We start from the raw sequence: 72089 nt of genomic DNA on the forward strand, positions 1-72089 counted from the left end.
ATTGGATTTCAAAGTCTGAGAGTTATTTATCATCAGGGCTTTAGAAAATGGCAGTCCTACCCTTTTCAAGGGTTCGTGCAGTGGCCCAGCTCTATGCAAATGCTGGAGTGAGAATTGCAACACTGAGGAATGCTTGGATGACCACCTTTTCCTTGGTTCCACCTCCTCCAATCATTGAGGCAATACTCTGGCTCTCTGCCATCCTCGAGTCACACCTGCCACCCCCTCAGAATAATTAGGTTATCACCAGGCTCCCCCCATCCCCAGTTTGTGTGTTGCATTCTCTGTGGGGTTGGGGCACATAAACTCTTTCTGACCAATGAATCAGAAGGCTTGCCCTCTACTTCTGGGGCTAACTCACCCTCTCCATGTGTATGAGTGGGTCTACTTTCCTAGGCCAAAGATTTTCTGGCTCTAGATCTCTGCTTCTGTGGTTCTCCCTCTGAAGTAATTTTCCTTCAATTTGTCCCTTTGCTGTCCCTTTTAGCCCAGACTCTCAGTGGTTCCATATATACAGATCCCACAACACTCTTGTTGGTTTTCTTTGAAGTATACAGGGGTCATAAACATCAGTCAATTGAACTTTCTACAAATCCTTTCTGGAAAACTCCACCTCCAATCCTCAATTGTCATGTAATGGCCGACTGCTTCCATGCTTGGTTAAATCCTCACGTGGGACATTATTTTCAGGTGTCTCCCCTTTTGAAGCCCAGAATTTTCCAAACCAGCAATTTCTGGCTTCTTTGTACCCAAGAGTTCAGTTCTCAACTTAACTCTTTCCTGTCACATTTTACAATGAGCTGCAAGGAGAAGTCTGGCCTCATTTTCCACATTTAATTTGGTAATCTCTTCAGCTAAGTATCCCAGCTTGTGGCTTTTAATTTCTACTTTTCATGCAAGGCCAGGAGACAATTTGGCTAAATTCTCTACCACCTTAAAGCAAGAGTAACTTTCTTCCATTTTGCAGTAACACATGCATCATTTTTATCTAAGGCCTTGTCAGAAGTATCTTTAAAATCCACATTTCTACCAACAGCCTCTTCAAAACATTGTAGGCCTTCTCTATCAAGCTCTTCACAACTCTTCCAGGATCTTCCTCTTTCCATTTAAAAAGCCATCTGAAAATGTTTGGTATTTGCAAACTGCAGCACCCCACATCTCTGGTGAGATATATATATATATATATATCTCACCATAGAGATAGATACCATGATCAATGGAACTGAACAGAGTGCAGAAATAGATTCATACACATATGGTGAAGATTAGTGTGACCAACAAGGACTCGAATGGTATAAGGATGGTGATTCCATCATATTCCTATTCAATTCTATTATATGGCCAGTGAAGAAAGCAAGAATATATCTGAATATACCTAATCCTAGATTCTTACTAATCAAGTTTTCAAATATCAAAACAGGGGGTGCAATGTTAGCCCAGTTGTAGAATCCTTACCTGTCATGTGGGAGACACGGGTTCAATTCCCAGCCCATGTACCTCCCCCTCCCAAAAAAGGCAGCTAACAAATGAAAAACAAACAAAAATTCAACAAAATAGTGCTGCAATAATGGGATGCATACATGGAAAAAGAGAAGAAAATGTGACCCCCACCATATAGCATACTAAAAAAAAGTCATAGACAAAGAGAGAATCTTGAAAGCAGCAAAAGTAAAACAATCTATCACATAAAAGGGAAGCTTGATCCCATTTGTGTGGATTTTTCAGCAGAAACTGTGGAGACAAGAACACAGGCAGTGGTATGATATACTTAAGATTCTGAAAGGGAAAAACTGCCAAGCAAGAAATTTATACCCAGCAAAACTATCCTTAAAAACTGATGGGAGAGGAGTTCCAGGATGATGATGGAATAAGATAGGTCAAAATCACCCTTACTCCAAGAAACAGCTACTTAATGGATAGGAAAGTGACCAAGATGGCTATTTCAGGGTGTATATGATGTAGGTGGGTCTTCTACACAGCATAGGGAGGTCCTGGTTGCAAAAGCTGAAGAAATGAGAAGCATAGACCAAAGAGCTTCTGGCTGGCCCAAACAGCCTAATGCATCCCTTTCCAGATGGAAGCCCACAGCCCTCAGGAATGCGCAGATGGTGAGACAGGACTAGAAGGCACCAGCATAGCATCCCTTACTTGTGCCTATACCTGTGCTACAATACATCACCACACTATTGTGTCCTGTCCCACGTCCTGCATCATGGTCCATATCCATCTTGCAAACACAAAACTTTAGACTACTGAAGGAAACCAATTTCCAAAGTAAACCTATCAAGTTATTACATGCTTAAAGACAACAGAAAATCATTAAGCATATCATGATGCAGATAGATATTCTCCAGACTAATGACCAAATTTAAACACCAGAGTAGACACAAACTTTGGAACAGATAAGCAAAAATGCTCATATAATACTACTAAAGAAAATAAATGGGATGGCTAACGACATAAAGGAGATCAAGAAGACAGTAGAAGAGCATAAGAAGGAATTTGAAGGAATAAATAGAAAAATAGTATATATGACAGAGATTAAATGTACTGTAGACCAAATAAAAAATATAAGGGACCCACAACAGCATATTTGAAAAAACAGAGGAAACAATAAGTGAACTAGAGGACAGGAAAACTGATTTTGAACACTCAAAACATCAAATGGTGAGAAAAAAAAAACATGGAAAAATTTGAATTTGATCTTTGGATCTCAGGGAACAGATGGACAAAACAAAGTACACAAATATAAGAATCATTGGTTTTCCAGAAGGAGAAGAGGAGAGTAGAAGGCTAGGAATATTAGTTGAGGATATAATGAGAGAAAACTTCCCAACCCTTACAAAGGAATAAATATGCAAATCAAAGAATCACAACAAGCCCCAAATAGAATAAATCCAAATAGGCCTTTCCCAAGACACATAGTAATCAATCTGACACATGTTGAAGAGAAGCAGAAAACCCTGAAAGTAGCAAGAGAAAAACAATCTACTACATACAAAGGTCACCACATAAGACTGAGTTCAGACTATTCAGCTGACACTGTGGAGGTGAGAAGTCAGTAGTGTGATATATTTTAAGATCCTGAAATAGAAAAACTTTTGGCCAAGAACTTTGTACTTAGCTAAATTGTCCTTCAAAACTGAGGGAGAGATTAAAATTTTCACAGGAAAACACATCCTGAAAGAATCTGTCAACAAGAGACCTGCCCTCCAAGAAATAACAAGAGGAGATCTCCCAGGTGATGAAAATAAGACTGGAAAGGGAGGTCTGGAGGAGGGCACAGAAGAGTACCAGTAAGGGCAACTTAAAGGATAAAAAGAGAAAGAGGGAAAAGAATATATAGATCTGACAAGTAAAATCTAAAAGATAAGGTGGCAGATTCAAGACATGCCTTTTCAGTAATAACTTTGAATGTTAATGGAAAAAAAAGTTACCAATTAAAAGATCCAGATTTTCAAATTGATTAAGAAATATAATCCAGTTATATGTTGCCTATAAGAGACTCATCTTAGACACAAGGATACAAATAGATTGAAAGTGAAAGGATGGAAAAAACAGTACCACACAAGTTGTAATCAAAGTAAAGCAGGAGTAGCTATACTAATATCAGAAAAAATAGACTTTAAATGTGAAGACACCATAAGGAACAAAGGAGAACAGTATATATTAGCAAAAGGGACAATTCACCAAGAAGAAATAACAATCATAAATGTTTATGCTCCCAATCAAAGAGCTTTAAAGTACATGAGACAGACTTTGGCCAAACTGAAGGGAGTGACTGATGATTAAAAAAGAATAGTAGGAAACTTCAATACACCACTGTCCTCTATATACAGAACAACCAGACAGAAGATCAACAAAGAAATAGAGAAGTTAATTTGATAAATGAATTAGACCTAACAGACATATATAGGTCATTACACCCCAAAACACCAAGATATACATTCTTCTCTAGTGCTCATGGAATATTCTCCAGGATAGATCATATACTGGGGTATAAAGCAGGTCTTTATAAATTTAAAAACATTGAAAATACTCAAAGTGCTTTCTTGACCACAATGGAATGATGCAGGTTTCAATAACCACCAAATAATGAGAACTTTCAAAGCATATGGAAATTAAATAATGTACTCTTAAACAAACAGTGGATAAAGAAGAAATTGCTAGAGAAATCAGCAACTATCTGGAGACAAGTTAAAATGAGAATACAATACACCAGAACTTATGGGATGAGGCAAAGGCTGTGCTGAGAGGAATATTTATTGTCATATGCCTATACCAAAAATGAAAAGAGCAGGAATCAAGGACCTTCTGCTCACCAGAAGGAACTTGAGAAAGAGCAGAAACTAACCCCAAAGCAAACAGAAGAGACAGAACAAAGGTTAAAGCAGAGTTAAATGAATGGGAGAACAAAAGAACAAAAAAGAAGACCAATAAAACCAAAAGTTGGTTCTTTGAAAATATCAATAAACTTTATGGGCCACCAGAAAGGCTGAAAAAAAAATAAAAAGAGAGAGGATAAAAATAAACAAAATCAGAAATGAGAAGGGGTGTGTTACCACAGACCATGAAGAAATAAAAGAAATCATAAGAGGATACTATGAGCAACTATATACAAACAAACTAGACAACTTAAATGAAATAAACAAATTGTTGGAAACATAAACAAACTACCCTGATTCAGGAAGAAAAAGAAGGTCTCAAAAAACAATCAAAACTAAAAAGAGATTCAATCAATTATCACAAATCTTCCTACAAAGGAAAGCCCACAGCCAGTGGTTTAACAGGAGTATTTTATCAAACATTCCAAAAAGAACTATCACCAACCCTGCTCAGACTTTCTCAGAAAGTTGAGGAAAAATGATCACTCCATAACTCATTTTATGAAGCTAATATTATTTTAATACTAAAACAGGGTAAAGATACAAGAAGAAAGGAAAAGTACAGGTCTCCTTAATTAGCATTGATGAAAAAATTCTCAACAAAAAACTAGCAAAATGAATCCAACAATACATTAAAAGTATAATACACCACAGCCAAGTGGGTTTATACTGGGAGTGTAAGGATGGGTCAACACAAGAAAATCAATTAATGTAATATATAATTTGCCAAACCCCAAACAAAACCATTCCAGCCAAACCTAAAGGATATCTAAGGCAATATGTAATATTCTACAAAAGTTCCATGAACTAGGGTAACTTTCTGGAAATCTACATTCTCCAGTTGAGCCCCTGGACTAGCTAAGACCTATATCTTAGTGGGCCCAGCCTCTCCAGAACATCACCTAGTTCCATCTTCCTATCCAATATTAGTGACAACCCCTTCTAACATGAAAAAGTTAGAATTTCCATAGCCTAAGTACCACTAAAGATTGGAATAGAAAGATCAAAGGTGATGGTGGAGTTATACAGAGAAGGTAGGGTTTAACAAATGAAGATGATTGCTGAATCATTCAATTGATATTTCTTTTGGTCTCCAGTATCTTAGCATAGCTAGAAGTAAAAACCTAAAATTCTGGAATTGTAACCCATACCAAAATCTGAAATCTCTTCTAACAAGAATTGTGGTGCTGTGCTTTGAAATTTTTGTTTCTTTGTATGTATGTTATTTTTCACACAAAAAATTTTAAAAATGCCAATTGTTATGATAAAAAAATATTTGTTCCTTCTAGCCTCATATATTCTGGAGCATCTTGAAGGAAAAATCTGAGAGGATGGTATGGATCCCATGACAAACTTTGGGTTCTGCCCTGTACTTATTGTTATAGAGTGCTTTGAAAACTATTGCTGTTTTCATTCTTCTGCTTTTTATGCATATTATATTATATGATAAGAAAAAATATTTAAATGAGAGGAAGAGTAATACATCCTTGGATAAAGTGATGCTCAGATTAGCTAAACTGTTCCTATTAGCAATGGTAAAGGGAATTCATGAGATTGATATGAAAGAACAGTAAACAGTGATTCAAAGTGGCATAAAGAAATAAGACCTGAGATAAAGGTAGTCATGTGGATAAATTCCAGTATTATTTACTGTATTGTTTAGTATGAGGTCACTTCTTGCTTCCTACAGGGGCATAAATGCAATTTGTAAAAAGCAGGTTTGGGGATATACCAAAAGCAAAGATGAACACATACACTTATACAATGATGCAGAAATGGTGGAGGCACAGAGGGGTAGAATAAAAGTTTATGTGCAAGCTGTTGAAGTTGACTTGGTATCAAATCAAAGATGATTATTAAATATTTACTATAGTAAATTTAACACTGTAATATATTGAAAATATATCCATATACAATTAAAATGGCACTCAATATCATACAACACAAAAACAATAAATACAAAGTAGGATTTACCAGAAGTGAGGAACAAAAATGGTATAAGTCTTACAAAAACTAAGTAGCAAAATAGCAGAAGAAAGTATTGAATTATCAGCAGTGACTTTAAATTTAAAAGGATTAAACTCTCAACTCATGTGAAAGGGATTGATTAAGTGGGTAAAAAAGCATGACTTAACTATATGCTGTCTGTAGCAGACTAACTTTGAAAATCAGAGATGACAGTAGGTTGATAATGAAAAGATGGAATAATTAGACCACACAGGTGATAATCAAAACAGAGCTGCAGTGGCTGTATATATAGACTAAGTGAAAAACTGTTACAAGAAACAAGGACGTAATTATACACCAATTCTAAAGGAAGATGTAAATTTACAAATATATATGCAATTAAGAGGAGAGCCACAAATTATATGAAGTAAATACTGACATATTTGAATGGAATAATTGATGGTTCTACATTTATGGTAGCATAATTTAACACACTGCAACTCAATAATGGATAGAACATGCAATCAGAAGGTTAGTAAAGAAATAGAGGACTTGAATGACATGCTAACCCAACTAGCAGACATATAGAATAATGTGCCAGACAAATATATAAGACACATTCTTTTTGACTGCACATGGATCATTTTCAGAATAGACAATATGTTGAGTGGCAAAACAACTCTCAATAAATTAAAGTAGTATGGAAACCATAAAATGTTTATTCTCTGAACATGACTGAATGAAGCCAGAAATCAATGAAGAATGGAATATTCACAAATATGTGGAAATTTTAAAAAGTGCTCTCAAATAGCCAATGTATTGGTTGTATTAAAAAAGAAATAAGCAGTGAAATTAAAAAACACATTGAGGTCAATGAAAATCAAAATACAACACACCGATATTTATGTGAAATAGTGAAAGCAGTGTTGACAGGAAATCTATAGCTTCAAATGTTTACATTTAAAAAGTGAAGGACTTGAAATCAGAGCGTTAACCTCAAAATTAGAAGAACAAGAAAAAGAAAGCAAACTAAACCAAAGGTTAGCAGAAGGAAAGAAATGATAAAGATTAGAGCAGTGATAAATAAAATAGGGGGCAAAAAGCAAAAAAATACAGTCGAGATAATTAAAAAACACAAAAGTTGGTTTTGTGAAAAGATCAAGAAAACTGACATACCTTTGACTAGACTGTTAGAGAGAGAGAGGACAAATAATGAAAATCAGAAATGAAAATGGGAGCATTAATACCAACCCCACTGAAAGAAAAGTACTGTGAAAGTGTAATATGAACAACTGAATGCCAATAAATTGGATTACTTGGATGAAATGGACACAGTCTTAGAAAGACCCAAACTACCTACATTGACTCAAGAGTAAATAGAAGATTACTGTTATTAGTAAAGCTATTATACTGATCAGTAATCAGAACCTGCCAACAAATAAAAGCCCAGGACCAGATAACACTACAGTAGAATTCTGCAAAACATTCCAGAAGACTTAACTCCAATTCTGCTGAAACTCTTCCACAATTTGAAGAGGAGGGAACACTTACTACCTCATTCTTTGAAGACAACATCATCTTCATCAAAGGCAGATAAACTGCAACAAAAAAAGGAAACTACAGAACAATATCTCTTATGAATATAGGTGACAAAGTTTTAGCAAAATTCTACCAAACCTAATCCAAAATACTAAGAAATGCAATCCAAAAGCATAAAAGAATAGAAGAAAACTTTGTTAATGTGAATATAAGCATATATAGAAACCCCACAGCTGACATCCTACTGAATTATGAAACACTAAAATCTTTCTGTTAGGTTGGGGGAATGGGGAAATGCACTGCAACTGGAGATGCGGAGGCTGTGTCGCCTCTCCCAACATGGCTTCTGGAACCATCCCTTCAGGACACCTGATTTCCGGAACTGAAGAACTGTCCCTTCTGGACACCTGACTTCTGGACAACCGCCCCTTCCAGATGTCACCTGACCCCTTGCTTAAAAACTGTTCATGCCAACACCTCCCTCCATCTTGGATTTGGTGAGCTCAGCCTGGGAGCACAGAAATAAACCCACCCACTTTAAATTTCCCAGTCTACCTTCCTTTTTTCTCACCCTTTCACCTCCTAAACCTTTCATCTTGGTGCCAAAACCCAGGAGAGGAGCGTAGGTGCTGCCTGCCTGGCCAGAGGTGCCCTGGCTTCCTCTCTCCTCCTTCTTCCACAAAGCCAGTGACAGGGGATCCTTCAGCCTGCCACTACATCCACCACAGATTGGGTAAGTCCCTTCACTCCTAGCCCTGCTGCTGGGTCTCACCATTCCAAGAGAGCCTGTCCATTAATTACTCTCCAAAAATTGTGAATTCACGTCAGGTCCTCTTCTGAGGGCTGAGTTGAATGGGGATGCCTGCAAGCTCACTCCCTTTCCTGGGACTTGAAAACTTGTGGGAATGCCCTGCTTTTCGTTTCTCTCCCAAATTCAGGTCCAGGACCTGAAAGGGCCTCAAACCAGGGTGAGACATCTCCTGGGGAGACAAGCCCCTGCTCGTAAGAGCTCCGAGGACTCTCTCAGGGTGTTGGGGCACCGACATCCCCTGGGCCACTCTTTTGTCCTTGGAGACCCATCAGTATGGGCAATAAATCCTCAAAAACCAAACCTTATACTCCTCTAGGTTGTCTTCTGACGAACCTATCCACACTGGATTTTATTCCAGACATCCAGCCAAAATGCCTCACTTACTTTTGCAAAAAGACTTGGCCCCAGTATCAATTGGACAGTGGTTATCACTGGCCTGGGGGGTGGGGAGAATTTCAATTTTAATATCCTTACAAGCCTCTGCAATATTTGCCAGAGGAATGACAAATGGGCCAAAATTCCTTATGTCCAGGCTTTCTTTCTTCTGCACTCCTGTCCTTCCCTTTGTACCTCCTGCTCCGTGCCCCAGGTTCTCCTAGCTGGAGAAACCCCCAAATCCCCACTTCTAAACAAACAGCCTGGTGAAACTTCCTCCTTTTCTGAACCCCTCAATTCATCACCCTTTAAATGACCAGGGTCTCCACCAGATTTAGGAAAACTAACCTCTCCTCCCCGGCTCTACCCTCCTCTCCCTCTGGCAGCACCTCAGCTGCCATCTTGTCCTTCCCATCCTCCTTCTGCTCTGGCAGCACCTCAGCTGCTATCTTGTCCCTCACTACCTCCTTCTGCTCCAGCAGCACCTCAGCTGCCATCTTGTCCTTCTCTCTCCCCCACCACTCCAGCAGCATTCCTGCTGCCATCTTATCCTTATCTTTCCCCTTCTGAACTAGCAGCTATCCAGCCACCATCTTCTCCTTCCCTTTCTCCTTCTACTCCAGCAGCTTTCCAACCACCACCATGCCCTCTTCTCTGACCTCTTCCCCCTTATTTGGCTCTTCCATCACCACCTAATTCTTCACAGTCCTCAACAACCTTGCCATCCTCACGTGTAAGCTCCCATACCCGCTCAAAAAGTACTTTTCTCTGTTCCCTCCAGGAAGTTGCAGGACATGAAGGGCTAATTTGAGTACATACTACCTTCACCCTGGCCAATCTCTCACATATTGAGAAGTGGTTGGACTCCTTCTCCAATGACCCAACTACCTATACTAAAGAATTCCAATATCTGGCCAACGCCTATGACCTTACCTGGCATGATATCCATGTAATCTGCTCTTCTTCCCTCACTACCAATGAGATGGACCACATTTTCATGCAGCCAGGGCTCATGCTAACCAGGTGCATATAGCCAACCACACCATGCCAGTGGGAGTTGAGGCAGTACCAGATCAAGAGCCAAGGTGGGACTATCAGATGGACACCCCAGTGAGGAGAAACAGATGAATTAGGTGAGACAAAATGCTTACATGCCTCATAGCCAGCATGCAGAGTCGTATAAAGTCGTAAACTTCCATAAGCTGAGGGAGATTACTCAAGGTCCTGAAGCAAATCCTGCTGCTTTTCTAAACCGGCTCACAGAAACCCTCTCCTAATATACCCGCCTAGACCCTGACTTGGAGGTTGGTAAAACTATTTCAGCCATACATTTTATATTCCAGTCAGCTCCAGACATTAGGCTCAAGCTTAGAAAAATCAAGGACGGTCCTCAGGCCCCTATTTGTGACCTGGTAAACATGGCCTTTAAAATTTTTAGTACTTGTGATGAGTTGGAGAGGGCAGAAAAGGAACCCTGGGACAGCCAAAGGGCAAATTTACAAACCCAATCCCTGATTGCGGCCCTGTGGTCCACTTCAACTGACAAGATGCCGGCTATGACTAATACATCACCAGGAAAGTGCTTCAAATGTGGCCTCGACAGACACTGGTCCTGCCAGTGCCCTATTCCTTTATCACCCAAAGGACCATGCCCTCTCTGTGGGAAAAAGCGACATTGGAAAAGTGACGGCTTCTCAGTGCCTGGCCGTGGAGGGGCCATCCCTCCAACCCCTGACCCACCACTGGCGGTCCTGGGCCTGGCCACTGATGACTGATGACACCCGGCCTCAATGACCCTGATCACCCTTGTCAAGCCCAGGGTAACAATCAGGGTAGTGGGTAAGTCCACCTCCTTTTTAGTGGGCACAGGAGCTACCTTCACCATCCTCCCCTCCTACTCAGGTCGACTCCTTCCTTCCCAGGTCACAGTTATGGGCATAGATGGCCATCCTTCATGTCCCTTAACTACTAGACCACTTACATGTTTATTAGAAGGGTACCCAATTACACACTCTTTCTTGGTGATGCTTTCTTGCCCCAGCCCACTAATGGAGCAGGATCTTCTCACCAAGTTAGGGGTTCTCAGTTTATTGGATACAAAAACCCCAAACAATTTTACTATTACCCTTATGTGTGGTCTCCACCTCCACTCAGGGTTCCACCCTTCCCTCACCTCCTCTCCCACCTCACCTAGTAAACCTCAAAGTATGGAATACCTCAACTCCACTAACAGCTTCCCATCATAAACCAGTTCTTATCTGACTAAAAGCTCCGTCCTCATTCCTGTCTAGGCTGCAAATTCTTATCTCCATAACCCATTGGAAAGGACTCTAACCCATCACTAACTGGTTCAAGGGAAAGGGACTCCTCATACCCACTAACTTGCCTTATAACACCCCCATCTTGCCTGTCAAGAAACCTAATGGTTCTTACCATTTAGTCTAAGCCCTCCAACTGATCAATGAGGCTATCATCCCCATCCACCCAGTAGTTCCCAATCCATATACTCTTCTCTTAGACGTACCTCCTCACACTACTCACACTATTGTTCTGTCCTGGACCATAAAGAAGCCTTCTTCACAATCCTTCTAGACCCTGCCTGTTACAATTTATTTGCCTTTACCTGGGAAGATCCAGACTCTTCAGTGGTCCAACAACTTACATGGATGGTATTACCTCAGGGGTTTTGTGATAGCCCCCATATCTTTGGCCAAGCTCTGGCCAGGGACCTGATAGAGTGTAATCTAACTCCCAGTGTCATTCTCCAATATGTAGATGACCTGTTAACTTGTAGCCCTTCTGAAAAAACTTCCACAAGGACTACAGCCACCCTGTTAATTTTTTTAGCTGACAAAGGATATCGAGTCTCCCCCACCAAAGCTCAACTTTCCTCCTCCACTGTTACCTACCTGGGGCTCCACCTCACTCCTACATCCTGACATCTAACAGTAGACAGACATCAAGCCCTCTGAGAGCTCCAACCTCCAGAAAATGCTGAACAAATTTTATCCTTCCTAGGTTTTGTGGGGTTCTTACAACATTGGGTCTCCAGCTTTTTCCTCTTGGCAAAGCCTCTTTATGAGGCAGCCAAAGCAGCACCTGTGCGACTCCTAGACAACCCCTCTACTGTAGCCAAAACTTTCTCTGTTCTCTATGATGCTTTACTTCAATCACTTCCACTTGCTCTTCCAAATCCTAACAAACCCTTCTTCCTTTTCACCAATGAAAAGCAAGGAATAGCGTTGGGAGTCTTAACCCAACCTCTGGGACCAACCTAAAATCCAGTAGCCTATCTCTCTAAACAGATGGACCCCACCACCCATGGATGGCTTCCCTGCCTCTGAGCACTGACTGTGGCTGCTACCCTAATGTGTGAATCTCTTAAACTTACTCTGGGTAGACATCTCCAAGTCCTGTCACCCCACCATCTATGAGACCTCTTATCCCATAAATCTCTCTCTCTGCTCATTCCTTCCCATCTCCAGGAATTTCATTTTCTCTTCCTAAAAAACTCGGATGTCACTCTCTCTGCCTCACCAGCCTCTCTTACATGGCTCCAAATCCTCCAACAAACCTTACTTTTCCTCAACCAAACACAAATACTCCCTAAAGTAACCCACTGTTTCTTCTGTGCATCATTAAATAGGCCACTATTAGCAGCTGTCCCTATAAATCTAACCAAAATACACAACCATAGCCCTGATTCCTGCTATATCACTCTAAAGAACATCCCCCTATGGGAACCAGAGCCTGAAAACCTTCCCTACCCCCTTAAAACCTGCTACCTCACACACATAACTGCAAATCAGACACAACTTCATACTAGATTCTAAACTAATGTCACTATCCATAACACCACCCATGCCCCCAAAGGACAATATTTCTGGTGTAGTGAAACCCTTACCAAGTGCCTTAATTCCACTGCCCTGGGACCATGCTTCCTGGTAACTATTGTTCCTCAATTAACCCTCTATGGGGAGTCTGAACTAACTTGGCTACTGCCCTCTCCTCACTCCAAAAGGGCTGCCTTTCTTCCCATCCTGGTAGGCATCAGCCTAACTGCCTCAGTCGCAGTCTTACCTGCAGCAGGAGGGGCACTGGGATATGGTATTGTAACCTCTCAAAACTTTGATACTCGACTACAGGTAGCCCTGGAATTGACATCAGAATCCCTTTCCTCTCTACAATGTCAACTTACCTCACTAGCCCAGGTAACTGCTGCTATTATGTCAATGAATCAGGTCTGGTGGAACAAAATATTCAAACCTTGAACACACTAAAAGAGGATCTCTACCACAGAAAACAAGGAACGAACTCTGCCTTAGACTGGTTTTCTTCCCCCCTGGCAACAGGGCTCCTCCCACTACTAGGACCAGTTATCCTAATCTGTCTCTTTTTTCTCCTAGCTCCCTGTCTCCTCAACGTCCTTCAGGGATGCATAAAGGAACTGTCACGGGTAGCAGCCAACCAAATGCTCCTGCTTCATTAGCACCACCTACCCTCCTCACCAGATTCCTATAGCTAACCTCCTCCATCCTCTGACCATGACAACCCCAGCCTATCACCCCATGTCACCCTAGTACAGCAGGAAGTAGCCAGAAAAACCTTGATGCCCTATTATCACAAAAAGGCTGGAATGTTAGGTGGGGGGAATGGGGAAGGTCACTGCAACTGGAGCTGCAGAGGCTGTGTCACCGCTCCCAACATGGCTTCTGGAACTGCCCCTTCTTGACACCTGACTTCCGGACAACTGCCCCTTCCAGACATCATCTGACCCCCTTGCTTAAAAACTGCCCACACCGTCACCCAGACGCTGACTCACCTCCCTTCATCTTGGATTTGGTGAACTCAGCCCGGGAGCACAGAAATAAACTCACCCACTTTAAATTTCCCAGTCTATCTTCCTTCTTTCTCACCCTTTCACCTCCTAAACCTTTCACTTTCCATCTGAGATCTGGAACTATGCAAAGATCCCACTGTATCCATCCTTCCTCAACATTGCACTGTATCTCTAGCCAGAACAGTTAGGCAAGAAAAAGGAAAATAAAAGCATCCAAATTGGAAAAGAAGTACAACTTTCACAATTTGCAAAAATGATCCTATCTATATACAAAAAATGCTGGAAAAAATAGCACAACAAATCTGGATTTAATAAATGATTCAGTAAAGTGGTGAAGTATAACATAAACATGCAAAAATCAGGAGGGTTTCTATTCAGTAGCAAAGAGAAATCTGGGGTGAAAATCAAGGAAATAAATACATTTACTTTAGAGGTTAAATAATCATCTATTTAGGATTAAAATTAGTCAATGAAATAAAGGACTTGGACATAGAAAACTTCAGAAAATTTTCAGAAGAAAAATAATTGAAAGAACATTCCATGTTCATTGATTTGAAAGCAAAATATTCTTCATTTTAAAATTCTACCCAGTGATTTAGAGATTCAATGCAATCCCCAATCAAAGTCCCACAATGTGCTTTGCAGAAATGGAAAAGCCATTTATGAAATTTGTTTGGGTTGGCAAGAGGCCCCAAATAGCCAAAAGCTGTTTTAAAAGAAGAATGAAGTTGGAAAACTCACATTTCCCAATCTTAAAATTTATTACAAAGCCACAGTAATTAAAACAGCATGGTACTGGCACCAGGACCAGGAGAATTCAATGGAGAGCTCACAAATCAACCCTCACATTTATGGCAAAATGATTTTAGTCACGGTGGCAAGACCACTCAATTAAGAGCAAAATAACACTCACTAATGTTGCTAAGAAAACTGTATCTCCATCTGCACACACACAAAAAAAGAAAGATGCCTACAACACACCATATATGAAAAATCAACTCAAAATGGATTGATTACATTAATATAAGAGCTAAAACCACAAAATTCCTAGAAAAACCATAGGCAAAATTCTTTGGGACTTTGTATTCAGCAATTGTTTCTTAGACTTCACACTCTAAGCACAAGTAACAAAATAAAAAAAACAGATTAATGAGATATCAACAAAATTAAAAAAAAACTATTGTTTCTCAAAGGGTTGTATCATGCAAATAAAATAACAACCTATACAAGGGGAGAAAATATTTGTAAACCACATATCCAATGAACACCTAATATCCAGAATATGTAAAGATACAATTCAACTTAAAAAGTAAAAGACAAACAGCCAAATTTTAAAATTGGACAAAAGTCCTGAAAAGCCATCTCTCCAAAGAAGAGATACAATGGCCTAAAAGCACATGAAAAAATGAATAAAAACTGGGGGATATCATTCGCAACCACTAGAATGTCTACTATTAAATAAGCAGAAAGCTGAAAATGTTGGCAAGTACATCAAGAAATAGGAGCATTCACTCCTTGCTGGTGAGAATGTTAAATGGTATAAATTCTGTGGAAGACAATTTCTTAGATCCTCAAAAGATAAAAGAGAATAACCATATTATCCACCAATCCCACTACTAGTTTTATACTTACACTAATTGAGAGCAGGGACTGAAGCAGATATTTACACATTGATGTTCATATGGCATTATTGACAATTGTCAAATGACAGAAGTAACCCAAGTGTCCATCAAGTGATGAATGGATAAACAAAATACAGTAGATACATGCCATGGCATATTATTTGGTTGTAAAGAAAAGAAATGAAGTCCTGATTCATGCACAACATGATGAACTTTGAGGACATTATACTGGGTTAAATAAGCCAAACACAAAAGGACAAATATTCTATGATCTCACTGATATGAACTAGTATAATAAGGAAACTCAGTGTTGAATTTTAGAATATAGGTTACTAGGGATGGTGTGGGGCTAGGAAATGGAAAGGTAAGTTTAAAATATACAGAATTATATTAGGAATGATTGAAAGGTTTTGGTAATGTATGGTGGTGATGGTAGCACAACATTGGGAACACCAATAACAGCTCTGAATATACATCTGAATATGATTAAAAAGGGAAATAAATTGAAAATATGGCAACAGGATAATTATTTTAAATCCATGGAACTACACAAATATTGAAACATAAGTGAAAACATACTACAATCATAAAACTGTGCTATCATCAATTGTAACCAAATTTCCACATCTCTGCAAGTTGTTGTTTTTGGTTGCACACTGAAATTCTGCATTTTATATTTTATACTTGATTGTTCTGTAAAGCCAGAACTTATCTTATTACTTCTCTGTAGTAGTTAGTTTCAGGTGTCAACTTGGTCAAGTGATGGTACCCAGTTGTGTGTGTGTGTGTGTGTGTATATATATATATATATATATATATACCCAGATAGATTAGTTGGAACAACTAATGAAAGTTCAAACAAATCTCCTAAATCAATTCAAGGGAAGGAAGGAAAACACACATAAAGAAATAAAGGATATTAGGAAGAAAATGTGAAAACAAAATGAAAAATTTGAAAGCATAAAAAAAGAAACATAACAGATATTATAGGGATGAAAGGAAGAATTGTAGAGATTAAAAGTACAGTAGAAGAGAGAGGAGGTGGGGAAAGATGGCAGTGTAGGTAGGTGTTAAATTTGGTTAGTCCTGTAAGGAAGCTAGTAAATAGTCAGGAAATGTCTGAAACAATTGTCTGGGGGACTTACCTGATTGGACACACATCGTACAACAGTCTGAAAAGGGTGGAAGGGCCAAAAGCACAGCACTGAACTGTAAATAATGTCTCCAAAGCCATGGAGACTGATGCCCTGCCCCCATTGTCAGGGCAGGCTGCTTTGGAGACACTTCCCCATGGGCAAAAGAAGCAGTCTCTACTAGGAGCAAGGCAAAGAGAGTTAAAGCAAGTTCTAATTGCTTTAATTAACATTTAATTAACAAATTCAGACTGCTGAATACAAGTTCCAAGAGCAGATAAACCCAGAGCAAGCATGAAAGGAGTCCTGAGGGCTGTCCTAGCAGAGAGAAGGGGAGGTTGATGGAAAAAAAAGAAAGGCTTCTGAAATGTGTTGAGCTCAGAATACTGGAAAAGGGCTGTTAACCAGTATAAAGGGCACATAGAACTTGATACCAACTCCAAATCTTGATAGGCAAACCCAGCAGGGGTGGTAGTGGTGGTGGTGGTGGCAATAGAATGGGGACTGGCTCTGAAAATGATTTTTTTAAGTTTTTTTCATGGCCTTTTTAGTTTGCAAGCAGCTAGAATGTGATATACCAGAGATGGAATGGCTTTCGAAAACAGGGATTTATTAACTTGTTAGTTTACAGTTCTAAGGCTGTGAAAATATCCAAATTAAAACAAGGCTATAAAAATATCCAATCTAAGGCATCCAGGGAAATATGCTTTGGCTCAAGAAGTTGGATGGCATTCACGGTTTCTCTCTCACCTGGAAAGCACATGGCAAGATCTGCTAGCTATCTCTTCAATATATTACCTGGGGCTCTGCCTGTTCTGTCAGTTCTTCTGGCTCTAAAGATTTTTCCAAAATGGTTCCCTCTTAAAGGGCTCCAAAAAGCAACCCCAATTTGAATGGATAGAGACACATCTCCATGGAATCCATCTAATGTAAAGTTACCACCCGCAGGTGAGTAGGTCACATCTCCTTAGAAACCATCAAAAACTCCCACCCAACAATATTAAATAGGGATTGAAGAACTTGGCTTTTCTGGGGTACACAACAGATTAAAAAAGACACATTCCACCCTTTGGACACATCCTTTCCATATGCAAAATCAATTAATTCCATAACAATATCAGAAATCTTTAAACCATTTCCATAACAATACAAATAGAATACAAAGTCAGAAACAGAGCAAAATCTCATCAAAGTCAGCTACAGCCATGGTCTGTCCTAAGGTAAAATTCTCATCTTGCTCTGGACCTGTAAAATTCAAACAAATTATTTTCTACCAGCATACAAAAGACAGCCAGTCATAGGATACATATTCCCATTTCCATTGGGAAGAATGCGAAGGAACACAGGGATAATTGTACCCAAACAGTTTCAAAAACCTGCAGGACAAATTCCATTAAATTTCTAAGTCTGAGAGTCATTTATCCTTGGGGCTTTAGAAAGTAGCAGTCCCACCCTTTCCAAGGGCCTCCACCTCTCCTAGCTTCAGGGCAATGCCCAGAATCTCTGCCGACTCCGGGGAACACACTGAACCCCTCCAGAAAAATGGGGTGGAAGGTAGGAAATCCACAGTACCCAAGGTATATGCTCCACTCTCTCCAAGGCCTGAAGCGGCACAATTCTTTCTGAGAAATGAGGTGGAAGGCCAACTCTCTGCTTCTGGTGCAAGTTCACCCTCACCATATGTATAGGTCAGTCAGCTCTCCTGGCCTGAAGCTCCCCAGCTCTAAGCCTTAGCTTCCATGGGTCTGCCTCTGAAGACATTTTTCCATTACTTTGTTCTCTTCCTGTTCCTTTTAGCCCAGAATGACAGTGGTTCTGCTTATATAGATCCCACAACATTCTTGTTGGTTTTCTATGCAGCTATTGCACTCATCAGACAAAAGAACTATCCACAAATTCTCCCTGGATTAGAGCACTTCCAATGCTTACTTGTCCTGTAATTGCTAAGTACTTCCATGTTTGGTTTAATCCTCACACCATCCACTATAATCTGGGGTCTCCCTTTCTGGAAGTCCAGAATTTTTCAGACCATCGATTTCTGGTTTCTTTGTAGTTGGGAATTCATTTCTCAACTTACTGCTTTCCCCTCATATTTTACCACAAACTGCAAGGAGAAGCCAGACTGTATTTTCTACATTTAGTTTGGAAATTTCTTCTGCTAAATATCCAACTACATTGCTCTCAAATTCCCCCTTCCATCTATGAAGTATGCCTTCCTTCCAGTTTTCAATGACACATTCATCATTTCTGTCTAAAGAACTTTCAGATGTATACTTAGAGTCTACATTTCTACCAACAGTCTCTTCAAAGCAACTCAGACCTTCTCTATCAGGATCCTCAAACCTCTTTGAAAATCTTCCCCCTACCCATTTAAAAAATTATTCCAATATGTTTAGTATTTGCAAACTGCAGCAGCACCCCACTCTCGGTAGCAAAAATCCATTAGTTTGCCATTTGCCAGAGTGCTATATCCCAGGACTAGAACAACTTTTAAAAAGGGGAATTTAATAGTTTAATGTCCTTAAGTTATTGTCCTTAATAAATATTGTTCTTACTTTGAATGTGCAGCATTGCTGTACTTATTTTTTTTCTTAACTTTATACCCAAGTTAATCAAAGATATTCGTCATACTGGATAAGCCATAAATTCAGTTCCTCCCATCTCCTCATTATCTCTGGTATGAATGCGCAGGTCTCAGTTGTGTAGTAGCCCTCTTGGCCTGTTGATTCTTCATCTGCACATATGATTCTCAGTCTTCAGCTAAGGACCTACAGGGAATTTTAATATTGATATTTAGACATTTACTTTTTATACATATGTGCTCTGTTCCAACCTCTTCAATGGTGAAAACTCCAGTCTCTGCCCCTTTAGCTATGCAAGGCATTTGTACTGTTCATGTATTCTATAAATCCCAAGTCTTCAAGCAGTACAAAAGGGCAGGGTAAAGCTTGAGGCTTCTATTTTTATGGGCTATGTGCCAGTTTGAATCTGTTGTGTACCCCAGAAAACCAAGTTCTTTAGTCCCCATTTAATAGTGTTGAGTGTGAGTTTTTTTATTGTTTCTATGGAGACATGACCCACCCACTTATGGATGGCAACTTTTGATTAGATGGTTTCCATGGAGATGTGTTTCCACCCATTCAAGTTGGAGTTGCTTATTGGAGCCCTTTAAGAGGGAACCATTTTGGAAAAAAAAAAGCTTTAGAGCCACCAGAACCAACAGAGCCAACAGAACACACAAAGCCCTGGGGAAGCCATTGAAGAGACAGCCAGCAGATCTTACTCTGTGCCTTTCCAGAGGAGAGGGAAACTCTGAATGTAATCAGCCTTTTTAAACCAAGGTATCTTTCCCTGGATGCCTTAGATTGGATATTTTTATAGCCTTGCTTTAATTTCATATCTTCATGTCCTTAGAACTATAAACTAGCAACCTGATAATTTCCCCTTTAAAAAGCCATTCCATTCCTGGTATATCACATTCTGGCAGCTTGCAAACTAAAACAGATTTTGGTACCCGAGAAGTGGGTGCTGTCTCTATTTGCAAATCCCAAACAAGTTGGAATGGCTTTTTAAATGGATAGGGGAAGATTTTGGAAGAGTTGTGAGTAACTTGATAAAGAATGCCTAAATGCTTTGGAGAGATTGTTGGTAGAAATGTGGACTCGAAGGATATCTCTCATGAGGCCTTAGAAATGAAGCATGTGTTATTGCAAACTGGAAGGAAGGTAATCCATGATTTAAAGTGGCACAGAATCATTCAAAATCTTGTACTGCTGTTGGATTGAAGTTAGAATTTAAAGGCAACAACCCAAGATACTTAGCTGAGGGGATTTCCAAATTCAGTGTGAAAAGTGCAGCCTGGTTTCTCCTTGCAGCTCATACTGAAGTGGTACAGGAAAGAGATAAGCTGAAAACTGAACTCCTGAGTATAAAAAAACCAGAACTTGATGGCTTCTGGGCTTCCAGAAGGAAGACCCAGAAAATAGTGCCTCATTAGTGAGAATTTAACCAAACATGGAACCAGTCAACCATATCAGAAAAAGCCAATATTGGAGTTGGGGTTATTCAGGAAGGATTTGTGGAAACTCCTTTTGTGTGACGTGCATGATCATTGTTTACTACAGAGAAAGCCAACAAGAGTTCTGTGGGATCTGCATAAATGGAACCATTGCCAGTATGGGCTAACAGAGGAAGGAAAGGGACACATTGGAGGAAAAATAACTTCAAGGGCAGAATCATGGAAGCTAAAGTCTGACCCACCCAAATAATTGGAGAGGGTGAGTTTTCCCCAAAAGCAGAGGGTAGGCCTTCCTCTTTCCTATCCCAAAAGAGTTGTGTCCCATGCCTTGGAGAGGGCAGAACATATTCCTTGGGAGCTGGAGAGAGCCTGGCTGCCACCACATTGCTCTGGGGAGGGTGAACTTGGGCCCTGGAGATGGAAGAGAGCCTGGATGTGGCTATGGTGCTTGGAGAGGGTGGTGCTGAGAAAAAGGTGGTCTCCCCAATGTCCCCCGAGATTGCAATCACTACAGTGTTTGGAGAGCACAAAACCACTGCATGGAACTTTGGAAAGAGTGGGATTGCTAGAGTCCCCAAAAAGCAAAGTGAGGAATCCCTCAGTAAGTCATTTAAAGTTTAAATTGAGTTTCCTCAACTGTCCAGGATAAAAAGTTTTAAATTCAGAGTTATTTTACAAATTATATCAGATGATAACTGGAAAGAATTTAATGCAGGATTAACAAATTTTCAACACAATCCTCAGAATGTTTACGTTCTTGCAATATTTTGAATGCACAAGAGCTTTTGCAATGAAAATATTCACTGGTATTTTATAAATTTTTTTAGCTAACCTTATTCATAAACAGCTAGAAGGAAAAATGAGCACTTCAATATTTGGTCTTAGAGAAAGGTAAAATATTGTGACAGAATTAAGTTATAGAAAAATGTGCATGTGAACATTGAAGAAAATTTAGGAAATGTTATAAATCATTAAAGAAAATAGAAATATCCTAACCATTTTTGTGCTTTGCTCATAATCTTCTAAACTAATATTATACATATACATACATAAATTTTTTGTCAGTTTCTATTTTCATTTTGATACTTTTGTTTTCTGCTCATCACTATAAACTTTGATAATTTCTTTGACATTTGTACTTGGGAGATGAATGTTTTATTTCTATGTGATATGAATCAAGAATAGGAACCTTGTTTGGCTTCAAAGCTGTCCTCCTGAAGAGATTTTTCTTGGGGCTTTTATACAAATTAGAGACAAAAGAATTCATCCTCTTGGGTAGCATGTAACATTTAGCACTTGTCTGGAGAACTTAATTAGTTTCTATATGTGACTGGGTGCATATACTGCATTCTGCATCTCGATGAGCCTAACATTTTGCTTACAGTTTCAGAGTTATATTTAAAATTCTAATGCTATAGTATGACAAAATTCTATATATTCAAAGTGCACTTAAAGGTAAAAGAAAAAGACTGGAATACAGCATGACAAAATGTGAATGATAGTTTTTGTTTGCAAGTAATTGGTGCTATATAATAATGATAAAAAACAGATTATATGTCTTGAGCACCTATTGAGGCCAGACTATAATCAAAGCATTTAAGTATACAATTAACATTGTTTGCCTTCACAAGATAATTCTTAATTGCATACATAAAATGTTTAAAATTCAATCTCAGATAATGAAAAACTATCCTCCTACTGGTTCAGGTGAAGACTTAAGATTCCTTCTCGCATTTTTTTTTCAATTCACACACCTCGCATCTAGTCCATTAGCTAATCATATTGATTCTCTGTGCAGAATATGTTTGGAATGTGGCTATTTGTCAATACCTCCTCTACTACCACCCCAGTCCAAAGAACTGTCATCTTAGTCTTTAAAGGATTGCCACAGCCATCTCGATTATCTCTTTGCTCTGCCTCATTCCTTTGTGTCTAATATCAAGGTAGGGTCCAGTGAAGTTGTTAAAACATAAGTTGTGTCATGTCATTTTCCTTAACAAAACCTCTAAGAGTTCCCATCAAAATAAGAGTAAACATCAAAATTTTACAAGGACCTTCAGGTCCAACATGATCTTGCTCCTATGTCTTCCTTCCATGAAATCATCCTTTCAGATAGAAAGGATATTTTTAGATAGAAATAATGAGTCTATAGCATTTATTTTGGAGCAGCCACAGAGACATTGATACCCTTCACTGAATACATTAGTTCTAATGTTTTCTGAAATAATCAATTTTTTTCTTCTTCGTGAAATTCCCTTTCCCCAGTTGACTGCATTAATCTTTTAACATTATCTTCTTCATAAGACTATTTTCTACCACCTTTTAAAATATTGCTTCTGGCCCACTCCTCATCAATGCTGCATTTGTTTTCCATAGTAATTATTCCCATCTAATATCATACATATTGGGCTTAAACCTTTTTGTTTCTCTCTTTTTCCCTCCTTTATCAAAGCTCTATAATTACAAGATTTATGACAATGATCTTCTACGTTGTATCTTCACAACTCATGCTAGGAGAGTGCCTCAATACATATATTTGCATGCCTGAATTTTACAAATAATGAAAGTAGGAAACAGTGAGGTTTCATAGTTTTTTTCAAGAGCAGGCAACAGGTTAAAGGACAAGCTCAAATGTGAACACAGACGATCTGACTTTAGAGCTCAATCCTTCATCGCCAGTTTATCCTATGACCTTTGGTTCTTAAAAAAAGGATACTTATCAAAGTTGCAAACATACAAAACATTATTATATTAAAAAACATTAACAAATACAAGGATAACGGGGTATGTTGCTCCCAGACTTCACTTAACCTGCTAATAAACTGTGTTATTCTATTGGAGATACCTGCAAAATGTTCTCAAACACACATGCATAGTCCTATTTTCAGAAAGAAATAACTCCTAATTTTAAGGAAAGAGTTATTTATCAGATGATTTTATTGTCTTTGGGAGAGAACCTGTATTAGTCAGGGTATGACTAATAGGCAGGTTGGTGTAAGAAAAGGCTTCAGGAACAGAGAGGCTCAACAAAAGAAGTGTTGTTCTTGGGTGTAACTGTGCAGACTTAAGCTGACTAAGCTCTGTGGGTGGCTCATCCTGGCATCCAGGTTTTTGTCACTCTGCTCTCTCCCAAGATGTCCTCTCACACAGGGCTGAATAAGTTCCACAACACTCTATCCACATTCCAGTCTGAGGGAAATGTGTCATTTTTACTTTTGGAAAACAATTTTAGATTTTTTTGTCATTTGGAAGGTCTTTAAGGAAAAAAGTCAATTTCTTTAGAAGACATAGGACTAAAGAAATCACCCATTTATTCTGATGTGAGTATATAATGAATTGTATATTTCCTCCACATTATCACCTTTAACAACTTAAAGTTGTTCATAATATTTTCTTAGTATACTTTTACTGTTTGTGGGTGACTAGAGTGACATCCTCACTTTAATCTTTGATGTTTGCAGTTTTCCTCTTTCTAGTGGTTGCCCTAGGTGTTATCACATATATATTTAATTTATCATTGTCTATTTACTATGATATATCACATAACTCATAACATTAGAAATGTAAAGTAGTACAGATTCAATTCCTCTCTTGGATGTTGTGTTTTTTGTAATAAAGAGGAATTTTCAGTGTGGTTTAAGCTCAACAGTTAATCAATCTAATTTTGCTTTATGCAATCATTTTTAAAACAATTAAAAGACTAAAAAATAAAATAGGTGATAAATCTAAATTATTTTACATTTCAGAATCATTTATATCTATGTTTAGACCCAATCATTCCTCTGTTACCGTTCTCCTACTGGGTAACTTTTAAAGCATAAAACTTGCCAAAAATTATTTCTGTGTTCATGTGCACCTATCTATGTATTTGTTTATTAATCTTCCTGACAAAGGTTTTGTTTTATCCTTTTTTGGAAATTTGCTTTCAGTGGTTATTGAATCCTGGAATGATTTTTTTAAATCTTTCATTACATTAAATATGGCTTTCCTTTTCTTCTAGTTTGTATCCTGATGTCAAGTTTCTTGAAAAATTATGTTTATTCCCTTAGCATGTGATATTTATTTTCCTTTGACTACCTTTGAATTGAGACTATATCTTTTGTTTTCAACAGTGATTCTGATGAATCTAGATGTGTTTTCTGACTTGATTATTTGACTTTTGGAAATATCCTTCCTGTGGATTCATTGACATTTGGAGCCTTAAGATTTGATGTCTTTCCTTATTTTTGTAAAAGTCTTGGCTGTTAGCTCCTTAAATATTTCTTCTGCTCTATCCCCTCTCATTATTTTTAGAACTCTAAATACATGTGTAGTGACTTGTTTGAATTTGTCTTACGGCTTTTCAGTATTTTTCCTGATCTTTGATTTTGCTTTAACCCTCTTTCTGTTTGGTTAATTGCTACTGGTTTATCTTCACATTCTCTGTTTCTTCAGCTATCCTGACTGTACTGATGTTAAGTGAAATATTGGTTTCTGATATGGTGCTTCATAACATTTTATTTCTAGCTGTTCATTGGTCAGTACTTTGGCATATCCATCTCGCTGATGAGGTTTTTCATGTGTCTGTGCCTGCTGTTTATAGATTTCACTAGGTCTTCTTTTTCCCACTAGATCTTTTAAGCAAGTAAATGTTTCTCTTTAACCTAAGTCCACTAGGAACAACTGTGGTTCAATAGCTTGGATTTAGAATTATTTTGTACAATTAAAGGGAATTTATAAGGGGCCAAATTCTGTTATAGATTTGATGTTCTCAGAAATTAGAAGCAATTCTATGATTACATCTCTCAACAGATCTTATCTATCATTAGGGCAGTCTAAGTCAAAATAGAGGTGTAGTTGGCAAAGTAATAGAAGTCCCTCAATTGTTAAGATGGAAGGTTATTTGGTATTTAAAGTTTGTATGTTGATCTTGTCTGATGAACTTCCAGCTTTATCTCAGTCTTTCACATGAACAGTTGGTAAAGACCTTCAGAGAAGATATTTAATGTGAGGCAAATGCCTGGAATCCATGCTTTTCTTCTTCAATGACACCCTAGCTTTCATTTGACTTTAACAATTCTGTATAATTTAGCTGATTTCTTCATAGCTGCTTGTACCATGTCCACATTTCTTCCACCCTCTGACAGTATTGAAATAGTTAATTTATTGCATCCTCTCTTTTTTGTCAGTCTAGGTAAGTGTCCATTGATTTTCTTGATTTTCTCAAAGAACCAACTTCTGGTTTTGTTGATTTTCTCAATTATTTTCATATTCTCAATTTCATTTATTTCTGCTCTGATCTTCATAATTTCTTTCCTTTTGTTTGCTTTGGGGTTTTAGCTTGCCATTTTTCTGTAGTTCTTCCAAGTGATTAGTTAGTTCCTTGATTTTTACTCTTTTTTTCCTAATATAGGCAAGTAAGGCAATAAATTACCCTCTTAGCACTGCCTTTGCTGCATCTCCTAAATTTTCATATTTTGTGTTTTCATTTTCATTTGTCTGGATAATTTCTCTTATAATTTCCTCCTAGACACACTGGTTGCTTAAGAGTGTTTTGTTTAGGCTTCATATATTTGTGAATTTTCTAACCCTCTGGCTGTTATTGATTTACAACTTCATTCCATTATGAGCTGAGAAAGTGTTTTGTATAAATTCAAACTTTTTAAATTTATTGAGACTTGCTTTGTGACCCAGCATGTGGTCTGTCCTTGAGATTGATCCATGAGCACTTGGGAAAAATGTGTATCCTGCTGTTGTGATGTGTAGTATTCTGTAAATGTATGTTAACTCTAGGTCATTTATCATATTATTCAAATTCTCTGTTTCTTTATTCATTGTCTGTTTAGATGTTCTATTCCCTAGTGGGGAATTGAAGTCTCCAACTAGTATGGTAGAGGTGTCTATTTCTCCCTTCAGTGTTGTCAGTGTTTGCCTCATGTATTTTTGAGCACTCTGGCTCAGTGCATAAATATTTGTGATTGGTATGTCTTCTTGTTGAATAACCCATGGTGTCTTTTTTCTCTTTTAATTATTTTACATATGAAGTATAATTTTTTGGATATTAGCATAGCAACCGCTATGCTGCTCTTTTATAATTTTTGTGTGTGTGGGTGCATGGTCTGGGAATTGAACCTGGGTCTCCTGCATGAAAGGTGGGCATTTTAACCACTAAACTCCCCATGCACCCCACCCCCTACTGTTTATTGGTTGCTGTTTGCATGAAATATCTTTTTCAAACCTTTCACTTTCAACCTATTTTGTCCTTGGGTTTAAAATGAGTCTCCTGTAGCCAGCATATAGATGTATCTTTTTTTTTTTTTAATCCATTCTGCCAGTCTGGTACTTGGTTGGGGAGTCTGATCCATTAGCATTTAATATAACTGTAAAGGCAGTATTTCTTGTACAATTTTTTTCTCTTGGATTTTATATGTCTTATCTAATTTGTTTCTCTTTTTACCTTTATTGATAGCCTTCATTTCTACACTTCCTTGGACTTCTCTCTCCTGCCTTTTCAAATCTGTGTGTAGCACTCGCTTTATTATATCCTGTAGAGCCTGTGTCTTAGTCAGAAATTCTCTCAGTAACTGTCTGAAAATATTTTAATCTCCCCATCATTTTTGAAGGACAGTTTGCTGGGTATAGAATTCTTATTTGGCAGTTTTTCTCTTTCATAATCTTAAATATATCATACCAGTGCCTTCTCAAATCCATGGTTTCTGCTGAGAAATCCACATATAGTCTTTTGAGCTTCCCTTGTATGTGATGGATTAACTTTCTCTTGCTGCTTTCAAAATTCTCTCTTTGTCTTTGTCTTTGACATTTGACAATCTGATTAGCAAGAGTCTTGGAGTATGCCAATTTGGATCTATTCTGTTTGGGTATGCTGTACTTATTGGATCTGCAATTTTATGTCTTTCATAAGAGATGGGAAACTTTCAGTGACTATTTCCTCCCTCAGTCTTTCTCCTCCTTTTCCCTATTCTTCTCCTTCTGGGACACCCACAAGACAAATATTCATTCATTTCATGTTGTCTTTCAATTCCCTGAAACCCTGCTCATATTTTCCCATTCTTTTTTTTTTTTTTTTTAACTTTTTTTCCTACATAACACGCCACATATAAAACAGTGGCAGGAAAGAAAGGAAACTGCTGAAATGGGGAACAGAACAGATCTGTCTTTGAGAACAGCACACACCGGGGGAGAGCGTGCATGCGGTCCCTACCACCACAAATTATGCAGTCGAGTTTCCCGCATGTGGGGAAATCGCAGGGGTCAGTACGCCCGCAGTATAATGGACAAGCCTCGCCCTGGGAAAACCACCTTCGTGATCATGGTGTCTCCCTGCCAGGTAAGTATTTTCCCATTCTTTTCCCTATATTTTCTTTACTGTGTCAGATTTCAGATGTCCAGTCCTCTAGTTCACTAATACTCTCTTCTTTCTGTTCAAATCTATTGTTATCAGTTTCCAGTGCTTTTTCTCATATAAGCTATTGTGCTTTTCTTTCTTATTAGTTCTGCTCTTTGCTTCTTCAAATTCCTTTTGTTCATTCAATCTCTTCTTTATATTTCTTACACACTAATTCATTGATTTGAATTTTTATGAGGCTTTCCATGTCTGTTCAAACACTCTGAACTATTTGTTTCAATTCTTGTATCTCATTTGAAGTCTTGGTTTGTTCCTTTGACTGGGCCAAATCTTTTGCTTTCTTAGTATGGTTCATTATTTTTTCCTGGCCTCTAGGCATTTGATTTCCTTAGTTTATTCTGGAAGTTATTTTCACTCTTTTACATAGGGTTTTCTTGCTGGATGGTTTTCTTCTTTATCTGTTCTTTGTCATTCAGTTCAACTTATTCTAGACCTCTAGAATAAGTTCAGTTTAACTGATCAGAAGTTTTCAGTTCTTGTTTTTCTCTTTCTTGCTCTGCGTATACAGAACTTTTTTTTTGAGGAGTGTTTCCTCAAATATTATAGACTCAGTCAAATTTTCCCAGACCATACAAGCTTGCATCTAAGGAGGAAAGAGGAGGTAACATCAATTTTCCCTAAGGGAGAGACCCAAATTGTCGTCAAACATTCCTATGGAGCCTCTAGACTCTGTGTTTCTCCTCAAGCCTATGGCACGTGTCTGCCCATGGGTTACTACCAGCTTAAAGTGATGGAGTGCCCTTAATTTCAGCAGACTCTTCCTACCAGGGGCATGGTTGAGACAAAGGTGAGGTAGTAGGATGACTTTAATTGCTTCTGTTTTCCATTCTCTTGGACCTGATTTCCTTGAAGGAGGGATTCCTCTTGAGCTGGGTTCTGGCACTGTTCTCCTGGGCAAGGTATGCCCTTTAGGTAATTAACCCCTTTCACCTGACTAGTTACTTTGTCTTTCTGACAAGGCTTAGTACTGCCCTTGCCTGGGGTAGTGCTGGAGACTGAGAGTGCTCACAGTTCTATCTAATGAGCTCTTAATAAGTAAAAGGTAAAAAACAAAAAAAGCCTTTTCAGGGCTGGATCCCCAGAATCTCAGGTTTACCAATCAGGAACTTGAGTTGGTATGTGGCTCTATGTATCTCCAGGCTCTATGATTCCCCTTTTCTTGGGGGTGATTTCTTTCTGCATCTTCAAAGGCCTTGGCTCAGCTGTGAGTGCTGAGCTGCTTGGGTTGTGCTATGGTGAGTGCTCTAATTTAAGCACCAGCCAATTAAATCAAATATCATTTCTTGGAGCAGGCACGCCTCCTAGCCAACTGCAGATGTAATCAGCAACAGATGAGATGCACATGCCATTGGCTTATGTCCGAATAGGCATTGTCACCTGGCCAAGTTGACACTTGAACCTAACTACCACACCAGGTATATATATCTGTGCTAATGTCTGTTTCCAGTAGTCAGAATTTGTTAATTAATTCAGCAATTGGAGTTTGCTTGAGATAAGGCTTTGCTATGAATAAAGTCTGTTTCCTTTCCCTTAGAGGAATCAACCTGCCATACCTGTGGGGGATGGATGCCAGCCTCTGAGTTTTTGTTTTGGGTTGACTTAGCAATTATTTGAACATTCAAACCAGTTCTTACATTTGAAAAAAAATACAGAATTAAATATCTACTTTACAGAGTTCTGAAAGTTACTGAGAAAGTATAAAGAGCTTGCTTACAATTTATTTATTTTATCATTTGGCATTTTTATTTTCTGTAATTATGATCCCATTTGTGATCAAGGAATCTCCAGAACATAACAGCATAAGGCAGCACTCAATAAATTGCTGTTGAGCAGGTTTGGTTAATATTCTAAAAAAACAAAACAAAACACTGCTTCCTTACTTGCAATATTATCTCCATCCTTATTGACATCGACACTTCGGCATACTTCTTTATTTTTTAATTTTTTTTTTTATAATATAGAATTAACTTTCCTAGGACTTTTTCCAGTTTACATCATCAGGGGGATTGATTTCAAATTTCCTTTCACCTTTATCAGACCACTTGGTGTTCAAAACTGAGCCACTAGACTCTATAGCAATTTATTCATGGCATGCTTTACTTCATCAGAACCATATGAATAGATCAGCTGAAACAATTTGTTTAAATCAGCATGTCCACCTTCTCATCCTCTTCTTCTTTAAGAATGCCAGATAACTTGTTGCAATTTCTTGTATAATAAGATGATGATGGATATAGGTTCTTTGCTCAGAACTCTTTTGACTTACACCTCTTTCCTCCTCCAGCTTTGCCAATCACACAACTTCTGGATCTTTCATTTTAATTTTCATATGGACTAAAAGTAATTTAAATATGTTCTGATCTATTATTATAGGATGACGAATTCAATAAATAAAGCCAGACTTTATTATGAAAGTATCATGTTTATGTCATTCTTCTGAACATTTTTGATCATAGGCATGAGGATTAGTTGTGATTTTACTGATACCAGCCATAATAAACTTTTGTCTGATGTGTCTGCTGGGATGTGGAGAACTCAGACTCTAATCCATTCTGATCTGAGCATTATCTGATATATAAAAGAAATTCTGGTTTGCTTATATGGTTGTCAGTCATCTATCTAACTCAATTAGAAGTTCTTTTATGTATTACATGGTAGTTACATTTGTCATCAAATGTGTTTCATGAATATAAATATTTTAACCATCACTTTCATGAATCCCTTAGAGAGTATCAGTATGAACTTAAACTTTATCCTTTAATGCCTAAATTATGTGTCACTTAATACTGTTTTAAGAGCACTTTTGTGCCTATGTCATATCTGCCCCACATTCAATTATATCACATGAGGTGGGGCTGTGTTTTATAATTCTTTTTGTTTCCCAATAGAAACGAAGAGGCTTTTGGACACATAATATTTCTCTGAATATGTATTCTATATTTAATTTAAGGTAACCATACTATAAGAATCCATTATCTCTGCTTAAAAAGAGAAAGGAAACTAAGTTCCTGACATAACTCATAATGCCATAAAACCCAAGTAAATACCGATTCAGATATGAAGAAAACAAATGGTTTCACATGCTAATAATTACAAAGAAAGGAAAAAAGGCAAAATATTTATCTCATTATCACATTTCATTATGATGACAATTAGCTATTATTTTATCCTATCCAATGAGAGCTATAGTAGATACATTGCTGAATAGGAATACTATTCCTGAAACCTTCAACACTGGCTTTCTCTCTCAAATTTAGACTTCTCAAGAAAGGTGTGATATTGATTTAAAGCCTCTAGCGGTTCTTTTATGGCATCAAGAATCATTCTATCAGGGGAAAACAATGAAAATATGACTAAGAAATCAGAAGTCCCATGCTTATGAATTATTATTTTAATCTTATAACTTTAAATAGGAAAATCTCTTCTAGGAAATTATATGTTTGAGAGAATAAGATCAGAGATTTGTTCTTCCTTAAATTACTATGCCTCTGGTTCTGCAGTGTGACTTTTCTTCTGTAATTAGCATAGAAGCAGCTGCAGATTTTGAGCTTAAAATCTTCTTTGCATGTTGGGTGTGTCAAATCTTGATTCTTAGTTTTGTAGTTCTAAAATATCGAATATCAATATAAAAAATCATATAACCATATAAGAGTTTGTATTTACTCTGCTAGTTATAGTTACAACTTTTTTCAGGAGAACAGTATATATAAGATGTTTAAAAATACATTTATATTGAGTAAGGAAGACACTTTTTATTAGATTAAAAGTACTAATTGGAATTCAGCATATATGTGCTTATAAAACACCAAGGTATTAGTTAACAAAAATTTTGCCTATTCTGATGGATCCACTTTTTCTCTTATGTCACCTTAATATTTAACTTGATGCCTCCTCTTGCAATTCATTCTAATTATTTTCCAAGTCACTTTGGGTATATCATCATTTCCTATAGCCTATCTATGGAATTCAGGCTCCCACCCCAATATATCTTAGCAAGAATTAAGAATACCTATAGAGTACTATTAGTTATTCACTATTACTCACTGAAGAATATTCAAAGTAATACTCACAACTGGGAGCTGTACACCTCCATGGAGATAATCTAATCAAATGTATTTCCAAACTGTGATATTGAATCAGGATTAAAGGGCATGCCTTTTCTGGGGGTACGCAACAACGTCTAACCAGTACAACATCTCACACTGCTATAAAAATTACCTCAGTTGGAATCATAAACCTAAATATAAAGCCTAAATATCTTGTAAATTCCATGAGAAATTATAAGATAAAGTCTTTGTGGTCTGGAGTTAGGCAAGATTTTCTTATACACATCAGAGTATCACTGCCTGTCATTGATTTATTTCCAAGGTCTTCATAGCAATTGTTTCATATGTTTTGACTGTTGTTTCAGTTGCTTGTAAACTGAGGCATATCAGGTCTTGTAACTCAATCTTGGCTGTAAGTGAAAGTTTTGAGATCATAAATTCATTAAGGAAGATGTCTAACATTATGTTCTTAATTTAAAGTTTTATTAAATCTGCCACCCTACAGTTTCCCTTTAAGACATTCTACACAACTCAAAACAAATCTTCAGGGGGGGCCGCGGTGGCTCAGCGGGCAAGGTGCTTGCCTGCTATGCCGGAGGACCTCGGTTCGATTCCCGGCCCCAGCCCATGTAACGAAAACGGAGGAACAAGATACAATAAAAACAAGAAAATGTTTAAAAGATGTTTCCCTTTCTTCCTCTCTTCCTTCCTTCTATCCTTCCTTCCTTCTCTCTGTCTTTCCTTTAAAAAAAAAAAAAAAAAAACAAATCTTCATAAAACACTAATTTGAGCATGTCATCGTATTTGTTGAAAGATGTTGAAAAGGACAGATTGTAGGAGAGGAATAAATTATCATAACATTTTGATGATATGATTTTTGAAGGTTAGGAAAACTGTTAAATGAAATTAATATTAATTAATGCTAATTAATATTTTTTCAAAGTATTTTAGGAAAATCACATGGATTTTCTCTGAAATATTATCATGGCAAATTAAGTTGTGTCTTCAATCTTGTGTTGTCTCAAATGTCTTGTTTTTTCAGCTTCAGTGATTATTAGATTTAGATATTGAACAATCTCTGTATATTCTGGATACTACACCCTTCTCTGATATGTCATTTCCAAATACTGTCTCCCATTGAGTAAACTGTCATTGAGCCACCATCACACTGCCTTGTAGGCTGGATTTAATCACTTCTGTTTTCCACTCCTTGGATTCTGAATTCCTTGAGGGAGGGATTCCACCTGAGCTGGGCCTCACCCCTCTCTTGGGGAAGGCACAACTTCCAGGGAATTACCTCCTTTCACCTGTCCAGCCTCTTTATTTCTCAGGCAAGCTTAATCCCACCCTTGCCTGGGGCAGTTGGGGTGTGAGACCAGTTTTAAGCAGTAGAAACAAAGAAAAAGTCCTTTTCAGGGCAGAACCCCAGTTCCTTGGGATATTCATGGTTCTGGGTGGGCTTGCAGCTGGTCCAGCTCTTATAGAAGACACATTTAGTCCAGAGAGGTAATTATTATTTGTGGATTTTGAGATGCTGTTTTATATATAAAGAACCTGGTATTTAGAGATAAGAATGAAGTCAATCGGGTCAGGATTAAGGAAATTCAGACTGCAACAGGTAAAGAACATATTGTCTTTATTTTAGAACTGCACCTACTCTCTGAGATCAAAGGAAGAAAGGTTTATTTTGACTGGGACCTAAATTTTCTGTGCATGTAATCTAACTAAAACTGACTGCACAGCTTAGTTGAACAATTAAAACAGAGCCAGAATAAGAATGAGGTCCTTTAATCCTGAATACCTTAATGTAATGCCTGGATATGTCCTAAAATATATAAGGCAGGTTATCAAAAGTATTGGCAAAGTTCCTTCAGACATGGGATAAAAACTATTGACCTATTACACTTTAATAAAAGTTTACTAATAGTTCAAAAAATATTGAACTACTAAGCTGACACTGTATCAATTATAAGGGACACCAAAATAAATAAGCCATGCATTTGATCTTGAAGCTTACTCTTTTTTTTTTTTCCTTTTTTTTTTATTAATTAAAAAAAGAATTAACAAAACAATTAGAAATCATTCCAATCTACATGTACAATCAGTAATTCTTAATAACATCACATAGTTGCATATTCATCATTTCTTAGTACATTTGCATCAATTTAGAAAAAGAAATAAAAAGACAACAGAATAAGAATTAAAACAATAATAGAAAGAAAAAAAACAAAAAAAACAAAAACAAAAAACCTATACCTCACATGCAGCTTCATTCAGTGTTTTAACATAATTGCATTACAATTGGGTAGTATTGTGCTGTCCATTTCTGAGTTTTTATATCCAGTCCCGTTGTACAGTCTGTATCCCTTCATCTCCAATTATCCCTTCTCTTTTTTTTTTTTTTAATTAATGGAAAAAAAGAAATTAACCCAACATTTAGAGATCATACCATTCTACACATGCAATCATTAATTCTTAACATCATCACATAGATGCATGATCATCGTTTCTTAGTACATTTGCATTGGTTTAGAAGAACTAGCAACATAACCGAAAAAGATATAGAATGTTAATATAGAGAAAAAAATAAAAGTAATAATAGTAAAATCAAAACAAAACAAAACAAAACAAAACAAAAACCTATAGCTCAGATGCAGCTTCATTCAGTGTTTTAACATGATTACTTTACAATTAGGTATTATTGTGCTGTCCATTTTTGAGTTTTTGTATCTAGTCCTGTTGCACAGTCTGTATCCCTTCAGCTTCAATTACCCATTGTCTTACCCTGTTTCTAACTCCTGCTGAACTCTGTTACCAATGACATATTTCAAGTTTATTCTCGAATGTCCGTTCACATCAGTGGGACCATACAGTATTTGTCCTTTAGTTTTTGGCTGGATTCACTCAGCATAATATTCTCTAGGTCCATCCATGTTATTACATGGTTCATAAGTTTATCTTGTCTTAGGCTGCATAATATTCCATCGTATGTATATACCACAGTTTGTTTAGCCACTCTTCTGTTGATGGAGATTTTGGCTGTTTCCATCTCTTTGCAATTGTAAATAATGCTGCTATAAACATTGGTGTGCAAATGTCCGTTTGTGTCTTTGCCCTTAAGTCCTTTGAGTAGATACCTAGCAATGGTATTGCTGGGTCGTATGGCAATTCTATATTCAGCTTTTTGAGGAACCGCCAAACTGCCTTCCACAGTGGTTGCACCCTTTGACATTCCCACCAACAGTGGATAAGTGTGCCTCTTTCTCCGCATCCTCTCCAGCACTTGTCATTTTCTGTTTTGTTGATAATGGCCATTCTGGTGGGTGTGAGATGATATCTCATTGTGGTTTTGATTTGCATTTCTCTAATGGCCAGGGACATTGAGCATCTCTTCATGTGCCTCTTGGCCATCCGTATTTCCTCTTCTGAGAGGTGTCTGTTCAAGTCTTTTTCCCATTTTGTAATTGGGTTGGCTGTCTTTTTGTTGTTGAGATGAACAATCTCTTTATAAATTCTGGATACTAGACCTTTATCTGATATATCATTTCCAAATATTGTCTCCCATTGTGAAGGCTGTCTTTCTACTTTCTTGATGAAGTTCTTTGATGCACAAAAGTGTTTAATTTTGAGGAGTTCCCATTTATTTATTTCCTTCTTCAGTGCTCTTGCTTTAGGTTTAAGGTCCATAAAACCGCCTCCAGTTGTAAGATCCATAAGATATCTCCCAACATTTTCCTCTAACTGTTTTATGGTCTTAGACCTAATGTTTAGATCTTTGATCCATTTTGAGTTAACTTTTGTATAGGGTGTGAGAGATGGGTCTTCTTTCATTCTTTTGCATATGGATATCCAGTTTTCTAGGCACCATTTATTGAAGAGACTGCTCTGTCCCAGGTGAGTTGGCTTGACTGCCTTATCAAAGATCAAATGTCCATAGATGAGAGGGTCTATATCTGAGCACTCTATTCGATTCCATTGGTCGATATATCTATCTTTATGCCAATACCATGCTGTTTTGACCACTGTGGCTTCATAATATGCCTTAAAGTCAGGCAGCGCGAGACCTCCAGCTTCGTTTTTTTTCCTCAAGATGTTTTTAGCAATTCGGGGCACCCTGCCCTTCCAGATAAATTTGCTTATTGGTTTTTCTATTTCTGAAAAATAAGTTGTTGGGATTTTGATTGGTATTGCATTGAATCTGTAAATCAATTTAGGTAGGATTGACATCTTAACTATATTTAGTCTTCCAATCCATGAACACGGTATGCCCTTCCATCTATTTAGGTCTTCTGTGATTTCTTTTAGCAGTTTTTTGTAGTTTTCTTTATATAGGTTTTTTGTCTCTTTAGTTAAATTTATTCCTAGGTATTTTATTCTTTTAGTTGCAATTGTAAATGGGATTCGTTTCTTGATTTCCCCCTCAGCTTGTTCATTGCTAGTGTATAGAAATGCTACAGATTTTTGAATGTTGATCTTGTAACCTGCTACTTTGCTGTACTCATTTATTAGCTCTAGTAGTTTTGTTGTGGATTTTTCCAGGTTTTCGACGTATAGTATCATATCGTCTGCAAACAGTGATAGTTTTACTTCTTCCTTTCCAAGTTTGATGCCTTGTATTTCTTTTTCTTGTCTAATTGCTCTGGCTAGAACCTCCAACACAATGTTGAATAATAGTGGTGATAGTGGACATCCTTGTCTTGTTCCTGATCTTAGGGGGAAAGTTTTCAATTTTTCCCCATTGAGGATGATATTAGCTGTGGGTTTTTCATATATTCCCTCTATCATTTTAAGGAAGTTCCCTTGTATTCCTATCTTTTGAAGTGCTTTCAACAGGAAAGGATGTTGAATCTTGTCGAATGCCTTCTCTGCATCAATTGAGATGATCATGTGATTTTTCTGCTTTGATTTGTTGATATGGTGTATTACATTAATTGATTTTCTTATGTTGAACCATCCTTGCATACCTGGGATGAATCCTACTTGGTCATGATGTATAATTCTTTTAATGTGTTGTTGGATACGATTTGCTAGAATTTTATTGAGGATTTTTGCATCTGTATTCATTAGAGAGATTGGTCTGTAGTTTTCTTTTTTTGTAATATCTTTGCCTGGTTTTGGTATGAGGGTGATGTTGGCTTCATAGAATGAATTAGGTAGTTTTCCCTCCACATCGATTTTTTTGAAGAGTTTGAAGAGAATTGGTACTAATTCTTTCTGGAACGTTTGGTAGAATTCACATGTGAAGCCATCTGGTCCTGGACTTTTCTTTTTAGGAAGCTTTTGAATGACTAATTCAATTTCTTTACTTGTGATTGGTTTGTTGAGGTCATCTATGTCTTCTTGAGTCAAAGTTGGTTGTTCATGTCTTTCCAGGAACCCGTCCATTTCCTCTAAATTGTTGTATTTATTAGCGTAAAGTTGTTCATAGTATCCTGTTATTACCTCCTTTATTTCTGTGAGGTCAGTAGTTATGTCTCCTCTTCCATTTCTGATCTTATTTATTTGCATCCTCTCTCTTCTTCTTTTTGTCAATCTTGCTAAGGGCCCATCAATCTTATTGATTTTCTCATAGAACCAACTTCTGGCCTTATTGATTTTCTCTATTGTTTTCATGTTTTCAATTTCATTTATTTGTGCTCTAATCTTTGTTATTTCTTTCCTTTTGCTTGCTTTGGGGTTAGCTTGCTGTTCTTTCTCCAGTTCTTCCAAATGGATAGTTAATTCCTGAATTTTTGCCTTTTCTTCTTTTCTGATATAGGCATTTAGAGCAATAAATTTCCCTCTTAGCACTGCCTTTGCTGCGTCCCATAAGTTTTGATATGTTGTGTTTTCATTTTCATTCGCCTCGAGGTATTTGCTAATTTCTCTTGCAATTTCTTCTTTGACCCAGTCGTTGTTTAGGAGTGTGTTGTTGAGCCTCCACGTATTTGTGAATTTTCTGGCACTCTGCCTATTATTGATTTCCAACATCATTCCTTTATGGTCCGAGAAAGTGTTGTGTAAGATTTCAATCTTTTTAAATTTGTTAAGACTTGCTTTGTGACCCAGCATATGGTCTATCTTTGAGAATGATCCATGAGCACTTGAGAAAAAGGTGTATCCTGCTGTTGTGGGATGTAATGTCCTATAAATGTCTATTAAGTCTAGTTCATTTATAGTAATATTCAGATTCTCTATTTCTTCGTTGATCCTCTGTCTAGATGTTCTGTCCCTTGATGAGAGTGGTGAGCTGAAGTCTCCAACTATTATGGTATATGAGTCTATTTCCCTTTTCAGTGTTTGCAGTATATTCCTCACGTATTTTGGGGCATTCTGATTCGGTGCGTAAATATTTATGATTGTTATGTCTTCTTGTTTAATTGTTCCTTTTATTAGTATATAGTGTCCTTCTTTGTCTCTTTTAACTGTTTTACATTTGAAGTCTAATTTGTTGGATATTAGTATAGCCACTCCTGCTCTTTTCTGGTTGTTATTTGCATGAAATATCTTTTCCCAACCTTTCACTTTCAACCTATGTTTATCTTTGGGTCTAAGATGTGTTTCCTGTAGACAGCATATAGAAGGATCCTGTTTTTTAATCCATTCTGCCAATCTATGTCTTTTGATTGGGGAATTCAGTCCATTGACATTTAGTGTTATTACTGTTTGGATAATATTTTCCTCTGCCATTTTGCCTTTTGTATTATATATATCATATCTGATTTTCCTTCTTTCTACACTCTTTTCCATATCTCTCTCTTCTGTCTTTTTGTATCTGACTCTAGTGCTCCCTTTAGTATTTCTTGCAGAGCTGGTCTCTTGGTCACAAATTCTTTCAGTGACTTTTTGTCTGAGAATGTTTTAATTTCTCCCTCATTTTTGAAGGATAATTTTGCTGGATATAGGAGTCTTGGTTGGCAGTTTTTCTCTTTTAGTATTTTAAATATATCATCCCACTGTCTTCTAGCTTCCATGGTTTCTGCTGAGAAATCTACACAAAGTCTTATTGGGTTTCCCTTGTATGTAATGGATTGTTTTTCTCTTGCTGCTTTCAAGATCTTCTCTTTCTCTTTGACCTCTGACATTCTAACTAGTAAGTGTCTTGGAGAACGCCTATTTGGGTCTAATCTCTTTGGGGTGCGCTGCACTTCTTGGATCTGTAATTTTAGGTCTTTCATAAGAGTTGGGAAATTTTCAGTGATAATTTCTTCCATTAGTTTTTCTCCTCCTTTTCCCTTCTCTTCTCCTTCTGGGACACCCACAACACGTATATTTGTGCGGTTCATATTGTCCTTGAGTTCCCTGATACCCTGTTCAAATTTTTCCATTCTTTTCCCGATAGTTTCTGTTTGTTTTTGGAATTCAGATGTTCCATCCTCCAAATCACTAATTCTATCTTCTGTCTCTTTAAATCTATCATTGTAGCTATCCATTATTTTTTCTATGTTTACTACTTTATCCTTCACTTCCATAAGTTCTGCGATTTGTTTTTTCAGTTTTTCTATTTCTTCTTTATGTTCAGCCCATGTCCTCTTCATGTCCTCCCTCAATTTATCGATTTCATTTTTGAAGAGGTTTTCCATTTCTGTTCGTATATTCAGCATTAGTTGTCTCAGCTCTTGTGTCTCATTTGAGCTATTGGTTTGTTCCTTTGACTGAGCCATATTCTCAATCTTTTGAGCGTGGACAGTTATCTTCTGCTGCTGGCATCTGGGCATTTATTCAGATTTCTCTTGGTGTTGGACCCAGCAAGGTTGTAATATTTTTCTGTGAAATCTCTGGGTTCTGTGTTTCTTATCCTGCCCAGTAGGTGGCGCTCGTGGCACACGTTTGTCTGCGGGTCCCACCAGTAAAAGGTGCTGTGGGACCTTAAACTTTGGAAAACTCTCGCCGTCCTGGAGGTTCGCTAGCCGAAGCGGCTTGAGCTGGCCCGGGGTCCGAACGCAGGGAGGGTTGCTGGTTGCCGCAGCCAGGGAAAGAGCCCGTCCGATTTTCCTAGTCGGCCCTGGGCAACAAGCGTGGCGGGAGGGCGCCAGCGGCAGCGGCCCGCCCGAGAGAGTGCACGTTCCCCGGGAGTCACGGGGTCACCGTTCTCCGCGGCCTGGGGGTTTCCGATCCAATTCTCTCAGTTGGTCCGGGGGCTGCGCGTGGTGTGGGCGCCAGTCGCCTTGGTTTCAGGGGACCACCTCTCCAATTCTCCCAGCCGGCCCGGGAAGGGGGAAGGGAGTAACTCCGGCCGCTTGCCACCCCGCCCAGTAAGGCACGCGCGCCTCGGCGATCTCACCCGAGCTGCTTCTCTCAGCCAGCCAGCCGTTCCAGGATGGGGTACGCTGTTTTTTTTATCTCTGTTGTGGCTTTGGGCGCTTTCTGTATCGTTTCTACTCCCCTAGTAGGTGTCCTGGAGAAGAAACTAAGATCCGCGCGTCTTACTAAGCCGCCATCTTCCAGGAAGTCCAAAAATGAAGCTTACTCTTTTGAAGGTTATGTAGGTAGTAGAAAAGCTTAGCCTACTTATAGGTATGCATAAGAAGGAAGGTTACTTGTGGAAGTCCTCTTCTGTTGCTCACATTTGGCCTCACTCTCTCAAAGCCCAATTCTGTAAGTGAAATCATTGCCCTACCCCTACATGGGCCATGACATCCATGGGTGAAAGTCTCAATGGCAGTGTGCGAGATGACTCCCAGGGTGAGTCTGTCCCTTGCACTGTGTGATCAACAATTCCATCCTGACTAAAAGGTTGGAAAGAAATGCAAGTAATAAAGTATCTCTGGCTGAGAGAGTTCAAATAATGTCATGAAGCTACTATGTAGGTCACTCTTATGTAAGCTTCAGTTAGACATTGCCCCCTATCATAACTTGCCAAACCCCAACCAAAGCCATTCCAGCCAATCCTAAGGAACACCTAGGGGAATATGTATGATTTTACAAAGGCTTCATGCACTAGTGTAACTTCTCAGAAGCCTACAACCTCTAATTGGGTTCCAGGACCAGATAAATTCTGAGACCTAGAATGCCCAGCCTCTGCAGAACATCAGCTAATTCCATATCCCTACCCCATATTAGTGACCATCCCTTCCAACATGAAAAAGTTAGCATGGCCATAGCCCAGGTATCCCTAAAGAGTGCAACAGCGAGATCAATGATGATGTTGGAGTTACAGAGAAGGTAGGGTTTAAGAAATGAATATGATTGCTGAATGATTAAAGTGATATTTCTTTCAGCTCCAGTATCTTAGAGCAGCTAAAAGTAACAACCTAAAACTGTGAGATTTTAATCCATACCAAACTCTGAAATCTGCTCTACAACTAATTGTTGTGCTGTGCTTTGAAATTTAATGCTTTTTTGTATCAACGCTATTTTTCACAAAGAAGAAAAAAATTGATTGTGATGATAAAAGGTATTTATTCCTTCTAGCCTCCTATGTTAATAACAAAAAGATAAACAAGCCATATTGGACTTCACTAAGGAAAAAGAAGTAACAGAAGATATCTGATATTTTATAAAAGTGTCTTATGCAACTATGGGGATGCATGAGTCCAAATTCCATAAAGCAAGCTGGAAAATGCCGATTCCAATGAAATTTTACATGAATTCCCTAAGAAAGACTGCAGGTTATCAAGGCTTCTTGGTTCCAGTGACCCCAGTATTCCTTCCAGTTTCTCCCTATAGAAGCAGGTATGTGCTCTCCTTATATCCGTTGGCAGCAAATAACTTGCTCTGAGTTTTACAGGTCCAAAACCAGAGAATTTTGCTTTAGAATATACCGTGCCTGTGCCTGACTTTGATTAGATTTGGTACTATTTTTGATTTTGTATTCTATTTGTATTGTTACTGAAATGGTTTAAGGATTTCTGATATAGTGATAGAATGAATGTATTTTGTATATGGGAAAGAAATGTCTTTTTTAGGGTCCAGAATGTGGAATGTGCTGTTTTGAAAAGATTTGTGTACCTTAGAAAATTCATGTTTTAATCTTGAAGCCAATCTTGTTGGAGCAACATTTCTTTAATCCATACTCAATAATGTAGGTTGGAAACTTTTGATTAGATTATTTCCATGAATATGTGCCTCACTTAATTGTGAGTATTAATTTTTGATTAGAGGAAGATGTGACTCAATTCAATCCAGGTGGATGTTAATTAGTTATTGGAATCCTTTAAAAGAAGAAGCATTTTGGGGAAAGCTTCAGAATGACAGTATAAACATGGGAAAATGACAGCAGAACCATGAAACCAAGAGCCCACACAATCAGAGACCTTTGGAGATGAAGAAGGAAAACACCCCTAGGAGAGTGTCATGAAACAGGAAGTCCTGAAAGAAACCTAGCAGACTGTGTCATCTTCACCACGTGTCTTACCAGTTTAAAGAAAAATCCTGAATTTCATCAGCCTTTCTTGAGTGAAGATAAAAACACTGTTCTTCTTGAATGTGAGTGCCTATCTTTTTTAAATTAGAGAAATTTTCTGCCCTTATTTATTTGACAATTTCTCTTGCCCCTTTCTCTCTTTGTTTCTTCTGAGACTCGTGTTATTACTATATTGGTGTTTTTGAACGTGTCTAACCTATTTCAGGGCCTCTGTTCACCACTTTTCACATTTTTTTCTTTTCTTCTCGTCATCTTAATCATCCTAATTGTGCTGTTTTCAATTTCACTGTTTGTTCCATTTCTCTGATCTTCAATGATTTCTGAGGTTTTATCTCACACTTTTGGATGGTCCATGATTTCTTTCATCTTTTTCTATCTTGTAAACTTTTCTTTCACAATGTGTATTTTAATATTCTAATGATTTAACTATGGAATTTAATACCTAAACTGTTTCCTATATTTATATCCAACTAGGTAAATGCCAAATATATGATTGTCAGGAAATAAAAGTAAACAAACAAATTCAGGCCTAAAATAACCTTTCACGGTCTTTGAAAATTTTATTTGTGATAGCTGGTGAGCCTCTTCAAAATTTTGCTCTCCTTTAAGGGTCAGCCTGAGGCAAAATTTCAGGTCCTCTCCTTTTATGATCCACTGTCTTGGGCTTATTATAGAGAAGTACTTGGAAATTTCCTTGTTTACTGGAATTGGAATGCCTCCCTATCCTTATGAAACTCACTTTTCCCCTACATACAGAGTGCTCTACTGTATGTCTCTTAGAAAGGAATCTTGTGCTACAGTCATTATTTTTTATTTTTAACTTTTTTATTGTATAGTATAACATGTATACAAAGCAAAGAAAATAAAATACTTTTCAAAGCACCCTTCAACAAGTAGTTACAAGACAGATCCCAGATTTATCATGGTCTATCATATGATCCTCTCAGATTTTTCCTTCTAGCAGCTCCAGAATATAGGAGGCTAGAGGGCTTAATTTTTTTTTATCATCACAATAGATATTTTCCCTTCTTTTTGTGAAATAAAACCCACTATATATACAAAAAAGCTATGAATTCCAAAACACAGCATCACAATTAGTTGTAGAACATAGTTCAGAGTTTGACATGGGTTACAATTCCACAATTTTAGGTTTTTACTTCTAGCTGCTCTAAAATACTGGAGACTAAGAGAGATATCAACTTAATGATTCAGCATTTGTATTAATTTGTTAAAATTTATCTTCTCTGTATAACTCCATCATCACCTTTGATCTTTCCATTCTTCTCTTTAGGGGATTTTGGGCTATGTAAATTCTGAATTTGTCATACTGAAAGGGTCTTTCACTAATACGGTACATGGAGATGAAACTATCTGATGTTGTGGAGAGGCTGGGATAGTCTTCAGTACTTATCTGGATCAGGGACCTATCTGGAGGTTGTAGGTTTCCGGAAAGTTGTAATACATGGAATTCTTGTGTAATTATATGTATTGCCCTAGGTGTTCTTTAGGATTGGCTGGAATGGTCCTGGTTGGGGGTTGACAGGTTATGATAGGTAGCAAAGTCTAACTGAAGCTTGCATAAGAGCAAATTCCAGAGTAGCCTCTTGACTCTATTCAAACTCTCTGCCACTGATAATTTATAAGTTACCCTTCTTTCCTCCTTTTGGTCTTGACGGAACTGTTGATTCCATGATGCCAGGGCTGGATCCATCCCTCGGAGTCATCTTCCATGGCACCAGGGAGACTTTCACCCCTGGATGCCGTGTCCAACACATGGAGGAGGGCAATGATTTCACTTGCAGAGTTGAGCTTAGAGAGAGTGAGGCCACAACTGAGCAACAAAAGAGGTCCTCCAGAATTAGCACTTAGGCATGCCTATAGGTACACTATGTGTCTCTGCTACCTACAACAGCTTCACAAGAGTAAGCCTCAGGATCGAGGGCATAGCCTGTTGATTTGGGTGCCCATAAAATTTGACGCAATATCAGGGGATTCAATGATGCTAAGGTTTAATAGTTATGTATTCTTTCACCCATCGCTTAGGGGACTTTCCCAATACTTTTTGATTATATGCTTAATACACTGTAGGATGAATCCAGGTATTACAATAATCTATACAGGATTAATGGGCCTCTTTCTTATTCTGGACTTCCTGTATTTCTAATGTTCAAATAGGCTATACAGATAGGTTAAATTAGATTATGCACTACAGGAAATTTCTGTTCCACACCATATAAACCTTTCTTCCATTGGTCTCAAAGAGTACATGTGGTTCTAAAACATAGACACTGTCTTCCTTACACTTATGTTCTGAATTAGTTTAACCCCAAACCTGTTCATTTCATTCTTACCTCTATATAACAGTATATATAGTATATATATAACACAGCTTCTCAAAATTCAGAAATAATAATCATCACTCCAGACTTAATGTGTCTGCTCTAAAAACTTACAATCTAGGCCCCTATATTCTTATAATCATTTTCTAAAGGTGACCATACCATTCTTGTTCTTTTGTTTCTGGCTGGATTTGCCTCACCAAATATTTCAAATGTTCATTCACATCGTTGCATGTGTCACGACTTTGGTCCTTTATGTAGTAGCACAACCTTTATTCATAAATATACACCATTGTTTGCCAACCTCTATGTCTCTGTCACTGCATTCTTGAGCCACCTACATTCATCGGGCATCATGTATAGGGCCCAAAGTCCACCATTGCGCTGGTTTGAAAGGATGTGTGTCCCCTAGAAAAGCCATGTTTTATTCTAAACCCCATTTCATAAAGGCAGAATAATGCTGTATGTTTGAATCTGTAATTAGATTATCTCCCTGGAGATGTGATGTAATCGAGAGTGGTTGTTAAACTGGATTAGGTGATGACATGTCTCCACCAGTTTGGGTGGGTCTTGATTAGTTTCTGAAGTCCTATAAAAGAGGAAACATTTTGGAGAACAAGAGATTCAGAGAGGGCAGAGAATGCTGCAGCACCATGAAGCAGAAGGTCCAACAGCCAGCGCTCTAGAGATGAAGAAGGAAGATGCCTCCCAGGGAGCTTCATGAAAGCCAGGAGAGAAAGCTAACAGATGACACTGTGCTTGACATGTGCCCTTCCAGTTGAGGGAGAAACAATGGCTGTGTTCACCATGTGCCTTCTCAGATGAGAGAGAGAAACCCTGAACTTCACTGGCCTTCCTGAACCAAGGTATCTTTCCACAGATACTTTGATTGGTCATTTCTATAAACTTGTTTTAATTGGGACATTTCCTCAGCATTAGAACTGTAAACATGCAACTTATTAAATTCTCCTTTTAAAAAGCCATTCCATCCCTGGTATATCGCATCCCAGCAGCTAGCAAACTAGAACAACCAATCATCCATCAACATTCTCAATTTTAGATAATTTCATTGTTTCCATGAGAAAGAAAGCCAAGAAACAGCCTTGCTAAATAGGAAATCTAAACCTCTTCTTAATTCTTGTCCCTCTCATTATTTACCTCTGCCGCTTCTGTCATAGTGCTGAGAGTTTCCTTTTGAACATAGCTCATAGCATGCAATAGCAGTCTTCCCCATGAGTCCTGGACTTAAACCCTCTTTGTACAAGCATCATATCTTTGAAGTAACTCTTGTGAGAACTAATTCCTATTTCTAGTGTTAATCAATGGGACACATAAGTCTGTACAACCCCTTTCAATCATGTTCATCTTCAATATGGTAATATTATTTATAGACCCACTACATGAGCACCTTCACTCCTATCTATTCCCTTACATTGGAGTTCACCCTCATTAGCAAACTGTTCACCCATACCTAGCTTCTGTGTATCTTTAAGTCCCCTATATTCTGTATTATAAACCTCTGATTATACCTTTATGCTGGTCAAAAAAGTGGAATCATACAGTATCTATCCATTTGTGTCTGGCTAAATTAATTCCACATTACATCCTCAAGTCTCATCCATCCTATCATGTGCTTCAGAACATCATTTTGTCTTACTGCTGCATAAAATGCTGTATTAGTTAGGGTTCTCTAGAGAAACAGGATCAGCAGGAAACATTCACAAATACAAAATTTATAAAACTGTCTCACGTGACCACAGAAACACAGAGTCCAAATTTCACAGGGCAGGCTGTGAAGCCGATGATTCCCATAGAGAATCTGGATGTGAACTCCACCGGACAGGCTCACCAGCTGAAGCCTGAAGAACGTGTCTCTTCTGAATCTTCCTTAAAAGACTTTCAGTGACCAGATTAAGCATTACTCATTGCTGAAGTCACTCCTCTTTGGTTGATTACAAATGGAATCAGCTGTGGATGCATCTGACATGATCATGTTTTAATTCTATGAAATGCCCTCATCACAACAGACAGACCCACACTTGTCTAACCAGGCGAACAGGTACCACCACTTGGCCAAGTTGACACATGAATCTGACCATGACAGTCCACCTCTTGCCAAACTGGCAGCTATACATACCACCTTAAACCATACCTAATTTCTAAATATAAAACAATAAAACACATATTTTTTCTTTCACCTAACAATACTCAACTCTTCTGCATATAACTGATGTCATGGTCAGGTTCATGTATCCACATGGCCAAGTGGTGGTTGGGCAAATGCTTCCTTGTCTGTTGCGATGAGGACATGTCATAGAATTAAGTCATGACCATGTCAGTTGCATCCTCAGCTGATTCCATTTGCAATAATCAGCCAAATGGGCATGTCTTCTGCAATGAGTGATGCTTAATCTAATCACTGAAAGCCTTATATGAAGGATTCAGAAGAGACAGGCCCTTCCTGTTTCGGCTGGTGAGCCTGTCCTGTAGAGTTCATCCAGATCCTCCATTGGAATGGTCAACTTCACAGCCTATTCTGTGGTTTGGACTTTGTGTTCCTGTGGTCACAAGAGACACTTTTATAAATTTTATATTCGCGAGTGTTCCCTATTGATTCTGTTTCTCTAGAGAATCCTAACTAATGCAACTGGAAAAACATTAAATCTCTCCAGAACAGGGTGCAAGTCCTTGGGTAATATTCATTCTTAAACTTGATATCTTACAACTTAAAAAGTATAACATCAACAAAACAGCATTAGAGTCCTCATTTCTGTAACTGATCATGTGGTCAAAGTTCATATTTATCACTACTTTCTTCCACTACCCATTCCATGCTTCCTTCACCCTCAGTAAGCACTTCAGCTGGCTGTTGTTCTTTGCCTGGTGGGGTGACCCAAACCTTTAATCCTGAAGTTTCAGAGCCATTGGTAGTCCTGCCTGGATTGGGTTATTGTAGTTTTCCACTGATTTTAACCACATGGCATGGCTGTACTAAAAAGACACCCTAAGGGATCTCCTATATTCCAAGAAAACTTCTTTACCGCCATTATGTAGTTGTAGTCCTACTTCCCCCTGATAGTCAGGGTCAATCACCCCAGACAATGATGTAATCCCCTTCTTGGCTTGTTGATCCAGTGGCATCAGTAGCCCAAATTGACCAGGTGTTGGTCTTGGATTCTATTTCAATTGAATCATCCTTGTTTCTCCTGGTGGAAGCATTCCCTGTTTGGGAACTAAAACCTGTAGATCAGCAGAGCTCAGGGTCACAGGGACAGGATGCAAAAATTTTCCTAGTGGATCACTAGGTGTAATAGTGAGTGGTACCATTCCCAATCCCACACTGTGGTTCCTGGACCCATGGATCCTGGCTATGGGAGAAATAGCACCATACAGCAGGCACTGATTCAGAGCATATACAGTTTCCATTACCCCAGCCTTTCAAGGTATTGCCACCTAGTTGGCACCACAATTGAGTTTTCAAAAGGCCATTCCACCGTTCTATTAATCCAGCTGTTTCTGGATGATGGGAAACATGGTGAGACCAGAGAATTCCATCAGCATGTGCCCATCCTCCCATTTCATTTGCTATGAAATGTTTTCCTTGATCAGAAGCAGTGCTATTTGAAATACCATGACGATGGATAAGGCATTGTGTAAGCCTACGGAGGGTAGTTTTAGCAGAAGCATTGTGTGCAGGGAAAGCAAACCCATATCCAGCGTATGTGTCTATTCCAGTTAAAGCTAATCGCTGCCCCTACCATTAATGGAATGGTCCAATGTAATCAACCTGCCACCATGTAGCTTGCTGGTTACCTCGGGGAATGGTGCCATATTGGGGGCTGAGTGTGGGTCTCTGCTGCTGGCAGATTGGGCACTTGGCAGTGGCTGTGGCCAAGTCAGCCTTCGTGAGTGGAAATCCATGTTGCTGAGGCCATGCATAACCTCCATCCCTACCATAATGACTGCTTTGTTCATGAGCCCATTGGACAATGACAGGAGTTGCTGGGGAAAGAGGCTGATTGGTATCCACGGAACAGGTCATTTATCCACTTGATTATAAGAACCTTCCTCTGCTGAAGTCACCCTCTGGTGTGCATTTACATGGGAAACTAATACATTCATCTTTTTAGCCCACTCAGAAAGGCCTAACCACAAAGTTCTTCCCCAGACCTCTTTGTCACCAATTTTCCAATTATGGTCTTTCCAAGTTCCTGACCATCCAGTCAAACCATTAGCAATGGCCCATGTGTCAGTATACAAATGCACCTCTGGCCAGTTTTCCTTCCAAGAAAAATGAACAGCCAGGTGCACAGCTTGAAGTTCTGCCCACTGGGAGGATTTCCTCTCACCACTGTCCTTCAAGGACACCCCAGAAAGGGTTTGTAGTGCTGCAGCTGTCCACATTCAGGTGGTACCTGCATATTGTGCTGAACCATCTGTGAACCAGGCCCGAGTTTTCTCTTCCTCAGTCATTTCACTGTAAGGAACTTCCCAAGAGGCCATAGCTCTGGTGTGGGAAAGAGAAGGTAACGTGGCAGGAGTGGAGAAAATAAGCATTTGGGCCACTTCTTCATGGTACTAACTTGTGCTTTCAGGACATGCTCTGGCCCTATCTCGTATATACCATTTCCATTTTACGATAGAGTGCTGCTGTGCATGCCCAACTTTATGGCTTGGTGGGTGAGACAATACCCAGTTCATGATAGACAACTGAGGTCTCATGGTAACTTGGTGGCCCATGGTTAAGTGTTCAGTCTCAACCAAGGTCCAGTAGCAGGCCAAAAGTTGTTTCTCAAAAGGAGAGTAGTTATCTGCAGCAGATGGTAAGGCTTTGCTCCAAAATCCTAAGGGTCTGCATTGTGATTCTCCTATAGGGGCCTGCCAAAGACTCCCAACAACATCTCTATTTGTCACTGATACTTCCAGCACCATTGGATCTGCTGGATCATATGGTCCAAGTGGCAAAACAGCTTGTACAGCAGCCTGGACCTGTCACAGAGCCTCCACTTGTTAAAGTCCCCACTCAAATTAGCTTTTCTGGACACTCAATAAAAGGGCCACAGTAGCACACCCAAATGATGAATATATTGTTGCCAAAACCCAAAGAGGTCAACTAGGTGTTGTGCCTCTTTTTTGGTCATAGAAGGGGCCAGATGCAGCAACTTCTTTACCTAGAAGGGATATCTTGACATGCCCCACATCAATGGACACCTAGAAATTTCACTGAGGTGGAAAGCTGCTATATTTTTGTTGGAATTATCTCCCATCCTCTGACATGCAAATAAGTATCAGTAAGTCTAGAGTAGTTGCTTCTTCTTGCTCACTAGGTCCAATCAACATGATATCATCAATATAATGGACAAGTGAAATATATTGTGGGCGGGAGAAACAATCAAGGTCCCTGCGAACAAGACTATGACAAAGGGCTGGAGAGTTGATATACCCCTGAGGTAGGACTGTGAAAGTACATTGCTGACCTTGCAAGCTGAAAGAAAATGTTTCTGGTGGCCCTTACTAATAGCTATTGAGAAAAAAGCATTTGCCAGATCAATAGCTGCATACCAGTTACCAGGGGATATATTGATTTGCTCAAGCAGTTATACCACCTATGCAACAGCAGCTGCTATTGGAGTTACCACCTGGTTGAGCCAATGATAATCCACTGTCATCCTCCAAGACCCATCTGTTTTCTGCACAGGCCAAATAGGAAAGTTGAATGTGCATGTGGTGGGAATCACCACTCCTGCATCCTTCAAGTCCTTAACAGTGGCAGTAATCTTTTCAATCCCTCCAGGAATCTGGTACTGCTTGTGATTTACTATTTTGCTTGGTAGGGGCAGTTCTAGTGGCTTCCACTTGGCCTTTCCCACCATAATAGTCCTCACTGCATGAGTTAGAGAGCCAATGTGGGGATTCTGCCAGTTGCTCTGTATGTCTATACAAATTATACATTCTGGAACTGGGGAAATAGCTACAGAATGGGTCTGAGGGCCCACTGGACCAACTGTGAGATGGGCCTGAGCTAAAACTTTATTTATCACCTGGCCTCCATAAGCACCTACCCTGACTGGTGGAGCAGAGTGATGTTTTGGGTCCCCTGGAATTAATGTCACTTCTGAACCAGTGTCTAATAATCCCTGAAATATCTGATCATTTCCTTTTCCCCAATGCACGGTTACCCTGGTAAAAGGCCATTGGTCTCCTTTGGGAAGGCTTGGAGGAAGATTAATAGTATAAATTTTTGACAGTGTAAAAGGATTCTCTCCCAAAAGGACCTGGCCTCCCCTTCATTTAAGGGGCTCTGTGTCTGTAAACTATCTCAAGTCTGGAAATTGATTAAAGGGCCATGACTCTGCATTTTTGTAATTCAGGTTAGACTTCTGTCCACTTGACCTAGAACTCTTTTGTTTATACAGCTCAAACAAGAATTTAGTAAACTGCCCTTCTATTGTATTTCTAGGTGCCCCATGATTTACTAACCAATGCCAGAAATCTCTGCGAGTCATGTAATTTTGATGCCTGCTTTGAGTTTTCTGTCTATTATAATAGCCATGTCTACCTTATCTTTGGTGATTTAAGTGCTGCCACCTGGCTTCTCCCAACTCAGGGTCCCATCATCCCCATTGTGTTTAATGATTCCAGCTCAGTCACAGCAGTTCCTACAGTAATATCTGACCTATAGAGAAGTACAACCACACAGCTCTTCAGGGATGATGGTGCTAGTCTCACAAGTTTATTTCTCACTTTTCTGTAAAAGGTGCATCTTCTAGACATTCCTGGGGTGTAAGAGCAGGTTTTGCATGATAAATCCACTCTAACATTCCAATCTCTCTAAGCCTCCGGATCCCCTCATCAACATTATATCAGGGCAGTTCTGGTATTTCATCCTCAGGTAATGTCTGCCAACTTTTGATTCATGTTTCAACCAACCATATAAAAAAACTGTTAATACTTTTTCTAACCCTTTGAGCTATAACTTTGCATGCAGAATCTCTGCTTAGTGGGCCCATATCAGTAAGTTCAGCCTGATCTAGCCTTATATTCCTCCCACCATTATCCCACACCCTTAAAATCCATTGCCACACATATTCTCCTGATTTCTGTCTATATAAATTGGAAAACTCACACAGTCTTTTGGAATATAATGTACCTTCTCAAATGTGATACTTTGTACCTCACTTTTAGGGGTCTGTTGGGACTTTAGCCTTGCTATAGGTCTGGAATAAATGAGGGGTGGTGGGGGTGGGTCATGAAAATTATTAGAAATATTTTCCAAGCCATTTTCTTCAGGACCTTTGTTTGCAGTCTCATCTGGTGAAACAGGATTGATAACTCTAAGGCTAATTCCTTCAGGAAGAGGTTGGGTGGCCAACTCCTCAAGGCAGGCTGGAGGTGGGGCAGTTATGTCTTCAGGGAAAACTACTACAGGGTTATCTAGAGAAGACTCAGCATGACCTAGGGTTTCAACCTCACCCCGACATCATTATCAATCCATATGTCACCATCCCATTTTTCAGGGTCCCACTCCTTTCCAATCAATGCCCTTAATTTAACAGCAGACACCATGCAACATTGAGATTTCAGTTTATGTTGTAGAGTTGTTACTCTAACAATAAGATATTGAGTCTGATTTTCAGAGATCTCAAGTCTACGGCTACAGAAAATAAGATTTTTCTTCAGAATGTTTATAGAAATGTCTACATCTGAAAGACAGCACTTAAGTATTTAGTTTGAAGCCTAAGCCCATCCTTTTCACTCCTTAATGTAGTCAGTGCATCTAACAACAACCAGTCAACATCTCTATACCTCTTATTTCTACAAAACTCTGTAAAGGTGTAAAAAACATTATCCCTCAGAGCATGGCTTCATACAAGTGAAACATTAGGAGAATTGAACAGTTATATTTATACTATCTCTTTTGCCAATTCACTCCATGGATTGGGAGTGTCATTCTGATTATGGAAATTAGAGTCCTTAGTGCCTCTGAGGCCAGTCAGAGTAGGAAACCAATCATAAAAACCCATTTTTTAAGATTCTGTTTCTTAAGACCCCACTCCTGGTACCAAGATGTATTAGTTAGGAGTCTCTAGAGAAACAGAATCAACAGGGAACACTCGCAAATATAAAATTTATCAAAGTGTCTCACTTGACCATGGGAATGAAGAGTCCAAAATCCGTAGGGCGGGCTGAGAAGCCGATGATTCTGATGGAGGGTCTGGAAGAACTCCACAGGAGAGACTTGAGCTGCTTCAGCTGGCAAGCCTCTCCTGTGGAGTTCATCAAAGCTGAAGCAGGAAAAAAGACTGTCTCTTCTGAATCCTCCTCAATAGGCTTCCAGTGATCAGATTAAGCCTTACTCATTGCAGAAGACACTCTCCTTTGGCTGATTACTAATGGAATCAGCTGTGGATTCATCTGACATGATCATGATTTAATTCTATGAAATGTCCTCATCACAACAGACAGGTCAGCACTTGCTCAACCAGACAAACAGGTATCACCACTTGGCCAAGTTGACACATGAACTTGACCATGACACATGCCATCTGATGTATATACCACATTTTGTTGACCCACTCATCTATTGATGGTCATTTCATTTGTTTCCATCTTTTCATGATTGTGTATAATGCTGCTATGAACATCAGTGTGCAAATGTCTGTTTGTGTAATTTGTTTCAGCTCTTATGGGTATATGCCAAGTAGTGCAATTGCTGTATCATAGGGCAACTTGATGTTTAGTTTCCTAGGGAACCACCAAACAGTCTTCCATAGTGGCTGCACCATTGTACATTCCCACCAGCACTGCATAAGTGTCCCAATTTCTCCACAACCTTTCCAGCTTTTTAATAGCAGCCATTCTTATACGTGTGAGGTAGTATCCCATTGTAGTCTTGATCTGCATTTCTCTTATAGGCAATGAAAATGAACATCACTTCATGTGCTTTTGAGCCATCTGTATTTGCTTCACAGAAAAGTACATAGTCATATCTGTAAAACATTTAATTACAGGGTTGTTTGTTCTTTTGTTGTTGAGTTGTATGATTTCTTTGTATATATAGGAAATCAAACCTTTTTACAATATGTAATTCCCAAATATTTTCTCCCATTGTGTTGGCTGTCTCTTCACCTTTTTGATAAAATCTTTTGAGGTGCAGAAGTATTTGATTTTGAGGAATTCTCATTTGTCAATTTTTTTCTTTGCTTGCTTGTGTTTTGGGTGAAATTTTTGGAAGCTACGTCCTATTAGTAGCTTTTGAAGATATTCCCCTACATTTTCTTCTAGAAGCATTATGGTGCTGGTTCTGATTTTTAGGTGTTTGATCCATATTAAATTAATTTTGTGTAGAGTGCAAGATAGGTGTCCTCTTTCATTATTTTGGCTACTGATATCCAGTTCTTCATGCTCAATTATTGAAAAGATTATTTATTCCCAGTTCAGAGGATTTGGGGGTCCTGTTAAAAGTAACTGACTGCAGGTTTGGTAGTCTATTTCTGCACTCTCAATTTTATTCCATTGGTCAATGTGTCTATCTTTGTGCCAGTACCATGTTGTTTTGACCACTGTGGCTTTATAATAGGTTTTCAAATCAGGGAGTGTTAATCCTTCCACTTCATTCCTCTTTTTTATGATGTTTTCAGCTATTCGGGGTTTCTTTCCTTTCCAGATGAATTTGGTAACTAGATTTTCCAAGTTTTCAAACTAAAATTTTGGAATTTTGATTGGTACTGTGTTGAATCTGTAGATCAATTTGTGGAGAATTGATCTTTAACTATACTTAGCCTTCCTATCCATGAACAAGGAATGTCTTTCCACTTATTTAGCTCTCCTTTGATGTCTTCTTAGCAATGTTATGTAGTTTTCTGTGTACAAGTCCTTTAGATCCCTAGTTAAGTTCATTTCTAAGTACTTGGTTCTTTTAGTTGCTATTTTGAATGGAATTTTTCCCTTTACTGACTCCTTAGCTAGGTCATTGCTTGTGTGTAGAAATATTACTGACTTCTGCACATTAATTTTATATCCTACCACCTTGCTGAATTTGCTTATTAGCTGAAGTAATTTTGTTGTATTGGCTCAGGATCTTCCAAGTAAAGTATTGCATCATCTGCATATAATGAGGGTTTTACTTCTTCGTTTTCCAGTTTCAGTGCATTTTGTCTCTTTGTCTTGCCTGATTGCTCTAGCTATAACTTCTAGCACAATGTTGAATTGTAGTGGTGATAGTGGGCATCCTTGCCTTGTTCCCAATCTTAAGGGAAAATCTTCCCGTCTCTCTCCATTGAGTGTGATGCTAGCTACCGGGTTTTCATGTATTCCCTTCATCATACTGAAGTAGTTACTTTTGATTCCTATCTTTTGGAATGTTTTATGAGAAAAAGATGTTGAATTTTGTTGAATGTTTTTTTCAGCATCAATAGAAATGATCATGTGACTTTTCCCTTCTGATTTGTTAATATGCTGTATTACATTAATTGATTTTCTTGTGTTGAACCATCCTTGCATTCTTGGTGTAAACACCACTTAGCCATGGTCTATAATTCTTTTAATGTGTTCTTGGATTTGATTTGCTAATATTTTGTTGAGATTTTTTACATCTATGTTCATTAGGGAGATTGGCCTGTAGTTTTCCTTTCTTATAATATCTTTTCCTCATTTTGATATTTAAATGATATTAGGATGATAAAATGAATTGGGCAAAGTTCCTTTTTCATCAATTTTTTGGAAAAGTTTGAATAGGATTGGTGTATTTCTTTTTGGGATGTTTAAATAAAATTCCCCAGTGAAGCCACCTGGCCCTGGACTTTTCTTTTTAGGAAGATTTTTGATGTCCAATTGAATCTCTTTAGTTGTTATCAGTTTGTTGATATCTTCTGTTTCTTCCTGGGTTACTGTAGCTTGCTTGTGTACCAGAGTTTGTCCATTTCATCTATGTTGTGCAATTTGTTGGCATAGAATTGTTCATAGAATCCTCTTATGATTTATTTCTTCAGGGTCAGTGGTAATACTCCCCTTCTCATTTATGATACTGTTTATTTGCATCCTCTCTCATTTTTTCTTTGTCAGTCTTATCAGTGGCCCATCAATTTTATTGATTTTCTCAAAAAATACAACTTTCAGTTTTATTGATTATTTTTATTGTTCTTTTGTTCTTTCATCCATTTATCTGTGCTTTAATCTTTGTTATTTCTCTTCTTCTATTTGCTTTGGGGTTAGTTTATTGTTCTTTCTCAAGTTCCTCAATGTGTGCTGTTCAGCCCTTGATTTCTGCTCTTTCTTGGTCTTTTACATAGGTGTTTAAGGTAATAAATTTCCTTCTCAGCACAGCCTTTGCCACATCCCCTAAGTTCTGATATGTTGAATCCACATTTTCATTCATCTACAAATAGCTATTGATTTCTCTAGCAATTTTTCTTTGATCCACTGGTTGTTTAAGAATGTGTCACTTAATCTGCATATATTTATGAATGGCCTCATTCTTTGGTGGTTATTGAGATCCAACTTCATCCCACTGTGAGCAGAGAAAGTGCTTTGAATAATTTCAATGTTTTTAAATTTAATAAAGACCTGTTTTGGGTCCCAACTTATGATCTATCCTGGGGAATATTCCATGGGTACTAGAGAAGAATGTACATCCTTTTGCTTTGTCTGTTAGGTCTGAGTCATTTATCAAGTGATTTAACATCTCTATTTCCTCATTGATTTTCTGTTTCATTGTTCTATCTAAAGTAACTGACTCCATTAAAGAGTAGGACCTCTCTATATAAGAAATTGATAAACAATAAAATGATATAAAATGTATGACTATAAAAACAAGCACACAAATGAAATCAGTAAAATAGAACTATAACAAATGTAGGCCTGTCTATTCAAGAGATGTGAAAGAGAATATAAAATAAAAACAGAGCCAATTTTTCAAAAAATTATAAAGTTCCTTTACAAAATTTCAAAACATGTAAAAATTAAAAGAAGTGCAAGGATAGAATTTTAAAGAAAATAATGACATTGAATTAACATCATAAGAAAAATTCTAGTTTTGTTGAAATGTAAGACAAATCAGTTTTCATTTCTGTTTCTTATTCCTGATCTTCTGACAATTCTTTTTACTATTAGAGGGATAAGTTGGAGTCCCAGTAATAAAGATTCTGAAATAACATTAGTCATAAAGAGTTTGTGAATTATTCTTTCTCTGATGATATATAATTTGAATGTTCACTTAATGACTATTAACAGTTGATTTCGATGCTGGGAAGAAAAACTCCCTCCTGATGATTTCACAAGGAGTAAACAGACTATTGAGGTTGCACTGACATAGGAAATCTTAATCCCCAAGGTTAACTGTTGTGAAATAAATTAATACTGGTCATTTAATTTCTAAAAAAGCTTTTCTTATTATCACTGAATTTTTGATGAGCTGAAGAATTCTACATGCAATTTCTGTCAAATATATAATGTAATACTTTATAATTCTTTGATTCATGCCTTAAAACCTCTCCTGAAAATCTGTAGTATTAGTAGTGTTTCTTTGTAGGGCTTGCTTCTAATTGTACATGAAAATTGACTTAGTAATTGTTAATTAATGAACAATTCATACGAATGCATTTCACCAGTTTCTGTAGAGGTAGTAAGCTTTTTGTCATTCACATATCTAAAAAACCTATACTCGCGAGAAGATGGCGGCTTAGTAAGACGCGCGGATCTTAGTTTCTCCTCCAGGATAGCTACTAGGGGAGTAGAAACGATACAGAACAGCTCCCAAAGCCACGACAGAGATAAAAAAGACAGCGTACCCCATCCTGGAACGGCTGGCTGGCTGAGAGAACCCACTCTGGTGAGATTGCCGAGGGGCGTGGGCTTCACTGGGCGGGGCGGTAAGCGGCCGGAGTCACTCCCTTCACCCTTCCCGGGCCGGCTGGGAGAATTAGACAGGCGGTCTCCTTAAACCATGGCGGCTGGGGCCCACACCATGTGCAGCCCCCTGGACCAACTGAGAGAATTGGATCGGAAATCTCCAGGCTGTGGAGAACGGTGACGGGGGGGGGCCCTTCCAAACCCATGACTCCCTGGGAAAGTGCACTCTTCCGGGCGGGCTGCTGCGGCTGGCGCCCTCCCACCATGCTTGGAGCCCCGGGCCGACTAGGAAATTTGGACGGGCGCTTTCCCGGGCTGCAGCTGCCAGCGACCCTCCCCGCGTTCGGACCCTGGGCCGGCTGGCATTCTTCCAAGCCGCTTCGGCTAGCAAACCTCCCAGATGGCGAGAGTTTTCCAAAGTTAAAGGACCCACAGCACCTTTTACTGGTGGGACCAGCAGACAAACGTGTGCCATGAGCGCCACCTACTGGGCAGGATAAGAAAAACAGAAACCAGAGTTTTCACAGAAAAATTTTCCAAACTTTTGGATCCAACACCCAGGGAAATCTGTCTAAATGCGCAGACACCAGCAGAAGATAACGGATCATGCTCAAAAAATTGAAAATATGGCCCAGTCAAAGGAAAAACCAATAGTTCAAATGAGATACAGGAGCTGAGACAACTAATGCTGAATATACGAACAGAAATGGAAAACCTCTACAAAAACGAAATCGATAAATTGAGGGAGGACATGAAGAAGACATGGGCTGAACGTAAATAAGAAATAGAAAAACTGAAAAAACAAATCACAGAACTTATGGAAGTGAAGGATAAAGTAGAAAAGATGGAAAAAACAATGGATACCTACAATGAAAGATTCAAAGAGACAGAAGAGAGAATTAGTGATTTGGAGGATGGAACATCTGAATTCCAAAAACAAACAGAAACTATCGGGAAAGGAATGGAAAAATTTGAACAGGGTATCAGGGAACTCAAGGACAATATGAAGCGCACAAATATACGTGTTGTGGGTGTCCCAGAAGGAGAAGAGAAGGGAAAAGGAGGAGAAAAACTAATGGAAGAAATTATCACTGAAAATTTCCCAACTCTTATGAAAGACCTAAAATTACAGATCCAAGAAGTGCAGCGCACCCCAAAGAGATTAGACCCAAATAGGCATTCTCCAAGACACTTACTAGTTAGAATGTCAGAGGTCAAAGAGAAAGAGAGGACCTTGAAAGCAGCAAGAGAAAAACAATCCATCACATACAAGGGAAACCCAATAAGACTATGTGTAGATTTCTCAGCAGAAACCACGGAGGCTAGAAGACAGTGGGATGATATATTTAAATTACTAAAAGAGAAAAACTGCCAACCAAGACTCCTATATCCAGCAAAATTGTCCTTCAAAAATGAGGGAGAAATTAAAACATTCTCAGACAAAAAGTCACTGAGAGAATTTGTGACCAAGAGACCAGCTCTGCAAGAAATACTAAAGGGAGCACTAGAGTCAGATACAAAAAGACAGAAGAGAGAGGTATGGAGAAGAGTGTAGAAAGAAGGAAACTCAGATATGATATATATAACACAAAAGGCAAAATGTTAGAGGAAAATATCCAAACAGTAATAACAATAAATGTTAATGGACTGAATTCCCCAATCAAAAGACATAGACTGGTAGAATGGATTAAAAAACAGGATCCTTCTATATGCTGTCTACAGGAAACACATCTTAGACCCAAAGATAAACATAGGTTGAAAGTGAAAGGTTGGGAAAAGATATTTCATGCAAATAACAACCAGAAAATAGCAGGAGTGGCTATAGTAATATCCAACAAGTTATATTTCAAATGTAAAACAGTTAAAAGAGACAAAGAAGGACACTATATACTAATAAAAGGAACAATTAAACAAGAAGACATAACAATCATAAATATTTATGCACCGAACCAGAATGCCCCAAAATACGTGAGGAATACACTGCAAACACTGAAAAGGGAAATAGACACAAATACCATAATAGTTGAAGACTTCAATTCCCCACACTCATCAATGGACAGAACATCTACACAGAGGATCAGTGAAGAAATAGAGAATCTGAATATTACTATAAATGAGCTAGACTTCACAGACATTTATAGGACATTATATCCCACAACAGCAGGATACACCTTTTTCTCAAGTGCTCATGGATCATTCTCAAAGATAGACCATATGCTGGGTCACAAAGCAAGTCTTAACAAATTTAAAAAGATTGAAATCATACACAACACTTTCTTGGATCATAAAGGAATGAAGTTGGAAATCAATAATAGGCGGAGTGCCAGAAAATTCACAAATACGTGGAGTCTCAACAACACACTCTTAAACAACGAGTGGGTCAAAGAAGAAATTGCAAGAGAAATTAGTAAATACCTCAAGGCAAATGAAAATGAAAACACAACATATCAAAACTTATGGGATGCAGCAAAGGCAGTGCTAAGAGGGAAATTTATTGCCCTAAATGCCTATATCAGAAAAGAAGAAAAGGCAAAAATGCAGGAATTAACTGTTCACTTGGAAGAACTGGAGAAAGAACAGCAAACTAATCCCAAAGCAAGCAAAAGCAAAGAAATAACAAAGATCAGAGCAGAAATAAATGAAATTGAAAACATGAAAACAATAGAGAAAATCAATAAGGCCAGAAGTTGGTTCTATGAGAAAATCAATAAGATTGATGGGCCCTTATCAAGATTGACAAAAAGAAGAAGAGAGAGGATGCAAATAAATAAGATCAGAAATGGAAGAGGGGACATAACTACTGACCTCACAGAAATAAAGGAGGTAATAACAGGATACTATGAACAACTTTATGCGAATAAATACAACAATTTAGAGGAAATGGACGTGTTCCTGGAAAGACATGAACAACCAACTTTGACTCAAGAAGACATAGATGACCTCAACAAACCAATCACAAGTAAAGAAATCGAAGCAGTCATTCAAAAGCTTCCTAAAAAGAAAAGTCCAGGACCAGACGACTGTGAATTCTATCAAACATTCCAGAAAGAATTAGTACCAACTCTCCTCAAACTCTTCAAAAAAATCGAAATGGAGGGAAAACTACCTAATTCATTCTATGAAGCGAACATCACCCTCATACCAAAATCAAGCAAAGATATTACAAAAAAAGAAAACTACAGACCAATCTCTCTAATGAATGTAGATACAAAAATCCTCAATAAAATTCTAGCAAATCATATCCAACAACACATTAAAAGAATTATACATCATGACCAAGTAGGATTCATCCCAGGTATGCAAGGATGGTTCAACATAAGAAAATCAATTAATGTAATACACCATATCAACAAATCAAAGCAGAAAAATCACATGATCATCTCAATTGATGCAGAGAAGGCATTTGACAAGATTCAATATCCTTTCCTGTTGAAAACACTTCAAAAGATAGGAATACAAGGGAACTTCCTTAAAATGATAGAGGGAATATATGAAAAACCCACAGCTAATATCATCCTCAAGGGGGAAAAATTGAAAAATTGCCCCCTAATATCAGGAACAAGACAAGGATGTCCATTCTCACCACTATTATTCAACATTGTGTTGGAGGTTCTAGCCAGAGCAATTAGACAAGAAATAGAAATCCAAGGCATCAAAATTGGAAAGGAAGAAGTAAAACTATCACTGTTTGCAGATGATATGATACTATACATTGAAAACCCGGAAAAATCCACAACAAAACTACTAGAGCTAATAAATGAGTACAGCAAAGTAGCAGGTTACAAGATCAACATTCAAAAATCTGTAGCATTTCTATACACTAGTAATGAACAAGGTGAGGGGGAAATCAAGAAATGAATCCCATTTACAATTGCAACTAAAAGAATAAAATACCTAGGAATAAATTTAACTAAAGAGACAAAAAACCTATATAAAGCAAACTACAAAAAACTGTTAAAAGAAATCACAGAAGACCTAAATAGATGGAAGGGCATACCATGTTCATGGATTGGAAGACTAAATATAGTTAAGATGTCAATCCTACCTAAATTGATTTACAGATTCAATGCAATACCAATCAAAATCCCAACAACTTATTTTTCAGAAATAGAAAAACCAATAAGCAAATTTATCTGGAAGGGCAGGGTGCCCTGAATTGCTAAAAACGTCTTGAGGAAAAAAAACGAAGCTGGAGGTCTCGCGCTGCCTGACTTTAAGGCATATTATGAAGCCACAGTGGTCAAAACAGCATGGTATTGGCATAAAGATAGATATATCGACCAATGGAATCGAATAGAGTGCTCAGATATAGACCCTCTCATCTATGGACATTTGATCTTTGATAAGGCAGTCAAGCCAACTCACCTGGGACAGAACAGTCTCTTCAATAAATGGTGCCTAGAGAACTGGATATCCATATGCAAAAGAATGAAAGAAGACCCATGTCTCACACCCTATACAAAAGTTAACTCAAAATGGATCAAAGATCTAAACATTAGGTCTAAGACCATAAAACAGTTAGAGGAAAGTGTTGGGAGATATCTTATGAATCTTACAACTGGCGGTGGTTTTATGGACCTTAAACCTAAAGCAAGAACACTGAAGAAGGAAATAAATAAATCGGAGCTCCTCAAAATTAAACACTTTTGTGCATCAAAGAACTTCATCAAGAAAGTATAAAGACAGCCTACACAATGGGAGACAATATTTGGAAATGACATATCGTATAAAGGTCTAGTATCCAGAATTTATAAAGAGATTGTTCATCTCAACAACAAAAAGACAGCCAACCCAATTACAAAATGGGAAAAAGACTTGAACAGACACCTATCAGAAGAGGAAACACAAATGGCCAAAAGGCACATGAAGAGATGCTCAATGTCCCTGGCCATTAGAGAAATGCAAATCAAAACCACAATGAGATATCATCTCACACCCACCAGAATGGCCATTATCAACAAAACAGAAAATGACAAGTGCTGGAGAGGATGCGGAGAAAGTGGCACACTTATCCACTGTTGGTGGGAATGTCAAATGGTGCAACCACTGTGGAAGGCAGTTTGGCGGTTCCTCAAAAAGCTGAATATAGAATTGCCATATGACCCAGCAATACCATTGCTGGGAATCTACTCAAAGGACTTAAGGGCAAAGACACAAATGGACATTTGCACACCAATGTTTATAGCAGCGTTATTTACAATTGCAAAGAGATGGAAACAGCCAAAATCTCCATCAACAGAAGAGTGGCTAAACAAACTGTGGTATATACATACGATGGAATATTATGCAGCTTTAAGACAGGATAAACTTATGAAGCATGTAATAACATGGATGGACCTAGAGAACATTATGCTGAGTGAGTCTAGCCCAAAACTAAAGGACAAATACTGTATGGTCCCACTGATGTGAACGGACATTCGAGAATAAATTTGGAATATGTCATTGGTAAGAGAGTCCAGCAGGAGGTAGAAACAGGGTAAGATAATGGGTAATTGGAGCTGAAGGGATACAGACTGTGCAACAGGACTAGATACAAAAACTCAAAAATGGACAGCACAATAATACCTAATTGTAAAGTAATCATGTTCAGACACTGAATGAAGCTGCATCTGAGGTATATGTTTTTGTTTTGTTTTGTTTTGTTTTTACTATTATTACTTTTATTTTTTTCTCTATATTAACATTCTATATCTTTTTCGGTTGTGTTGCTAGTTCTTCTAAACTGATGCAAATATACTAAGAAACGACGATCATGCATCTATGTGATGATGTTAAGAATTACTGATTGCATATGTAGAATGGTATGATTTCTAAATGTTGGGTTAATTTCTTTTTTTCCCGTTAATTAAAAAAAAAGAGAGAGAAGGGGTAATTGGAGCTGAAGGGATACAGACTGTGCAACAGGACTGGATATAAAAACTCAGAAATGGACAGCACAATACTACCTAATTGTAATGCAATTATGTTAAAACATTGAATGAAGCTGCATGTGAGGTATAGGTTTTTTTTTTTCTCTCTATTATCGTTTTAATTCTTATTCTGTTGTCTTTTTATTTCTTTTTCTAAATCGATGCAAATGTACTAAGAAATGATGAATGTGCAAATATGTGATGATATTAAGAATTACTGATTGTACATGTAGAATGGAATAATTTCTAAATGTTTTGTTAATTTTTTTAATTAATAAAAAAAACCCTATACTTATCTCAGCATTGATTTCAATTCCTTCTCTCATGTTTCTTTTACTGTACTAAAAGCCAATACATGAAATAGGAAAAAAAAAAGCTTCACAAACATTGTGTCTGAATACGACAGTACATCTGTTGTGTTGATGAACTACTCGACACTCCTGACCTGACTGGAAAAATTCAACCTTGTTATCTTTACCAAGCCTCAAAAGCACTTGTCTTCAGCTGGTGCACAGGCCTAGAAACTTTTATGGTGCAGCTGTCAAAGTAAAATTCATGAAATTTTATGCTTTACAAAAGTTTAATACTACTTAAGTAATGTATATTATAAATATTAAATAATAAAATCAGGATTTTATTGAAAATACAGTGCAATAAATTACATAATCACATAATTATACCTACAAAAAAATATTTTATGCCGAAGGCAATATTTGGAAGAAACTACATTTAAAGGTTAAAGTCATGAAGAATTTCATTTTCCTCTGAGTCTTGTTGTATTATAGGATTTTTTTTTGCGGTGAATAATGTTTACTCCCATGATATTTTCACACTTTTAAGTAGTAAATATTTTCATTGTAAAAAATGTGCTATTCCATCCGAAGTGGTTAATGTTCTGAACTTTCCACAACAGTTCAACCATTTCTCTAGAAATAATTTCACATTTAACCAGTTGTAGATTAGAGCACCACAAAAGAAAACCAAAGAAATTTTGCTCAGCATTATGCGGCTTATCAGGCAAAGGCAACTCTGTATTTGAAACCTAACATGGGTGCATTGGTGCTGGTATTTTCATCCTTGGCATCATGCCAAGCAGTCTTCCTTGGAAATTGGTCCCAGAGATGACCAAATGCTGCATTATTAGCAATCCTCCATATAAGAGGTGCCACGGCATTACCAGTGTGAAAGGCAAGGTACTCTCTCCTCTGCTTGTGTTCACAGTAGGTTCCTGGTACACTTGTGAGACACAATTTCCAGGTGAATTTTCTATTTGAAAAGAAGATGAAAAAAATTTGAGCTGGTTTGTTTAGCTTAAATATAAAAATACATGCATACAAAAAATTAAAATAGAACTTATCTCAAAGGAAGCAAATATTATATCACAGAAATTTCAGGCTTCCTATATGGTTTACACATATTGTGAGAAAAACTTGAGGTTGAAAAATTTCTACGCAGATAATGTTGGAAGAAGTTTTTCAACCATTTTCACTCCTGGTAAGCATTAGTCTCAAAGGTAGAGTGTTTTAGTTTATCTAAAATAATAGGAATGTCATTAGAAGGATATGCATAAGCATATATGTGTCATGTATGCCTTATCCAAGCAATGCAAGAATTCGCAGAAATAGCAATATATAATTGATAAAATCAGAGTCATCAAGCAATGTACATAGTTTGAAAATATAATCTGGAAGAGATTTGTTTAAATTATGTGCTAAGAACATGTCTTCCAAGAAGTAATAGTAATGTGTTGTCTGTAATATTAACACACATCATATCTGTCATTTGTAATAAAAAATACTGGATAGAAAAGCACAGTGAATGATGAATTAAAACTCCCTGTCATTGTTTATTGCATATCTTGCATTTTTATTTTGCTGAAATTAAATGTATTTAGGAATATAGTGTTATGAGCCAGAGCTCTCGATACAACATTTCCTGGTAGAATCACAGAGGCAACAATACTTACTTTCTGGGTCTCTTGGTAAGTTAATTAACTTCTTGTGTCCTTTTTAAAAATCTAGTGAATGTGCACAATAGCAATCGTTCTGGTGTAATATTTTCACCTGACTAAATGGTTAAATGAAGGGAAATATTTGTAACAGTGTAATATTCATTCTATTTAAATACATATATATGTATATATTTATATATGCATGGTTTTCTATTATACAATATCCAAATGCTGATTTATACCTAATTCATATTTGGCAGGCAAATTAAGGTTTTTTACATTGCATTTTGCAAACTCTTTAGTACTAATTTCTAGAATAAATACAGTCATGTTTTTAAAAATGTCAGATCATTCCTATAAACAAAAATGATTTTGAGATCATTCAGGTTAAGAATCATCTTTGATTTTTCAACAGTTACCAACAGTTAAATGGTATTATGGGGAGTAAGAATAACACACATTTGCCTGACTTCATCCTTATGGGATTGACAGAATCTGAAGAGATCCAGCGAATCCTCTTTATGTTATTTCTCATGATATACCTGATTAACCTGGTTGGGAATGCAGGAATGATACTGATAATTCACTTGGATCTCCAGCTTCACACACCCATGTATCTTTTCCTCAGTCACCTGTCATTTCTTGACCTTGGTTACTCAACTGTCATCACCCCTAAAACCTTGGAGAACTTACTAAATTCCAACAAGCATATTTCATTTATGGAGTGCTTCACCCAGATGTATTTTTTTTTATTCTTTGCTACCACTGAATTTTTCCTTCTCTCTTCTATGGCCTATGACCGCTATGTAGCTATCTGCAACCCTCTGAACTACCAGGTTGTTATGTCCACAAGACTCTGCTGTGTCCTGATCACTGGATCCTATGTGATGAGTTTTACTGAATCATTAGTCATTGTTCTTTACCTGAACAGTTTGCATTTCTGCAAATCCAATGTAATCTATCACTTTTTCTGTGACTTACCCCCAATTTTAGCCCTGTCCTGCACTGACACTCATGACATTGAAATAATGATGGTTATTATGGCTAGTTTAAATGTAATTGTGTCTCTTATCACAATGTTTATATCTTATGGATACATTCTGTCTACTATCCTGAAAATTAATTCCACCTCAGGAAAGTGCAAAGCCTTCTCTACTTGTGCCTCCCACCTCCTAGGGGTCACTATATTTTATGTCACTACAATTTTTACTTATTTAAGACCACAGAAATACTACTCCTTGGGAAAGGATCAAGTAGCCTCTGTATTTTATGCTATGGTTGTTCCCATGCTGAATCCATTCATTTATAGTCTTAGGAACAAAGAAGTGAAAAATGCTTTCCTTAGAGTCATGCAGAAGAGAGAAAGCTCCATGCAATAGAAGTGATAGTGACGCTGAACATTTTTCTTTCTTTCCTATTTGGGTATTTATTCTCTAAATTAGTTTGAATTTCTGTTGAGCCACCATTTATTTGACCATATATAATCTGGTATATTTCCAAGATTATATATTTTAAAATCTACATAGTATATAGAAACCATGAAATGTGTTAATCTTGTGGTTTGAATGCATGTGTTTTTAAAGGCAACTTAGGAGGAAAAAAAATAAAAACATAGTATCCTTGAAATTGTATCATATGAATCCCCATCCATATTCCAATTTCATTAAATTTATCATGGAGTGCTAGTCAGAAGTTACTCCATTTTCCTGTGGAAAAGATTTATAGCACAGGCTTAAAAGTGCTCTTTGGACTAAAAATTCTAAGATGTAGATTCCACAAATGCCAGTTTTTAATTATATATCCCTATTAAGCCACTGAAAGTTTAAATATAATTTCATCAACTGTACAAGATAAATAATTCTAAACCCATAGAGTAATTTTAAAGATTACATCAGAGGATGAATAGAAAGGATTTAATGCAGTACTGATAAATTTTGATGATGATCATTGAAATGTTTATGTTCTTACAGAATTTTAACTGCACCACAGCTTTTGTTATGAAAATGCCTACTTGTATTGTTTTTGTATACTGTATGGCAGGGTCACATTTCATTACTTTTTCCTTGTGAGTATCCCATTATTACAGCACCATTTCTTGAATTTTTGTTTGTTTGTTTTGCTTGTGTGTTTGTTTTTTGGGAAGTGCATGGACAGGGAATCACACTCAGGTCTTCCATATGGCAGGTGAGAATTCTACCACTAAACTACCTTTGCATCCCCTTCTACTTACATCTTATAAATATTTTTAGCTACTCTTATTTATAATAAAAATCTAAAAAGGAAAAAAAAAACTTCAATACTTAGTCTGGCCCAAAGTAAAATATTGAGATAGAATTAAGTTTTAGAAAAAAGTATATGTGAACTTTGAAGAAAATTTGAAAAATATTTTAAGTTTAAAAAAATAAGAATAACGTAGCCCAGTTTTGAGAGTTTTGTTCATGTGTTTTAGACCAATTTTATGAACAGATTATTTTTGTCGTTTTCTATTTCTGCTTTGCAGCTTTTGTTTTCCACTCTTCATTATAATCTTTGGGTATTCCTTTAACATTTAAACTTGGAATAGGAATGTTTTCTTGGTATATGTGTTAGATCGAGTATCCCAATTTGCAATGCTTTAAGCACTGAAGTTTTTAAAATTCATCAGGTTAAATATCTGCATGAAGTTATCTGTCTTTTGTGTCTACCTGCTAACCATTTGAAAACTCTACTATTCTGTGATGCAACAACAAATCAGTAATTATCACGTCTTTGTGAAATTCTGGTATGATTAAAATAATTCAATTCTGTTTTCATGGACTCTATAAGTATTTGTTCTTTAAAAACATGACATTTTAAGTTCAATTCTTGTTTAATTCTTTTCATAATTTTAACACAGAAAAGTTACAAAAACAAGAACTGACAATGAATTCAAGTTTTGTTAAATCCCATATATATTTATTTTTTGTTTGGCAGCTGATGTTTCTTTTAAAAAATGTCTCTATGCAATCTGGAATTACGGTTTTAATTATCTGTACTGTTAAATATATATTGAAGAAAATATATTTTATTCTTTTTCCCACATAATTGATTCATTTGTATTTAAACTTAAGCAGTGATTATTAGATATGTTTTTCCCTTAAGTGATTTGTAGTTTTTTCATTTATATTAAGGGTTTATTTGTAGACTTATATTTCTTAATTTTTTTAATGGTTTTTGAAAGATGAAAATAAAGTTCAACCTCTGTTTTAGGATCAAAATTTTAGTGAATTCTCACAAGTTCATCACTCAGTTAATTTATTCAAATAATTAAAATGTGCATTATTTTCCTCTACATTATCAACTCATGTAGTTATTTGTACTTATATATATCCAAGTAAATTACTGTATTAATATTAAATTTTTTCTAAACTCTATTGTGTCTAGAATTATATTTATAGCAATTCTTCTGTGTTTTGTTTGCTCAAAGTTATGTCTTTGATAACTGTTTGTTTTTTAATAATATACATTTTTAACTACTTTCTCTTCTTGTGCAAACATTGTGTCTTTTCTTATATTTATATCCTTTACATTCTGTGGTGTTTTTTAATGAACTCTGCTGGCTTTGCTTTCATTTACGTGCATTTTCATAATTTAGATATGGTATTCTGTTGGTTTTTGCTGGCAATGTGGTGTTCATCAAATTTTCTACTTTTCCAGAAAATAATAAGTTCTGTAATTGGCTGTGTTTGAATTAAATTCAGATTACACTCTCTTCCTATAAAATATTCTAGAATACCTATATGATGCTATTAATACATGGCTTTTGAGAAATATGAAAACACTAGACTATTTACACTGTCCCTTTTTTTCCCTGTTAATATTGGTATGTATTGTATTATATTTAATATGTGGTCTGAAGTATTTTTAGGACACAATTCTTTTGTTCATGGTGATATGGCAAAAATTCCATGTATTATAAAATCTGAACCTCTTAAAATGGTAAAGGAAATAAGACTGGGATAGAATATGACAAAATTTGAATAATAAGAGTTTTTCTAATTATTGATGTCATATAATAATGGGAAAATAAATTATATTTACTGAGCACATATTGAGTGTCAGACAATATTCAAAGGGCTTTTGCTATATAATTAACATAGTTTATATTTACAAGATAGCTGTCAGGTTTATTCTTGCAGTATCTAAAACTTAATATCAAGTTATGAAAAGCTATCCTCCTACTTGTTCAGGCAGACACATAAGAGTCATTCTGAAATTTTCTCCATGTCACATCTTATCCATCAGCATGTCTTAATGATTCTTTATGCAGAATAGGTTTGGACTGTGACTATTTCTCAACACCTTCTCTGCTACCATCTGGCTGAAAAGAAAATCACCTTAGCCTTTCAATTATCGTCAAACCTTTTTAGATTATTTCCATTTGCTCTGTCTTATCCGTCTTGAGTCTAATCTTAAGGTAGGGGCCAGTGATGCTATTAAAATGTTGACTGTAGCATGTAACTTTTTTTCACAAAACCTACCATACTTCCCATTACATTACAAGTAAACATCAAAATTTTTACATGGGCCTACAGTTCCAACATGATTTTGCCCCAACTCCTTATTTCTACGGACTCATGCTTTATCACTGTGTCTATTACACTCTTGTTGGAGCACCCACACTGACCTCCTCACCCCTTCCCTATATACATTTTTTCTGATGCTGCCTGGAATATTTCCATTGTTTTCCTTCCTGAAATTCCCACTGTATAGGTAAATGTATAAGTCCTTTCTTATCCTTATCAGGTCATTCCTTAAAACTGATTTAAACTCACACATGCCGCATTCCTCATCAATACTGCATTTGTTTTCAATAGCAGTTATACCCATGTAATGTTCTATGTATTTTTATTATGTCATTTGTTTATGCTGTGTTTTCTCCACTTTGAAATCTTAACAAGCACAAGAATTTTGCCAATTGTTACCAATGCTGCATGCCCAGCACACACTGAGTGCCTCGGTAAATATATTTGAATGGCTAAATGCTGCAGATGTTGAAACTGGAGGCCAAGGAGATTTCATAGCTTGTTCAGGGTCACTCATCAGGCTAAAGAACAAGTCTAAATTTGAACACAGACAGACTGATTGACATTCTTAATCAGAACTTTATCAAATGTCATTTTTCCACAAAATTATAGTACTCTTATTAGAGTTTAAAACATATGATACATTATTTTTGTATATTATAAAGTATTGATAAATACAGGAATGAGGGGGATATATAGCTTGCAGACTTCATTAGAGCGGCTAATAGAAGGTAGTGTAATTTTTGAAATAGCTGCTAAATGCCCTCATCATGCATGTATACACCGATATTCAGAAATAAATAGCTGTATAATGGAAACAGTGATTTATCAGGTGATGTGATTGGGTGATTGATTTGGGGTGAGAAATTATATTAGTCAGGAGCAGGCTGGTTGGTGTAAGAAAGGGCTTCAGAAACAGAGTGCTCAATTAAATGAAAATTACTGTTCTTGGATGTAACTGTGCTGACTTTAGCTGAGTAAGCTATAGCTCTGCAGGTGACTCTTTTCCTTGGGGTCATTCTGGCACCCAGGTTGCTTGTATGTCATTACTCCGTTGTCTCCCATGATGTCCTCTTCTACCGAGTTGAATAGGATCCACAGCACTCTATCCACATTCCAGTCTGAGGGAATGGTCAGATTTTTACCTTTGGAAAACAATTTCAGATTTTTTGTCATTTGGAAGGTTTTTAAGTAAAAAATCAATTTCTCTAAGGGACATCAGATTAAAGAGATTACCTTTTTCTTCTGATGTAAGCATTTCATGCATTTCCTCCAAATTACCAAAGTTAACAACTAAAAGTTGTTTATAACATTTTCTGACTATCTTTTTAATATTTGGGGTGAATATAGTGTTATCCATGCCATTAACCCATATGTTGTAATTTTTGTTTTCTTTCTTTATTAGTCGTTGCCCTTAGGATTATCATATGCATGTTTAATTTGTCATAGTCTACATAAAATAATATACCACATAACATAACATTAGAAAGGTAAAACAGTAGTGATTTGATTCTTCTTTTGAATTTTGTTACTTTTGTCATAAATCATACTTTTATATATAGGTTAAACCCAACAATTCATGAACCTAAATTTGATTTAAGCAACTATTGAAGACATGAAGTTTTACAAGTAAAGTATTTCACATATTTACATTCATTTTTATATTTCCAGTGTCATTTTTGTCCATATTTAGTGTTCCACTATTATCCTTTTCTTGACTATGGAGTTTGGACTTGGCCATCCCCACAGTCATGTGAGAAAATTCTTATAAAAATCTGAAAATATTTACATAGATCTATTAGGTCTGTTTCTCTAGAGAACACTGACTACTAAAGAGGTTAGAGTGTGATGGTTTGAAGCTATATATACTGCAGAAAAACATGTTCTTAAAGTTAATCCATTCTTTTGGGTGTGAACACATTGTAAGCAGAAGCTCTTGATAAAGCTACTTCAGTTAAGATGTGAGACTCCTCAATCAGGATGGATCATAATCCTATTCCTAGAGTCATTATAAGTGAAATGAAATTTAGA

General features: G+C 37.4%; 1 protein-coding gene, 1 non-coding gene and 1 pseudogene across 2 annotated transcripts; 1 reads left to right on the forward strand and 2 right to left on the reverse strand.

The window, feature by feature from the left end:
• Nucleotides 1–27844: 27844 nt before the first annotated feature.
• Nucleotides 27845–28005, reverse strand: LOC143675257 (U1 spliceosomal RNA). The gene has a single exon (XR_013171497.1). It is a non-coding gene; the product is annotated as a U1 spliceosomal RNA (small nuclear RNA).
• A 2042-nt stretch (nucleotides 28006–30047) lies between these two features.
• LOC143655608 (protein SGT1 homolog pseudogene) lies at nucleotides 30048–44177 on the reverse strand (annotated as a pseudogene).
• A 21774-nt stretch (nucleotides 44178–65951) lies between these two features.
• LOC143664934 (olfactory receptor 8H1-like) lies at nucleotides 65952–66893 on the forward strand. The gene has a single exon (XM_077138414.1). The coding sequence runs from the start codon at nucleotides 65952–65954 to the stop codon at nucleotides 66891–66893; it is 942 nt and encodes a 313-aa protein (XP_076994529.1).
• The last annotated feature ends 5196 nt before the right edge of the window (nucleotides 66894–72089 follow it).

The sequence above is a fragment of the Tamandua tetradactyla genome, chromosome 2, assembly GCF_023851605.1.
Source record: "Tamandua tetradactyla isolate mTamTet1 chromosome 2, mTamTet1.pri, whole genome shotgun sequence".
NCBI lineage: Eukaryota > Metazoa > Chordata > Mammalia > Pilosa > Myrmecophagidae > Tamandua > Tamandua tetradactyla.

Bases quoted from the DNA above. Each gene is read 5' to 3' on its own strand.
- LOC143664934 (XM_077138414.1), top strand. From the start codon at position 65,952: ATGGGGAGTAAGAATAACACACATTTGCCTGACTTCATCCTTATGGGA.